This window comes from Juglans regia, chromosome 15 (genome assembly GCF_001411555.2).
Source record: "Juglans regia cultivar Chandler chromosome 15, Walnut 2.0, whole genome shotgun sequence".
Classification (NCBI taxonomy): domain Eukaryota; kingdom Viridiplantae; phylum Streptophyta; class Magnoliopsida; order Fagales; family Juglandaceae; genus Juglans; species Juglans regia.
Window position 1 is genome coordinate 14,228,632 of NC_049915.1, and position 71,274 is coordinate 14,299,905.

At 34.5% G+C, this 71,274-nt stretch overlaps 6 protein-coding genes and 3 long non-coding RNA genes across 10 annotated transcripts in view; 6 read left to right on the forward strand and 3 right to left on the reverse strand.

The window, feature by feature from the left end:
- The window catches only part of LOC108986694 (putative phospholipid-transporting ATPase 9), an 8,177-nt gene extending 621 nt beyond the window's left edge, over positions 1-7,556 (reverse strand). The window contains exons 1-11 of the mRNA XM_018959404.2: positions 6,594-7,556; positions 4,534-5,885; positions 4,212-4,322; positions 3,679-3,955; positions 3,267-3,355; positions 3,049-3,157; positions 1,978-2,187; positions 1,428-1,553; positions 1,194-1,292; positions 827-1,018; positions 1-662 (exon numbers count right to left, since the gene is read on the reverse strand). The exon at positions 1-662 is cut by the window's left edge and continues 621 nt beyond it. Of these exons, the coding sequence (XP_018814949.1) occupies positions 48-662; positions 827-1,018; positions 1,194-1,292; positions 1,428-1,553; positions 1,978-2,187; positions 3,049-3,157; positions 3,267-3,355; positions 3,679-3,955; positions 4,212-4,322; positions 4,534-5,885; positions 6,594-6,986 (3,573 nt within the window). The 5' untranslated portion in view covers positions 6,987-7,556 and the 3' untranslated portion in view covers positions 1-47. The remainder of the gene's footprint in view (positions 663-826; positions 1,019-1,193; positions 1,293-1,427; positions 1,554-1,977; positions 2,188-3,048; positions 3,158-3,266; positions 3,356-3,678; positions 3,956-4,211; positions 4,323-4,533; positions 5,886-6,593) is intronic.
- A 13,415-nt stretch (positions 7,557-20,971) lies between these two features.
- LOC118344691 (protein FAR1-RELATED SEQUENCE 1-like) lies at positions 20,972-23,174 on the forward strand. Its single transcript, XM_035685803.1, has 4 exons — positions 20,972-21,040; positions 21,127-21,888; positions 22,192-23,018; positions 23,165-23,174. The coding sequence occupies exons 1-4, from the start codon at positions 20,972-20,974 to the stop codon at positions 23,172-23,174; spliced, it is 1,668 nt and encodes a 555-aa protein (XP_035541696.1).
- A 520-nt stretch (positions 23,175-23,694) lies between these two features.
- Positions 23,695-24,104, forward strand: LOC108986667. Its single transcript, XR_001995402.1, has 3 exons — positions 23,695-23,784; positions 23,907-23,981; positions 24,077-24,104. It is a non-coding gene; the product is annotated as an uncharacterized LOC108986667 (long non-coding RNA).
- A 436-nt stretch (positions 24,105-24,540) lies between these two features.
- Positions 24,541-25,226, forward strand: LOC108986666. The gene is made up of 3 exons (XR_001995401.2): positions 24,541-24,590; positions 24,778-24,906; positions 25,005-25,226. It is a non-coding gene; the product is annotated as an uncharacterized LOC108986666 (long non-coding RNA).
- Positions 25,227-31,298: 6,072 nt separating this feature from the next.
- On the forward strand, positions 31,299-35,888 carry LOC109017784 (protein Dr1 homolog). 2 transcript variants are annotated; one of them, XM_018999972.2, is made up of 6 exons: positions 31,299-31,827; positions 31,950-32,011; positions 32,794-32,883; positions 34,426-34,520; positions 35,057-35,125; positions 35,470-35,888. In XM_018999972.2, exons 2-6 carry the CDS (start codon positions 31,957-31,959, stop codon positions 35,629-35,631), a joined length of 471 nt encoding a protein of 156 aa, XP_018855517.1. In that variant the 5' UTR covers positions 31,299-31,827; positions 31,950-31,956; the 3' UTR covers positions 35,632-35,888. The 2 variants fall into 2 exon arrangements, with proteins under 2 accessions (XP_018855517.1, XP_018855518.1); XM_018999973.2 differs by having other exon boundaries at positions 31,628-31,827; positions 35,473-35,888.
- A 1,745-nt stretch (positions 35,889-37,633) lies between these two features.
- Positions 37,634-39,095, forward strand: LOC109017785 (protein MIZU-KUSSEI 1). The gene has a single exon (XM_018999974.2). It carries the CDS (start codon positions 37,904-37,906, stop codon positions 38,684-38,686), a length of 783 nt encoding a protein of 260 aa, XP_018855519.1. The 5' UTR covers positions 37,634-37,903; the 3' UTR covers positions 38,687-39,095.
- Positions 39,096-39,663: 568 nt separating this feature from the next.
- Positions 39,664-42,219, forward strand: LOC109017783. Its single transcript, XR_002000441.2, has 3 exons — positions 39,664-40,444; positions 40,897-40,953; positions 41,846-42,219. It is a non-coding gene; the product is annotated as an uncharacterized LOC109017783 (long non-coding RNA).
- Positions 42,220-45,986: 3,767 nt separating this feature from the next.
- LOC118344692 (protein Ycf2-like) lies at positions 45,987-46,499 on the reverse strand. The gene has a single exon (XM_035685804.1). The coding sequence runs from the start codon at positions 46,497-46,499 to the stop codon at positions 45,987-45,989; it is 513 nt and encodes a 170-aa protein (XP_035541697.1).
- Positions 46,500-58,397: 11,898 nt separating this feature from the next.
- Positions 58,398-60,495, reverse strand: LOC108994563 (piriformospora indica-insensitive protein 2-like). The gene is made up of 2 exons (XM_018969814.2): positions 59,863-60,495; positions 58,398-59,678 (listed from the first exon to the last, which is right to left on the reverse strand). The coding sequence occupies exons 1-2, from the start codon at positions 60,103-60,105 to the stop codon at positions 58,446-58,448; spliced, it is 1,476 nt and encodes a 491-aa protein (XP_018825359.1). The 5' UTR covers positions 60,106-60,495; the 3' UTR covers positions 58,398-58,445.
- Positions 60,496-71,274: the final 10,779 nt, after the last annotated feature.

Here is a 71,274-nt window from a genome sequence, read left to right on the forward strand (position 1 = left end):
CATTTCTATACCTAGTTTTGCTAAGAACCTTCACAAAAATACTTTCGTCAATGGCCCGAATCGTTTGGGCTTGCCTCAAAACGGGCGGTATATCCTACTGTTATGGGCCTTATTGATCTCTGCCGCACCATTTCACAGTATTCAGGGTCTTCTAATTGCCCATCTGTTCTTATATACTGTATCATCTGATGATACATGGGGAAAAACCGCGCTTGGATGGATGCATAAGTGAAATATGGGATGAGAGAAGCGACCATCACAATCAATGTGAGGAGCCAAAAAAAGGGGGTTGGTGCACATGCTTCAATAAAGACCTTATATGCAGTTTTTGAAATGTTGGGGTCGATTGCTCCATATGCCAAGAGGAACATATACCAGAATATAGTACCACCCCAAATGAAGAGATGCTGTACATACGTGAAATAGTTTATGGATAGTGCCATCTGACAGTTCACCACCCACACAACACAAGTGTACATGGTGGTTCCAAGTATTTCCAATCCTACAACTTCCCCACCTTTACGAAAGGCTTGATGCTCCATTGCACGGATGCAAAAGAAGAATATCACAGTAGCGCCCAGCACCCCATTGAATGCCCAGCCAAGGATCCGTAACCAGCTAAATAGGATGTTTTGGACACCTTCTTGGTACAACAGAGGGAACTGCAAGGAATAGCTAGGAGGTGTTAATCTCAGTGCCCTTTACTACTAGGATGCAAATTTGAAGAAATTTAAAAACTTGCAGTAATGTTTCTAGTTTCAAGGACACCTTAAACTTCCTATGAATTTGGAAGGACAAAAGAAAAGCATCAATGCATGGGATTTACCTTAACACAAAGCCGTGCAGAGACATCCTGGTCAAAAACTCCTAAGGCTATCACAGGAAGCGACGTGAAGAAGACATTATAGAGTGAAAGATACCAATCATTGTATGTAGGTTGGCCCGAGAATGATGCATAAGCCTCAAAGAAGAAGAGAGTGAAGCCAAAAGCAATGTTCTTGTAAAAGAAATAGCATATCTGCCAAACAGAAAAAAAATGTCAAGCTGGACCCCCCTAAGAATTTTATTGAAAATGAATCTTCAGGCATTTTTCAAATGTATTTCTCCATTTCATTTAAAACTAAGTGAAAATGTTTCCCAATTGAGTTAGAGATTCAGTTTAAAAGCATATCTTTTAAAATTTCGAGTAATACCATTGATGAGATCCTTCTGTAACACCAATGTCCGTGCACAAGAAGCAAGCGCTCCAAATACCGGAACTGAGCAATTGCAATGTCACTTGACATGACTGCCTGGAATTTGGAAAGTATTTTTCAGAAAGGACAACAGAAAATATGAAATAAATGATAAATTTTTTTATAAGTAAAAATAAATGATAAATGGGCATAAATGATGCAAAAAGAAACATTCGAGCAATATGAATTTACCTGCATTCCCTCAACACCACTGATTCCAACTCCAATATCTGCTTCTTGAAGCATTCCTACATCATTTGCTCCATCACCAATTGCTAGAGTTGTGTTACCTGTTGTAATTTTGACCAGTCTAGTAACCTGCATTATCAAATATCACCCTTTTAGAATAAGTTTTCCCCAACATTGATAGGAACCTAGAACTACAAGAATGTTTGACTGCTTTTACATATATTTGGATATTTAATTAGTAGGATACGAAACAAGGTCCTTTGAAGCAAATTGACAAAAATGCTTTTATCATTAATGTTAGTTAAAGTGGGGAAAATCCCCTTTTTGCAAATGAAAGAGGAAAGCAACAAATTACACATGCTGAGGAGCCCATCACTAGCCAGAGGGATGTTATGGAAAATGAACTTTGTGAGACATGATTCTTAATTCAATAGGGTTCATAAAGGATTCTGTTGTGCTTACTTGTGTCAAAGACCATACTAAAAATCTATGAATATGCAAAAGTTTGAGCTAAATACAAGATACAAAAAACAAAAACAAAAGGAGAACTTACAAGTGCTTTTTGTTTGGGAGAAGAACGGCAGCAAATAACGGATGCACAGCCAAGGGCAAGCTCTAAAAACATGTCCTTGACATCATACTCTAAAGCAAAGGCGAGTGACTTCCCATCAATGATCAAAGCCAGTGCCCCTGAGTTTTGAGTTGATGTGGAAAGCAGTTTTTTCCCCTCACTTATCTGGTGGCGAACATTTTCCTTAAATGCCTAAGAATCAGCAAAATCCCATCAAGTTCACAAACAGATTACAAATTCGTACAATGATTTGTTAGGGCTGTCAAATATTAGCTAGAATCCTACTTCAGAGTCTTTTTGAATGCCCAATGCATATGTGTCCGATACTGTTTTCGGCAGTGCAACTTGCAGTGCATATATTATTTAGTTTCAAAGCAGGTGGTTTGGACCCTTCTGCAATTGAAACAAAGAAGTTCAATTCATTTTTTTTTATGCTCTATCTCCATATTCATTAGTCCTATGGTCTGTTTCTAGCATGTCCTAACCCCTGCAACCGATGAACAAAAGATTTTATTCCTAATAGCTGGTGGTCTCGCTACTTCCTGCTCTTTCTGATTATCAAACATAGTTCCCTTTGTACTGCATCAATTTCTCAGAAGATCCAAAGTATCTTTTTTGTTTCTCCCAGTTTTATGATATATCAATTAGAAATTGATAAAAACTTGCACTGGAACATCATGAATTCATTGGCCCTAATTTTCAGAAATTTCATAAATGTTTTGCTAAGGAAACATTACAGTTGATGGGGCTTTTATACGGTATGAATGCTCCTAAGAAATAGGTTTCCTGAGAATGATTAGAGACATGACAGATTCTCTTGGAAACAAGCACATTCCACCTAGAAGAACAGAAATTACAATAAATGTTCTGCAAAGCTTGTAACCATTCTTAAAGTTGATATGACAAGCACTAAATAATACAGGTATATCGTGATCATTCCATATTTAGATTTTTTTTTACCATTCTAGGTTATCCATGTTAATGATTAACATGATAAAATAGTTAAAAGATAAAATAAAATAACACAAAACAACCAATACAATTCAGATTTACCTCAGCAACAGTAGTCTTGTCCCCCACTTTTTCCAGCGCTTTGATTTCCTGTGTCTCAGAGCTGATTACTATTTGCTTCATTCCTTGTCTAAGCAAACTACATGCAAAGCTGCAAAAGTAGAAGATTAATGAGAACAGAAAACCAAAAAGTGAAATCAGAAATATTTTCTTATTGCAGTCAACGTCTACCGACAATCAAAGTCATCCACTAACTGTACCCAATATTGATTGCAGTCTCCATTTTATCTCCTGTCAAAACCCATATCTTGATTCCAGCCTGTGCAAGCCTGTCAATGCATTCAGGAACCTATCCAGCACAGAGAAATAAATATTAATCTCAAATTGATGAACATCTAAACATTTTACAGAAATGAATGACTTGTTTTGTTTAGAATAGCAATTTCAATTTTTTTAAGAATTTAAAATGAGTTTATGTCAAAGCAGGAATTTAGTCGGTGTTAGGATTTGCAACAATGAGCTTAGGATGTAAAAGTAAATAAATATTGACTTCTCAGCACTAGTTTTACCAACCAGTTTTTTTAACACTACAAATGAGTTTATTCACTGTAAAATGCTATTTCATTTGCATGGGTTTCAAGTCTCTTCATTGCTTTAATTTCTTAAACCTACCCCATTTTGAAGTTTGTCTTCAACTGCAGTGGCACCAAGAAGAATCAAATCCTTCTCAATCTTTTCTGCCACTCCATCCATCATTTCCTCACGATCTGCACTCACTGAGATTTTGGCCTTATTAAATTCTGTGTTGAACTCATTGGATTCTTCCTCATCCAGTTCTCGATATGCAAGTACCAACGTCCTCAAACCAGCATCAGCATACTCATTAATGTGCTCCTTAGTCTTTTCTTCAAATTCCCTTCCATTCTTTGCAAGTCTTTCAAACATGACGCTGATAGAGAGATAAATTAGAAATAATATAATGTGTTGAAGTCCAAATAAATTTGCAAATTTTAACCACCAACATAGTGATTCTTTTCTGTTATTTTTGTTTTCTCCTTATTTTTGTTGTAGTTTAGCATCTATACCATTATCAGAAAGACAAACTACATTCTGCAATTTATGATGGCACAACAGAGTTTGTATGATGATTATAGCATACTCTAAATAATTTTTCAAGTTTTTGAGAGATGCTTATCTTTACGAACCTGTCAGCACCTTTACAAAGGAGTAGTATCCTTCCGTCCTCCTTTCTTACAATCACAGACATTCGCTTTCTTGAGCTACTAAATTCCAGGATATTCAATAGTTTGTAAGACCTGTTAAGATGAATTATGCTCTTGAAGCCAAAAATCTCCCAAATGTAGAGTTACTACTTACTACCATGAGCAGAAGAGACCAGAAATATCACCCATGCTACTGGCAGCTAAAATTAAGTGGGTGAGCCAATATATGTGCCATAGCAGATAAGGAATTGCTTACCATCATAAAATGTGAATACCAGAAAATATTTAAGTGCAAGAGACTGACCTTTCAACTTTACTGCTTGAGATGGGATCAAATTCATGCAGTGAGATGCTTGTTCGAGTCCTCTCATGAAATTCAAACCCCAGTTCTCTTGCTGCAATCACAAAAGCTGCCTCATCTGGTGATTCAGCTTCATAAGAAATTTTTCCTGTTTCTTCATCAACTTCAGGTATTGCAGTATGGCAGATGGCAAGTAACTGCAGGAACTTCTGTATTACATCAGCTCGAGGCTCACTGACCCAACTATCATTTGTGATCCTTTCATCTATGAAGTTAAACCCTTTAGTGGATGTCCTTGCTTCAGTGGAATCCTCAACCGGGCCCTCTTCATCTGTCACCTCTTGAGCTAAAGGTGACCCATTTCTCCCAGCAAGAGCTCTCTCAACTTCCGTAACTCCACGCCCGTAAGCATTCCCAGCCACAGAACACTTCATGAATTCCATTGAGTTGCAAGTCAAAGTTCCAGTCTTATCAGAAAGTATAGTGTTAACTTGGCCGAGTTCTTCATTCAAATTTGAGGTACGTGCACGTGCTGGCTTGTCAGCTTCTTCATAATACATGTGTAGATCTTGATTGATAAATACACTTTGAAGAACTTTGACAATTTCTATAGAAACATATAAGGAAATGGGAATTAAATAACCATACAACATAAGGGCAGTCAAAAAGTGCAAAATTGCTGCAACCGGTGCTCTCTTTGGGTTATAGTACTTTGTTGTCTCATCTGGTCCAAGGTACCATCTTGTGATCCTTTCATTTTCAAGGTCCTCCCTGGTTAAAATTCCAAAGAAAATTGATCCAATAAAAGACATCAACACTATGATGGAAAACAAGAAGTAGACAATCTTATCCATCCTTTTCTCAATTTTACTCCTCTTGGAAGGAGGAGCAGTTGAATTTTGCATAAGCTTTGTATCATGGCCTGTAAAGACTACCACCCCATAAATAAAATCTGTGTTTCGGAGTTTTGAGCCCCTAAGCAGGAGCTGCTGAGGCGCAAGAGGGTGCTCTTGTTTCTCAAGATGCAAACCTCCTACAAAAGAGTATAAGTTTGCATTTGGATCTTCACATTTTATCACAGCCTTGAAATTTTGGAAGCTCGAGTCTTCATGGAAGTTTGAAGTTGCATCCAATGCTTGTTTTAATTTCAAACTGGTTTCTCCATCTAGATTCGTAGTCTCAACGAAGCAAGTTTCTTCCTCATAACTTGAAGAAAGCAAGATGAGATCAGCAGGAAAAAATTCATCCTTTTGCACCCTCACTATATCTCCAACTTTCAAATCCATCCATTTAGCATTATCAAACATGCCATCACTGTGGTGCACTTTAACCTTTCTATTATTCACCTCAATATCCTGATAACATTTTTGTTGAGATGATTATGAACTTAAGGATAAATCACAAAATAAATCACAAAATAGTTGAAACATCTAGTTATTAGAAATCAAAAGATGGAAGAGAATAAATAGTATTTCTAGGACCAACTGCAAATTTTGAAGTTATTATCAAGTATATTTCCTGTAAAAGTAATAGGGAAAGAAACAAATTATAAATGAAATATATTTAAAAAAAAAATGCAATATTGGCATCGGAGTTCTGCAGCCAGTAGAAACAGCCAGAATTAATCACTGACCCAAAACCCCATTTCATATGAAACAAAATTATCAAAATATCTTGTAAGGATGCAAGATTAGTCAATTTTACAATTAGAGCCCCTTGGAATTATCAAAACTACAAGAACTTTCCCCTCACTAAGAATATGGAATACCATTCACCACCCTGCCATACTAAATCCGGGCAATTAACCAATATAAAACCCTGGCAACCTATATGGATCTTCTTTCAAGAAGTCTCCCATAACAGAAAAATTAGCACAGCTCTGAAAAATTGTGTCTAAAGCATGAACAACTTTGAAGCACCAAAAATTGCAGAATTCCCCCATATTCTTCAACATGTTCCGAATATATTTCAGTGAATTCAGTTTGTTGTATTTAAAAGTCAAAGGGTGCTATACTAAAGAACATAGAGTCGCATCCAAGATAGCATTGACATCTTTGGGTTACCTGCTTTTTACGCTTCCAATCTTCAAGTGCTTCTTTCCCCATTGTCACTCCAATCACAACAACAAGAGGAAGAACATTACTCACATCTGAGTAAGGAGAGAGTGGTGTGAAAGACAATATTGCACAGATGAGAAAATACATATTTGCAACCCGCCTGAATTGCTCAAACAATGATTTGGGGAAGAACATGGCAAGTGTATATTTGGTAGTTCGGACATAATTGCTGCCATAATTGAGTACAGCAGCCTCAAAGCAGTCAGGATCGTTGCAATAGACTACTCTTGAGAAGCCAGGACCTCCAATCAGTGAGTGTTCACCTTTGAATGATGCCCTCCCACATGAGCAGGCATGGATTCTTCTAAAATGTTGCTTCCTTCTTCTACCAGTAGCCATTTTCTGCTTCTATCACAAATTCTTCAAACTCAAACAGACCCACCAAATAGATCAACAACTTTGTGCCCCCCAAAAAAAAAAGATATATATATATATATATATAATTCCTGAGACTTAAGCTTTAAAGAAGAAGCTTCAGGCTTCGCAATTGATGACAGATGAAACAACCAAAAAGTTGACTAAATTTCGAGGGGAAAAAAGGAACATAAATGTATCTGTCTTGGAAGTAAAATTCCCAGAATCAAGCCAAGAAAAAAAAAACCCAGAATCAAGACCCTTAAATCTCATGCAACTAATAAAAAACCAGCATGGATCACGATTTATATCTGGAGATTCAATGAAACAGGACAAAAGACTCGGAAATCTGTCTTGCTCTCGCTTTGTTCTTTTTCTGGGTAACAAGCTATAGACCTGAATACTATATATCCAGGCTTGACGTATAGCCAGCTGCAAAAGACTATTAACGTGAACGTGGGTTTCCGCCCTCATATAAAACTCAACTACTGCAATGACAATCTTCTTAAGAAATAACGACAAAAACAAAAAACCAAAAAATAATGAACAAAAAAATAAAACCAACACAGTAGAAACTTATTCGAATAAAAAAATGGAAACTTCCAACAGCTTATCATCAACTGTTCGGATAGAGTTTGTATAGGAGTAAGAAATGATACTTGCAGTCGTGAGCGTGCAGTCGCCGTGCAGTCGCTTTGAAAAAAATGAATAAATAAGGGACCCACCTGAAAGGAAATTAATTTTTTAATAGTAAACCTCACTCTTTTTCAAAGTGACTGCACGGCGTTTGCGCATTCCACGACTGTATGTAGCATTGCTCAAGTATTATAATTGCCAACAGTTAGATTTTAAATTTAACTGATAAAAAAAATATGGAAAAAAAAAAAAAAAAACATTCGAGTGCTGGTCAAGTCTTCTAGAAGTCAACGAAAAGCGGCGGCGGAATCTGGCTTGACGATTAGCTCAGAAACCAATATGCTGACATTCTGGGTCTGCATTCCTATGCCAATGATGAACCAAGAAATTATTCCAAACTTTCTTACCAAGAAGAGCTGCAGATAGAACGAGGTTGCCGGAGAAGGACATGAACAGTTTTTAAAAGACAGTTACTTGCGCGTGTACGCGAGCGTGAATTAAAGAGAGAGAGAGAGTACGGATTCATTCCCACAGATTAAAGAGAAGAGAAATGCTTTGGTCCCGAATTCGGGACCTAAAAAGTATCGAATGATTTTTTTTTTTTTTTGTGATTAAAAAATATTTTTTAATAATATTGTAAATTTTTTTATATTTTAAAAAATATTTATAATAATTAAAAAAATATATAAAATAAAATATACTGTTCGATAACTTAATTCGAAATAATTTTTCGATTCCTCTAACAAAACTCCAGATTAAATTCATTACATTTTTTTATAGGTGGCATTTATCTTTGGTCGATGAGTTCGTTTTTTGTTAACTTATTTTGTTTTTTTTAGGATATTTTTTTTTAAAATATAAGTTAAATAATAAATTTTTTTTATATTTAAATTATTTTGATAAATGATAATTTTATATGATATCAAAACTTATTTAATTTCTTTTTAGTAGAATATATGTCTTTGACGTGGCCACCACAAGAAATGCAGAGGCATTGTAGCAACGTCCGTAAATTAAATAATTAAATTTATATTTTTTCATCCATTTAAATTTTGAAATAAACGATTATTTTATATTATTCAATATGCTTTTATGCTATCATTTAATCAAAAGAATTTTGTTTTCTTATTTGGTTTTTTATTTATCTTTTACTTGTTAAGATAAATATCAGAAGAAATACTGATCTTTGATCAATGATTTATTTTTTACTCTTCCATAAACTTGTTTTGGTTTTCTTTTACTATATACTTTTTTATTATACTTAGTTCAATGGACTTCTATGCTACCATGTAGTCAAAAAATTATTGTATTACTATTTTCTTTATATTTATTTTTTATTTTTTGAAATAAATAAAAGAAATATTTCAAAACGTCTTATGCAATTCAAAGAAAAATATATGGGAAAAAAATCATTTCGGCTAAATTCCTAGAAAAAAAAAAAAAATCGTTTGCCTCTCCTTCCAAATAATTAGAATCCTAACAATCATATTATTAAGATTAATACTACTACGTCTTTCTCGTTATACCGATTATTTTATCTTATTGACGTGGTACCACCATGTAATGTCAATTGGTTTATTAAAAAAAACTAAAAGCATAAACATAAAAACGTTAGAGAGAATCTAGATTTCAGTCTTTTTCTTTTTATGCTTTTGGATACTATTTTATTTTAAATATATGTTTTTACTTTTTTTTAATAAATCATACGATTCTAAGTGATGGTGCCACATGCATCAGACAAATGAAGTGATGAGTATATATAATCGAGACGACATAATAATATTTATCTGTTATTAAAATAGAATACACTGTAAACTTGAAAATAGAATAATTATAAGATGAAAGATTTAAAGTTGAAATCTAATTTAATATAATTTGATAAGAATCATAGCCACCCATTAAAAACGAGGCAGCACATGAATGCATGCATATGTCGATTCATGTTTGTCTTCTTCTTTGGAAAAATATGAGGGATTGACCAAATAAAATAAAAACAGATATGATGGAGTATGGAATTGGTCAAAAATATAAAAAGATAGTCTTTTGGATTTTTTTTATAAAAAATTAGTGATTGAAAATTACTGAATTTATTATTTAATTGATAGTATGTATGAGTCATATATAACGTTAAACATTGAAGATTCTATACTTTATAATATCTATATAATATTTGTTTAATTTGTTTCTGATTATAAGCCACATCGATCATCCACTCTTGAATAAAATCATTCATGATCATCTAAATTTTAGAATAATTTAAATGCTCAAATCAATAAATATTAGAAAATATAGAATGAAAACTTCGAGATATTTTGTATGTTTTTTTTTTTTTTTTTTATGAAGTCCCACTTTCTCTGTATATATGATTTAGAAATAATATATACAGTTTTAGATTGTATAAGTTTTGTGTAAAAATATAATTGAATAAATCTGAAACTCACATAAAAAATTATTTTTTTAATAATAAATCTTATTTTTTTAAAAAAAATACGTGAAATTTACACATTGATCCAAAACTGTATCTAGTATTACTCTTCTAAAAAATCTAAAATAACTTTTTCTACACGTTACACTTAGGAGGTTGGAATAGATATCCCATTTCATATGACCCTTGACTTTTCTTTTCTCATATTTTTTTTTTTTTTAAATAATCTTAATCTCGTTTATTTTCGTAGATGAGATAAGATAAGAGAAAATAAGTTGAGATTAAAGTTAAAAAATTTAATAAAATATTATTAGAATATATTTTTTTAATATTATTTTTATTTTAAAATTTGAAAAAATTAAATTATTTATTTTATTTTATATTAAAATTTAGAAAAATTGTAATATAGACAACGTTATCTTACTCAATCATGATGTATTCTCGGAATCTAAGCAAAGCATCATGGGAGTGAGATTCTTTTAGGAAGACCGACTCAATACAAAAAGATGGAGTTTTTTTTATTTATTTATTCTTTTTATTTTGAAAATTAAAAACTTCTTAAATTTAATTTTACATTCGTTGGCATGGTTTAAAAAATTTTATAAGAATAATACTAGATACAGTTTTAGATTCTGCAAGTTTTGTATAAAAATATAATTGAATAAATCTGAGACTCAAATAAAAAATTATTTTTTTAATAATAAATCTCATTTTTTTAAAAGAAATACGTGAAATTTATACATTCTAAAACTGTATCTAAGATTATTTTTCTAAAAAATCTAAAATAACTTTTTCTACACGTTACACTTAGGAGGTTGGGATGGATGTCCCATTTCATATGGCCCTTTGACTTTTCTTATCTTATATTTATTTTCCTTCTGTCTAAGTAATAAAGACAACGTACGTTATCTTACTCAATGATCATAGTGTATTCTTTTAGGAAGACCAACTCAATACAAAAAGATGGAGTTTATTTATTTATTTATTCTTTTTATTTTGAAAATTAAAATCTTCTTAAATTTAATTTTGCATTCGCTGGCATGGTTTAAAAAATTTTATCAATCAATTAAGAGCTTACATATAAAAAAAAAAATTATGCATGCTAGCTACACCCTTATCTCACTCTCATTTCACTATGATGAGATGGTATTGTCTACTACCCTTTAGATTTTTTTCTTTAAAAAAATAAAAAATAATCTAATAGTAATAAGAGTGTTACATTTTATATGGTGGGATGAGAGTATGATTAAAAATCATTAGAGTTATTATATTATCAAGGCGGTGTATAGATCATACTATCAACATAATTTAAATAGTAAGATTTAATTTATAAGATTTAAATTTTTTATTGGTGTAAGTACTTTACTAGATGTGTTATCACGCCAACTTATAAATAATTTTTTTTTCAAAAAATTTTGAACGGTTTTTCTTTTTTAATTTTTAACAAAAGTATAGTTTTTCATCACCTTTACTCTCACAAATTTTCATTTTACCAAATATCAAAAAAATAAAAAAAATAAAGATAAGCCACCATCGAAGTGGGTGGCCGGCCACGAGATAACGGGGGTGGCTATGGCCAACCACCCCAATGCCTAGGTCAAGCGACCAAGGCATTACCTAGGTTGGTTGGATCAATCATTTATATATATATATATATATATATATTTTAATTATTATTTTGAATTTAATTGCATTACTTTGCAATATTTGAAAATTTTTAAAGGCAATTTTATATTTTTTTATGTGTAAAAAGGATAGATTGCAATTTTTCTTTGCTAGTTTGACAGGTGATTGGAAGATGGGAAAATTTTCTTAACTTGGGGAGCAAGAAAGTAGACCGTGTGAAATTAATTAAAATTAGTCCAATAATTTTGCATGGGATTTTTGTGAAACTTAGCACTCTTTCTTTAGATTGGTTTGTATGCTTTTTTTCAAGAAATGTAGGTATGCCATGATGATGAGTGCACCCCATGTCTATGCTTACGTGTACAAAAAAAAAAAAAATTATTCATCATCTTTTTTTTATCAACATCTCATCATTTCATGATGTGACATTAAATAATTAAAAATTATTTATTATATTTTATTTATAAACTTATCATATAATGCCACATCATAGAATGATCAGAAAATGATAAAAATTGAGATTATGGGTAGCATTACTAAAAAAAAAAATTAAGTTGGATTTGGTTGTTGATTCAATTTATCACAACTCACCTCAAACTAATCATTGATAAAATTTACTACTTTTTTAACTTTTTATAAAAAAGTTAAATTCGTCTCAATTTAAAAAATTTAAACCCATCTCAATAAGACGTATAAAATATTATTATTCAAAATTCAACTCAATTCAATTCATTTCATCTCGTCTCATATTAATATCCAAATAAGTCTAAAATATTATATTTAATTGTAGTGGCCACTTTTTTTTTTTTTTTTTTTATGCAGTAGTGGGCCACCCTTATCCTTACTTATCAAAATATAATAAAAAGATTTAAAATAAGCCTCCAGATCAGATCAATGTCAATTTGCCTTTATTCTTACATTTTTATTATCTTTTTAATTTGAATAATTTTATTTAAAAATCTTTTTTAATTACGTGTAGATGGTGTATGATATAAAAATCTTCGATACCACTACTCAAACTATCGAAATTAAGAATTAAAAACTCTGAATTGGTTAAATTTTTTATTAAATAAACAGTTTATGAACATAAAATTATAATTAACTATTAGATAATCTAACTTATAATATAAAACTCACTTTTATTTGAATAAGCTTCCATAAACTCTTATGACTTCATATTTATTATATTTTGCAATATTACTTTTAACTTTAAAATAAGAACATTTTAAGTATTTAGAAAGATTAAAGGAAATTACGTTTTTAATATGATACATGTTGTCTAAATGATTATGTATATAGTTGTCGCAATATCTAAATATATTTTATAAATATTATTTATATTTATAATATAAAATATAAATAATATTCTATCAAAAATTAAAAGCTTGTGAACAATTTTGAACTCATTTGAAAATAAATGAACCATACATCTGAACATAATATATAGTCCATTAATTAAGAGAATTAAATTAAACATATAGAATAATACTTAATTCAGAGAATCTCATTGTAAAATTAAGAATAATACTCTAGAAAATAATAAAGAAAAATTTATTTTAATTTATATGAGCTTATAATTTAAATCATCTGACATCATGTCATGCGTTTAATGTCTGGCGGCATAAACTCTTTGCGTGTTGTTAGAAAATACATTCGAGTTGAGTTTTACACAAAATATATAATTTAATAATCAATCATAATTTTATATCAAAATGGCATATTTATTTTCGGCTTCAAACCCAAGACTTTGGGTCTGTTTGGGATTGCGTCAAGAGTCTTAAAGGTACTTAAATAGTCTTAAAATCACTTTAATAAAAAAATTAAATTGTTTAGATGTTACATATTAAAGTACTTCTTAATTTCAAATAAGATAAAAGGTACGTTCGAAGAAAATCATTATTTACTTAAACGTGTTTTTTTGAATAATCTAGAATGTAGTTCAAATTCTAAAAAGATTGTTAATAGATAAAAATATCTATACAACTTTCAGATAATTACAAATTTTAAATTTTTACGAATATGATCATGTTTTTAAAAAAAATCAAATGATCGTTATTATCACTTTTTTAATTTATTTTTAAATAAATGTAACACATTTTAAAGTACTTTAAATATATGATTACTAAACAGTAAATAATTTTTTATTCGTAAAACTTATTATTTTAACTATAAGTTATAAGTTATAAAACTATAAGTTATATTTCCCACCGCAATCCTAAACATGCACAATATGCCAAATCACGTAAGGGTAATTCGAGGATGATTCACCACCTTTGGTGGTTCTTCGAGTCCTTTTTTTGAACCTCCATCTTGGTTATAATTTCTTTGAAGAAGATTCAGAACACTCTGGTTTGTCAAAGTCATGGATCCAGACTTTTTTGATTCACCATCTCCACCAAGATATCATATTTACTTCTATTTATGAAAAAAAAAACTTGAAATTTCTTCAAGAAACTAGAAGATCAAGAATCAAAACTATGCTTTTGATGCTTAAAAAATTCCAAATTTTCTTGTCATAATTGCTCTTGAATCATTGTTCTTATCCTCGACTCTGAAAGGTCAAGCGAGTGACTCACAAGGTTGGTTTGAACTGCCTTGATTCTTCTCCTCATTGACTTGAATCAAGGTATAAAAGAGCTTGAAAGAGGGGTCTTAGAGGGTAAAAAACAAGGTCCAATGGGCCTCGGCCTAATTACATTCTCAAATATCTTTTGTAAAGCTCTTGTTTTTTCTTATGTTTCTAAAAACAAAATTATATAAAGTAATTATTTACCTTTAAAAACTCCTCGCTAAAATAATAAGGTTTGAAGCCATTTTATATTCTAAATAATCATCTCTCTTTGAGTGGAATTAACCAACATGCCAACTAAAAGTTACTATTAATCAAGGCATATCATTACAATTACTATATATGTTAGTATTTCGCTGCAAGAAAAACGTTTCTTCATAGCTAGATATTTACGAAGAAAATGACTATTTACGAGATGTCTGACTCGTTCTCGTCGCGAATGTAAACGTTTTAATTTCTTGTAAGATTTTCAGATGAAATATTTAATTTCATTACTAACTAGGCATTGCTAGTTATAAGTTATTTGTAAATTTTGATTTAGATCTTTCTGTATATTAATCTACTAGCACACCTAGAAAATAAATAAACAACTCCAACATTCAGTTCATGTAATCTCCAAAAACAAAGATTAGAAATACTAAAAAGTCCTATAAACTGATTTTTAGGACACGATTCTTATGTCTCGTTTGGTTATATAGATGAAATGAGATAAAGTTAAAAATTGAATAAAATATTATTTTATAATATTATTTTTATTTTAAAATTTTAAAAAAATTATAATGATTATATGATTTAGATACACAAGACCTTGACAAAGTCAAAAGAGGTTCTATTGGTCAAGGATCAAAGTCAATTGGTCAAGGATCAAAGTCAATGCAAAGGAATTTATAAGAAACTATGAGTCGTGTCAAAGGAAAAATTCAATTCCGACCCAAAATCTGGTCTGATCTGACATTAGTATTAAAGGCCTTTTACCAAAGGGAACACATTGTCTTAGCTGTCATGGGTAGGCTCCCAAGTACTCTCCATTCATGCCCTAATTATTTAAGAGAAATGACATAAGCAATTCAAAATTTACAAGTTTCGCCCTAACTTTTTATATATATAAAAAAAAAAAAAATAGACTCCATTATAACAAATATGATTTTTTTTTTTAATACGGTAGAGCTAACCTTTTTATAAAGAATAATATTACATATAGTCGTAGAATGTGTAAGTACTGTGCAGTTATTTTGAAAAATAGTAGAATCTACTATTAAAAAATTAATTTCTTTTCATGTGGATCTCATATTTATTCACTTTTTTCAAAACGACTGTATGATGTTTGTACATTCATGACTGCAAGTATAATTTCTCTTTTATAAAAATCTTGCGCAAGATTTGTGCAAGCTTGTCCATTACTCAATTATATGCTTAGCTTTCAAGTGAACAAAACATTTTTTTGCAATGAAAATTACCATTTTGAAATAAAAAATTTTGACAAAAAAGGGAAGCATTTTTGCATTAGTGAAAATCGTGATTAACATCGACCTGATCATCTTCACTACTAATGCCTTTTGGAATGAGCTCTTCATGTTTAATTATCCCACCTCTATTACAACTTTGTCTACAATCAGACTTGAATTACATAGGAGATTGTATCTTCGTTCCATTATAACCTTATTAGAAATACTCACTCCATGTGTTGTGAAAAATAATATAAGAAAAGTAAAGTAAAACAAGAAATCAATTACATAATATAAAGATTTATATGTTCGGCAACGTACCTATGTCTACAGAGTTATAGAGGATTTTATTCTCTTGAGAAATGACAAAATACTACGATGGAAACCCCAATTTCACAATTCCTGAATTGTTCGCTTGAACGAAGTGTCGAGTCAGTCTCGAGTGAACTCTCTATCTGATATTTACTCGAGTGCATATCCGCTCGAGTGAACTCTCTACTTAAATTTCGCTCAAACCACTTGTCACGCGAAACTTTCCATCTGAAGATTCTCGAGTCACAAACAGGATCACAAAATTTTCTTGGAGTGTATGTCCATTCACAGAGACCAATAGTGTCCATGCGCACAGACCATTACACTATATTTCGGAAGTGGGACAAAGAGAGGGGAAGTTTGATAAACAATAATAGCCCCAACTATTTTAAGGCTGAATTTTCAGTGTTGATTCAGTTTGATTGGCAAGGGACTCAAATGTTGGGCTGGGTTGGGCTATTTTCCTGCTCATTCAACTGGTAATTCGAGTAGGCAAGGGGTGCATGGGGTCAGAGGCAAGGACAAAGATCAAGAGAGACGACATGAGTCATGTCCAGGCAGATGCATTGGGTGGGGGAGGTTACCACCCGCCCATATGGACAGGCCGTAGCAATCTTATATGTCTCATCCTAATATTGTAGTTGTCTTATTCAGTTGAATCATTCTATTATTGTGATAATGGCATTGTGGCTCTGGCCAGATATTCCGATCATGTCGTCTTAGTGCTGTTGAGTTTACTAGTAATGGCTTCATTTGATTAAAAGACAAAATGGGCAGATTCTTGAAGTGTGTTTAAGTGACAGGTTCTTTTGACTTTTGGTGTTTATCTTGATCCAAGTTAATTTCATGATAAGATACTACTTGGAAAATGACAATACAATAAGTTACCAATGACAACAACAAATAAGGGTACTTTGAATATCTTAAGATTTTGTGAATAGTAGTAAAATAATTTGAGTGGAGATATTTTATTGAATTTTAGAAAAGGAGAAAGAAAAAATTGAATAAAAATATTATAAAATTAAAAAATTATTTGTATTATAATATTATTTATATTTTAAAGTTTGTAAAAATTGTATTGATTTTTGTGTTTTATTTTAAAGTTTATAAAAATTGTGTTGATTTTTGTGTTTAAATAATGATTAGTCAATGATTAGACGAAAATGCTAAAAATTTAAAATTAAAAAGTGTTTTTTGTTAGAATGATATTTATAAATAAAATTATAAAATTTTTTGAGAATTCTTTACCTATCCAAACATGCTCTAAATCATCCAACTGTACCATACTTGTATGAGTATATGGAAATAAGATTAAAAAAAAAAAAAAACATTTCTAATTTTAAGATCGACATTTCCTTGTATTTTCACTTCTTAAACTTGGAATTCGTTTGGTTATATAATTCAGATAAAATAAAATGAGATGTTTTGTAAAAAATTGAATAAAATATTTTTATAATATAATATTTTAATATAATATTTATTTTAAAATTTGAAAAAATCAAATTATTTATTATATTTTATATAAAAATTTAAAAAAAATTATAATAATAAAATAAAATAAAATAAAATAATTTTATATATCTAAATGGCCCAGATCAAATCTCTGAATAAAATAATAAGTGGCTGATATTTTTCTCTTGGTCAAAGTTGCCCCCACCAATGCTATCCTCTACTGTCACTAATCAAGAAACTCAATCTAGCAACCAAAAGAGAGGGAGGCAGAATTCTCTATTTCCATGTTGCATGTACATCCCAAACATGTTTATGACAGGCTCAGTGGACACTAATGAAGAAGCAAAATTAGAAAGTAGAGAGGGAAGATGATAGAATGAAGAGAGAGATAGATGGCTCTAAAATCTTTTGAATAAATTATATATTGTTAATAGAAAATGTTAGTAGAATTTGTTCCATCACTTTTGACCGCTCATGTATTTAATTTTTTTTAAGGAAGTAGCTTTTAATGTATTGATGTATTTTTTTTTATTTTTTAAAAATATTTAAATATGTTAAAAATATGAAAAGAAAAAGAAAAAAAATAAAAATAAAAATTTATGCTAAACGGCATGCCTAGCTGTTATTGCTGGACAGTCGCCTAGCATGACTCATTGTTAATAATAGAATGACCAACTGAATTCTCAGGCCATATTTGACCAACTAAAATAGTTAGAGTTAAAAAATTGTAAATTTAATCAATTTATCATTTGGCGTTATTATAAGAAAAACATTTATTCGGTGATAAAAATAACTATTTGTAACGAGAATGAGTTAAATAAGTACTTTTTGCATGTTTTCAACTGAATAGCCAAAACTTTGGCTAAAATTTGATTGTGGTGAGCTGGATGCTCTTATGCATGGGAAAAGCAAAGGTACCAAAAAAGCAAAAGGAAAAGAGAGAAATAAACATGCTTTAGCACTGGAGAAGATAAACAAAACAGCTTGCAATATTACATGCATTAATGGATATATTTGCTTTCACCACTTGATTTCCAGTACTTATGAACTTCTATAATTATTGTTGGTGAAATACACAATAATATAATAAAAATTATAAAAAATAAAAATTAAGACGAAGTCAGTTTAGACTGAGGCATGGAAATATCGTTATCTTTAAGGAGATTCAAGCCCTCTGCGGTGTACAAAGTCTCAAGTTAATCGGTGCAGTAGAAATCTTCTTGACTTGACTCCTCTAAGATACAACAGCCCAACTGATCGTCGTATAGCCCGAACTAACTTTGCACAAGCGGTTGAGTCAAAGCTCATCTCAAAGAACACATTTCTTTTATCTAGAAAATCTCTCAAAAATATATACTCATCAAGTATATTTTTGTTTATCACACTTTTTGTCAAATATTCCACACCACCTCCCTTACGAAAGACTACCTATATATATACATAAATAGACCATAAACGTCCCAGGAGGTTAAAAGACTAACGGGCAAAAAACAACAAAAATAAAACACAAGCAGCCCACCAACGTCAATAATAAAGATACCAAACGGCAACTGAAATTAAAAGAAATAAAACCTTCAGAACGTTAATGAAATTAATCTTCAACGGCAATTTAATGACCAACCCCCATTAAACATAATGTAAAAGGTCAAAAGGAAAAGTCAAGCAACAGTAAGAAATAAATATATATTATTAAAAACACTTCTTCTACACACAAGCGCCGAATGCAAACGGTGAGTAAACGGCATTTTTTTAATGCCACGTCGGTAGTAAATAAATCATTAAATAAATAAAATAAATAAATAAATAAAAAAGGGGGAAAACAGAACAAAACTCTGGTTTCGTTCCCGCTCGACCTCTCTCGTCTTCGGCCCGACATTTTCGAAAGCTGCTTTGGTGCTCGAAGCCGATACAGAGATCTTCGACTGGTTCTTTTGCTTCAGATCGTAAGCTTGCGTTGTCTTCGGCGTGGGTGAGCTTCGGCCTGGGTGAGCTTCTTCGGCCTGGGTGAGCTTCATCTTCTTGAGTTTGCTCTTACATTTTTGCTTGCAGGAGTTAAGCAAGGACATAAGTGTCTTCGGCTTCAAATCGACTGTCGAGAAAGCTCTGGGATTTCGTGGTCCAGTTGAGCTGTGAGGTGAACTGGTCCAGCACGGTGGATATCATCTGGAACGCATACAATGGTAAAGCAGCTTTTTTCTGTGTGCTTGGAAACCCAGCTCCGTGTTCATGTGTTTAGGCCGTAGAAGTTAGCAGATTCACATGAATGAAATTCATGTTTCTGTGTAAAAATAAAAAAAATAAAAAAAACACATTATATTCGAACTTGTAGTGATTTGAAATTTGAAGGTCATTCACTTTTGTTTCCCATGAATCACGGCATCTTCTGAGCCCGCATTACAATTTTAATTAATTGCTATCTTTAACTTATGGATGCAGTTATTCGTAGTTGGTGATGTTGGTGAATCTGCATGAACTTTTCTGATAAATGAACTTGCATTAGATTTCAGGACCTGGACGAGTGGCTATGTTGTTCCTGGTTCTGTTTGTTTTGGACATGGATGGATAGAAGCTTGAATAAAGTTGCTCAATTTAAGCTTGTATCTAATTTAGTTATTTTTAGATTAGTGTTTTAGGGACTCTTTTTAAGGACTGTTGCGTTATGTTATTAAGATTAGCTTGTATCTAAAGTGCGCACACGCACACAGTGGCTATTAAATCACAACCTCGCCCTTCACCCTATTCTTCTAGTGGGGAGAAGGTGCAGTTTCAGTTAATAGCGTATGTTGGGTTATTTTTTGGGACTTTGCATAAATAGATGACATTACATGAGACATCTTCTCGAGCTTCTTATTCTCACAAGATATTAATAGTATTTCACAAGCTTACCTAATATAAGAATAAACACAAATAGATAGATAGCCATTAAGTACATATCAGGACCCCTGCAACTGAATACAGCTTTGTACTTAAGCAAAGACAAAACTTACACCATAAGTTTCTTCTAGATGCTGCATTGCCTGATCAAATTCTTGCATTCCATGATACCTTAGAAAATCTGCATCTCCCTAGGTGTAATAATCAACAAGAGCAGAGATTATACATATCAATGAATAGAATAAAAATATCTCAGGAATATTAAATGAGATGCACATTTTGTTTTTTGCAAAAAGAAGTATAAACATGTGCATAGTTTGCTGCGGAGTAATCTTTTAAGATTGCGGTGAGAAATAGACCATTCCACTTGTTTGTTCACTTAGAGTATTCTTCCCAGAGACTGACCTTGTTTTTATTGTACAATGTGTACAGGGCATTGGAAAAGGGGAAGAACACTCAAATCCGCTAACACCATCTAGCTCAAACACCCCTACCTCAGTATGTTATTTAATATTTCAAAAACTTATTGGAAATGGTCTACTTAATGGTCTACTTAATGGTCTACTTATTGGAAATGACATCTTTATGCTAGGACATCCCTCAAACGAATCATATAAACTTTCCAAATCACATGCACAGTTACTGGTCACCAGTTTTTCTGCCATATCCAGATGGCAGCCAATATCCCAGTAACATTCAGGTGGTTTTCAACGTCTTTTTGTTTGTTATGTAAGTTGGGGGTTTTTTAGAGTTTAATTGCTCTTGTTTTTATTTATTTGTAAGCAGAATGTTGGTTATCCATTTCAATATGGAATGAGAACTCTGACTCCTCACATCGCTACAAGCTCCGCAACGAGCGAAAGAGGTTGTTCAGAGAATAGTCCCGATTGTAGGGAAACTGCAGTGCCATGTACAAACTCAATTGTTGATGAAGAGAGTAAAGAGGATAGACCCAAATCACCTGAAACCGACGATTGCACTACCGGTTCACTACAATTAGTGCAAACGGATGGTGATAATATAATTGAGGAGCCAAGGTCGGGGATGGAATTCAATTTTTTTGAAGATTTACATAGTTATTATAAGGATTATGCTAAGAAATGCGGGTTTGGGGTGATGACACAAAGGAGTGAGAAGGGAGATGATCAAAGTATCAGATATGCCACTCTTGGTTGTGCCCGTGGAGGGAAAGCCCGGATTAAGAGTTTGAACGTTGCAAAGCCACGCCCGACAGGAAAGACGGATTGTAAGGCAATGATTAATGCCTTAAAGGTTGAAGGAAAGATGCGGTTAACAACAGTCCATAATACACATAATCACGGCCTCAGTCCAAAGAAATCTCGCTTCTTTCGTTGTAACAGAGAAGTGAGTGAGACTGTAAAAAGAGTCTTAGATACAAACGACTTGGCTGGGATCCGAATGAATAAGAGTTTCGGATCTCTTGTCGTTGGTGCAGGAGGTTTCGAGAACCTCCCATTTTTAGAAAATGATTGTCGCAATTATATAGATAAAGCACGTCATCTACGACTTGGTGCAGGTGGTGCTGGAGCACTTCGAGATTATTTTTTGAGGATGCAGTACAAGAATAATGGTTTTTTTGCATTGATGGACTTAAGTGATGATGGGAGGCTAAAGAATGTTTTTTGGGCAGATCCACGCAGTAGGGCGGCCTACCAGTATTTTGGTGATGTCGTCACATTCGACACCACATACCTCACGAATAGATATGGGATGTCGTTTGCACCATTTGTTGGTGTAAACCATCACGGACAGTCCATTCTTTTGGGAGCGGGGTTGATTTCAAGTGAAGATACCGACACCTTTACATGGTTATTCCAGACCTGGTTGCAGTGTATGGATGGTATACCTCCAAAAGCTATTATTACTGATCAAGATAGAGCAATGAAAAATGCAATTGCTAAGGTCTTTCCAGAAAGTCGGCATAGATTCTGTTTATGGCATATACTGAAGAAAGTTCCCGAGAAGCTTGGGTCATATGCTGCCTACAAAAGTGGACTAAAAAGTCACCTAATGAAATGTGTGTACGACACTCAAACAGTTGAGGAGTTTGAGAAATGTTGGGATGGGTTACTTAACACATATGATTTATATAAGAATGTCTGGTTGAAAAGTTTATATGATGAGCGTCAGCATTGGGTACCAGTATTCTTAAAAGAGTACTTCTGGGCTGGAATGAATACAACCCAGCGTAGTGAAAGTATGAATGCTTTTTTTGATGGTTATGTTCATGCGAAGACAAATTTGAAGGAGTTTGTCGACCAGTTTGACAGTGCACTGAGGAAAAAAATTGAGAATGAAAACAATGCCGACTTCCACACATTTAGCGTCACCATTCCCTGTATATCTAGATCTCCAATTGAGAAGAGATTTCAAGAGTTGTACACGAATGCTAAATTTAGGGAAGTCCAGCAGCAAGTAATGGGTGTGCTCAATATGGATCTGTGTCTACTTAGTGAGGATGGTGTAATGAAAAGATATCTGGTGGAAGATGAAGTTCGCGTTGAAGAGTTCACTAAGCTTGTTACGTATTCAGTGAACTTCAATGTGGAAGACTACGATGGAAAGTGTTCATGTGGGTTATTCGAGATGAGGGGGATACTGTGTAGGCATATTTTAGCCATCTTCAGAGCTAACGGTATAAAGTTATTGCCAGACCGGTACATTTTAGATCGATGGAGGAAGGACATTAAGAGGAGATACACGTTAATCCACAGTAGCTATGATGCTGGGAATCAGAGGCCAGATGGGAATAGATATTCAAGTTTGCTGAATATATGTTATCAGATGATAACTTATGCAGCAGGTTCCAATGAGCAGTTTGAAGATGCAAAAAAGAAGTTATATTCAATGATTGACTTGTACCGTGATAATCAACACCCCCCATCTATGACTCAAACAGGTTTGTATGCGAATATTTCTAATATATTTTTTTTTAAGTAAAGCTTGATAGTTAGTATGTCATATTTGAATTTTTGCATTTTTGTTTTTTTTTTAAGTAAAGCTTGATACGTAGTATGTCATATTTAACAGTTCTACGCCCCTGGTAGGTTCGAATGCTGGTTGTACAACACTGGACACAAATGCTGGTGGTAGTTCAAAGCCCGTACTAAGTCCAAATGTTGTGCGAGGGAAAGGAAGACCTCCATCTTTGAGGAGAGCATCTAGGATGGAGAAAGAAATGCGGAAGGTTAAAGCCAAGCAAAAAAAAGCACCAGGAACAGGGAAACGTAAACAGGTGCTTATCTCAATATTTTTAATATTAATGGTATATATTATATACATAGTTATGTATATTAGCTTTATGATATTGTGCGTTGTTGTGGTATATATTAGCGAGATGAAGGAGATACACCACTCCCGGACACGTGTAGAAATTTATTTGGCCCATCAGAAGTAGATATCACCAGTCCTAGTGAACTGCAGGTATATTAATTGTTAAATATTTTGTTATATTGTGCATTGTTGGTTGCCAATGGAAGAAGTAAATGCAAAAAAAATATATATATATAATAATAATAATATATCATTTTGTTAATCATCAACAGCATGTTCGACAGAGCTCGATTTTTAACAATAGTGGAACCCGGCCCCGGGAAACAGTGATCGGAAGTCAAGAAAGTGTAATAACCCAAAATTTTCACTTAAAAAGTTCATATTTAATACTTTTCACTTTCTAATAGTTTCTTTCTACTTGGCTGCTTACAAATCTTTACAGATACAGTTTGGGTTGGATGGATCACAACCGGTGGAGCATGGGTTCGATGGATCACAACCTGAGAATCATGGATTGGATAGATCACAACTGGATTAATTGATATGAGCAAATGACCATTTTTGTGTAAGAGTGTGTAAATGTAGAATTAGTAAATGTTATTAGAGAAAAGTGTTGGGATATGGTGCTAATGGTAGAAGAATTAGTGAATGTTCCAGGAGTGTTCAAGTCAATGTTCCAGGAGTAGTTATGAGGACATTAGTGAATGTCATTTTGGTGATATTCTAAACATTATTGGAATTAGTGTGATATTGTAAACATTATTCTTATTTTGGTGAAATTGGAAACATTAATCTCATGTTTGTCATTGTCATATTATTTTCATTTTTGTAATATTGGAATATTGATGCTGGTTGCAGCAGTATGCTGGTTTTAGAAGTATGGTTGTTTTAGCAGTATGCTGGCTGCAGATGACTTACATATGTTAACTAGTTTTCTCTGGATGATCTAATCTTTGGTAAGATTTATATAGCTTTACTTTTTTTTTAAAAAAAAAGAAAGATTTATATAGCTCAGCTATTTGTTTCAGAAAATCATATCTTTCAGGTTTCTGGTTCTGACTTGATAATGGGGAAAAAATGGTCCTAAAAGAGGTTCTAGTTGCTGTGATGGTCTAACGACATGAACATCATGTTAACTTCTAGCTGATGCTGCACATATGAGATGGACCTATGATTCATTGACTGCGATGTGGATACTGAACGTGAACTGCAAGTTCTATATATGAATACTTGAATGCTGGTGCGAATTTTGCTGCAGAATAATGAGGCATGGTAATAAGTTTGTGATTAATAATTATGTTTTAGGGTTATTGGAATTTACAATATTAATCACTGCCCTTTAAGATTATAACTTCTGCTGCTTACTGTAGTGGAGATGTTTTTAGCACATGGGCACATGACCGTAGCTGTGAAGTGGTTGCTGATGCCTGTTCTGTTCTCTGATTGGTTGGTGATTAACTTTTGCAGTATTAGGGAATAAATACTGCTACTGGGCTGTTGCTGCCCACTTTATATTAGTTGGGGTTAGCAATTTTACTAGCTGTTGTGAGATTGATTGTCGCTGCCAAGCTGTGTTGCTTGCTTGCTTGCCAACAATCAATTCTTAAATTATAGGCATACATATACATAGTGTTATGCTTTGTGCCTGTGGATTTATAGTTTTGTCTCACTGTAACAAGTTTAATGCTATGAAAAATTGATTCTATACTTAATTTGCCATAACATTTTTTATGTTAACATAATTTGAACACCGATATCATGATATTATATATGGATACCTCTTCCTTTTTCGTTAGGATCGTTATTTGGGTCCATTTGATTTTTCTTCAGATGTCTTAATTTTTAGGAGGAACGTAACATTCCCCTCCTTGCATGGCTACCTGTTGGTTCTGCTTGCACTAATTGGACATTGCTACCTTGCTTGCCATGCTTGTTCTGTTGTTCAACACCAACAGTTCTGGATCTGAAACTGATTGGTACCCTTTTTCTTCTGTGATCGATTATAAGTGTGATCGTTGAACACCTGGAGTGGTTTTTCTATTGTCCTCAAAAGTTTTCGATTTAGTCAAAACCTTGGGTGTCTGTTTTTATTGCTTTTGATGTTATGGTTATATGGTTGCTTGAATATATATTTATCTGTGGAAACACGTGTTCACCCCATCTAGATGCATTCTGGATCTGTGGAAACACGTCAATTCTAGAATTTGATGTCTAGTTCAGGTATAAGTTTCTGTTTTGAACATAATGGTATAAACGAGAAACAGAAAATAGACTAACAATAACACAGAAACAGAAAATAGAAAACTGCTATTTTACTCCAATTTAGCCCGAAACAGTTCCTGTTTCTTGATGTCTGGTTCAGGTATAAGTTTCTGTTTTGAACATAATGGTATAAACGAGAAACAGAAAATAGACTAACAATAACACAGAAACAGAAAACAGAAAACTGCTATTTTACTCCAATTTAAGCAAGTACTTTACAGCAAGTATTTTACAACAATTTAACCAACAGAGGCAAATCAGAATCTGAATTTACATAGCTTTATGATATCGCACTTGGACTAAACAACCAAAATGACATCTAACACTTAAATTACACCTTCAAACTAAGCAACAACAAACAACCACTACCAAGTCACTAAGCAACAACAAACAACCACTACCAAGTCACTAAGCAACAACAAACAACAACTACAACAGCCCAAGACAACCGGAGAAGCGTGCGTGAACGTGTTAGTCCAGCTTCTTTCTCAAAGAGCATCAACTCCTTCTTCAAAAATTCCTCATCTCGACCATCTTGCACCATCTCTCTCTTCTCAATCTCATCCTCCCTCTTACGGAGCTCAATCTCCCCTCTTCTTAATATCGCGAAGTCTCTCATCGACCTCTTTCTCCTTCCTTAATAGTTCATTTTTTCTTTCTTGTAATTCCAGCTGCATGTATTGATCACCATCTGCCCATTTGAAAAACTTGCAATAAGGTAATCCCTTGCAAACATATATAAAAAAATGTTAGATGTTTTTAATATTAATCAATTTATTAAACATATATAAACATATTACCTTCGTGTTGTAATTTGGACACCCAAAGAATGGTCGTCTTGGATTTCTGGGAGTATTTGAGTATCTCAATGTAGCTTGAAGATCGCAAAAGCACAATGGTTGACAAGTACGATTACCAGAGGATGAAGAAGACAGAGTTGATGATGACATTCTAACATAAACCATAAGCACAGTGGAAAGGCACACATATCAAAAGATACATATTTCTGAAAGCATCATAACCTAAGTACTATTGAGCCACCACCAATGTCACTGGATTTACATGAGAAAGTTCAGTTCTGATTAAACTTCACAGTCCCAGCCTGCCTGCTCTGCTTATACTTAGACTACCATAGCATTAGAAGGACAACAAAAGGTAACTACATACTTGTTACCTTAGTCTAATGAACAAGTACTTTAGTCTGCCCCATTAGGCAGAGTAGTCTCATACTTACAATAGTCACTTTAAACAAAAAATAACTTCATTACAATAGTCTCATACTTGTTCAAATACAATAAACTCGGAAACTAGGTCAAACAATAAATCCACATTAATCCAGGCCATGAGAAATTCGAGAACAATAACTAAATAAATAAATTCAATCTCCCTATATTACTTCTGACCTAGCAATTACCATACCATAGGAACAAAAACAATAAACTGTGATTAACTCATACTTGTTCAATATTTTTTTTTTATAAGTAATCTCATACTTGTTCAATATTACCTCTCAATAAATCACCTTACCTCTCAATATTATCTCATACTTGTTCAAAAACAATAAACTAAAGAACAACTTCACAGAGTAAATCCACAATCTGCCCCATCAAAAATTCAACAACAAATAATAAATTCAAGTGTAGAAATTTTACCTCTGACCTAACAATTACCATTATTCTTATCATAATCTCATACTTGTTCAAAAACAATAAACTAAAGAACAACTTCACAGAGTAAATCCACAATCTGCCCCATCAAAAATTCGACAACAAATAATAAATTCAAGTGTCTAATTTTACCTCTGACCTAACAATTACCATAGGAATATCATAATCTCATACTTGTTCAAATAAACTAAAGAACAACTTCACAGAGTAAATCCACAATCTGCCCCATCAAAGATTCGACAACAAATAATAAATTCAATCTCAATATTACCTCTGACCTAACAATATTATCGGAAGGGTTAGGTTTCGAGATGAACAGGAAGGGGCGGGCTAGGATTAGGGTTTCGGGATGAACGGGATTGGGGCGGGCTAGGGCTAGGGTTTCGGGATGAGCTTCATCTTCGGTGGGTTAGGGTTTGGGTTTGGGGATGAGAATGATTGGGTCGGGTTAGGGTTAGGGTTTGGGGATGAGAATGAGAATGATTTGGGGCGGGTTAGGGTTAGGGTTTGGGGATGAGAATGATTTGGGGCGGGTTAGGGTTTGAGATAGGGAAACTGACCATAACGAACCTTCCTTTAGATCTTCGGAAGATGCTTTCGACGAGAGGCCGTGGTGGAAAGGAATCTGCGGGAGATGAACCCTAACCCGCCGCTGAGTCCCAGAGGGGGAGGGACGCTGAGTCCAGGCTGCTGCTTCGCGCCGACGGAGTCGAGGAAGGAAGGTTCGTGCAGAAGAAAGACAGATTCTCGGGAGGGATTTGAGGGAAACTGAGACTTTCTTTCTCTCTGCGAACGAGAGAAGAGATGGAAACTAGGGAGGAAAATGAAGGAAGGTTCGTGAGGAGTCGGGACACTGAGGCGAGTAAAATGATGTGGGTGATTGTTGATAAAAAACAAAACGAACCGTTTTGTTTTTTAATGCCACGTAAGCCGCATTTGCTCGCCGACTGCATAAGGCGCTTGCAAGAAGCTTTTCTGTATTAAAAAATACTAACAATTATGGTAGCCTGCACTTTAATGTTTAGGGTTAGAACATTGAAAGTGCCCATCTAGAACAATCCAATCCAGAATCTTTCTACAAACTGTTAAGGAATCTGGCCATCTTTGTCAGCTCCTCTGACCTTCAAACAAACCTTTAGGAAACAGGAGCATGAGAGAGAGAGAGGTAAATTGCATCAGAATTATGAATGGGTACAATAATCATCTGATCTCTGCAACTGCAAGAAAAACTATTACTGACAGGTAATTAAATTGGCCATTGATGATGTTTCAAGAAGATCTTCCTTTCCCTCTTCAAAAGTATATGTCTATTTCATTTGCTAAGTGTTTAAGCAACATCCTGTGATGCAGTCCTGCATCTCAATCCTGATCATCAGATACCTACCTATCCCATGCATGTAATCAACCGAGCACTCCTAAAATAAAAAAAATATATATATATATATATATATATAATTTTTATCAAAAATTGAAGTCCCAAGTGAGAAAGAGGGTGATGCATGAAGTGGGTCCCACATAATTTATTACTCATTAAAAAAAATATTTATACCGATAATAAATGTTTGAGATTCACTTCATTTGTCACTCTATCTATTACTTATTGCTATTCAGTCTTATTTTAAATTAAATTTAATATTTAAATATTTAATTTTTAAATTATTAAATTTATTTCAATTTAATATATTTTTATATATGAGATTTATAATTTTTTTTTAATTTTTTATAAATATATTTAAACTCATTTTAATATTTAAATATATCTAAATTTATTTTAAATAAACTCTATAAAATTCACTCTATTATTTTAACTAATTACTATTCATAAAAAAAAATTTAATTCATCACAATTTAACTCAACGTTCAAACAGTTTAAGATGCTTTAAGTTCGGGCGAGAACTTGAAAGACTTTTGATACCTTCTAATTAAAGACTCTCTTATAGTTATTACTAATTCTAGGCCTAGTTCTTCGTCATAGGATTCCAAAAAGTCACCCGCAATAATTCAAATATTTTAATGTTGCAGCAGCTAGCTAGCTAGCTAGGCTGCTTCTTCAATCTTTTTGTTTTTTTCCTCCTTCCCATGTCCTCATCTTTGTCCAGACTGGTGATTTCCTGTTGATCATCGTCTGAATCGTCAGGGAAAATATTTTTCATTATCTTGGTCTACTCATCTGTAAGGGCTAAGATCAAAGATCATGAGCTTTCCTGCTACCATGGGATCTTAGGATACTAAAACAGTAAAGGCGAAAATAGAGATGGTTTTCAACTACTACGGATCTAGCTGCTGGGTCGTCCATATATTAATTATGAAGCGAACTCATAGTTTTAAAATGTCTTTTTTGATCAACATTTACCATCAAAACTAGAATGAAAATTTCTTTACCAACCACTCTAATGCCGGAGTGCCACCTCGATCGGCAACTAAGGGGTGACTTTAAGGAGACGTTTGGATTCGAAGATAATTTGAAATGAATTGAGATGGATTGTGAATAGTAATGAGATGAGTTGTGAATAGTAGTAAAATTTGTAAGTTAAAGTTGTTGTATAGTAATGAATAATAGTGAGATGAGTTGAAATGAGTTGAGATGAGTTACGAATCCAAATGTCTCCTAAAGGTGCCACTCACATGGTGGTCGAAAATCGACCACCACGAAGGTCAGCCAATTTCTAGTCACCTTAGTAGTTGTCAGAACCTCATGCCCAACGTTAAGATGGGGTGGCTATCCTTCAAATTATTTTATTTTATTTTTAATGATAAAAATCGTGTTTTATTAAAAAAAAATTGTTTGTTTTTTAAAAACAAAACTTGATTTTTATTTTTAGAAGATTACGATAAACACGTGACAGTTTATGATTAGATCACTTGTTTTTTTGTTAATGCTAATTAATGGACATAAAACTTGTCAAAGTGACTTATTTTTAATTACATTACTGAAACCACAAAGTGTAATTTCTAAAATATATAGAGAGAGCTAGAGTAATATTAAATATAATTATAGATCGTTTAAAAAATAATAAAGTTATTATTAAAAAATTAATTTTTTATATAAATTTTATATTTCTTTACTTTTTTCGAAGATAATTTCTCATAAATATGCGACAAAACAAAATGATATTGTAGTCATAGAATATGTAAGTACCGCATATTTATTTTAAAAAAATAAATATGAGATACACATAATTTTTTTTAAATAATAAACTTTATTTTTTTTTAAAAAGAATACGCTATGCTTCTAGATAACATTATTAATTTACAATCAAATTTATCGACAAATAATAACTCAGGTTCGAAGTTAGATCCATTCGGACCGTTTGGAACATGGATTTATATAATTTATCTGAGTTGAGTTTAAATTTAAATTTAATCTAATATTTAAATATATAATTTATAAATTATTAAACATTACTCAATTTAAGATTTTTTTATACGTAAGACTTATAATATTTTTTAACTTAATATTTCTTTATATGCAAAATTTATAATATTTTTTAATTCAATATCTCTTTACACACGACATCTATTACTTTTTCAACTTCTTATAAATATATTTAAACTCATCTTACTATTTAAATATATTTAAATTTATATTAAATAAATTTAATAAAATTTATTTTATCATCTCAATTTACTGTTATTTGTTAAAAAAAAAAAAAAAATTAACGCATTTCACTCTGCTCGACATCTAAACGAGGCCTCACGAATAAATTTAAGTGGAGAGGGCAAAACCGCCGCACTGGTGCAGGAGAGGGAGACGTGCCTCACGCGCGGCCTACAAAATTCCGATCCAGTTGCAAAAAAGGTGCGCGCGTGCAGCGAACGATCAATGGGAAAGAGAAGGAGAGCGGCTGGCTATTCCCTTTGGATTTTTTTGGTGGAAGAATTTTTATTTTTTTATTTTTATTTTTTATTAAAAAGCTGATTTCAACGGAGAGAAAAAGAAAGCGCAAAAAACACTTCGAAAAGTGACACAATATAGCCTCACGCGCCTCCGATTTCACGTGCGAATCACATTCCTTATTGCGAAACTAGAAACTGAACAGAGTGGGACCACTCTTGCGCGTGGGGCAAATCTTATCCAACGCGCTGTGTGCCCTAATCCTAATCACCTGCAAGCGAGAATTCGACGTCTTATCCTGAGAACTCAGAAACCCCAACCCCTGTCCATATATCATCGACCATGCCCCTCCCGATTTTCCCCCAACTCGGATCTTTAATCGGTTGACTCGTCCTTCTTCGCCCATAGAATCCAAGATCGCCTTGCTCGGTAAGTCGCAATCTCATCTCCGTCTTTTTTATCGCTCGGATTCAGATCTGTAATATATTCTTGTATATGTGTGTATGTGTGTTTTTAGATTTCGTATATTTATGGTTGGATTTGTTTTGAAGGTTAAGTATGGAGCCGATGGATATCGTCGGGAAGTCCAAAGAGGATGCTTCGCTTCCGAAAGGTTTATTTTTTGGGGTTTTCGTTTCTCTGGGCTCTTTCCGTTTTGATTTTATTTTTATTTTGTGCTTTTCGCTAATTTCTTTAAATTTTCGTTTTCTTGTTGTCTGTTTGTTAGTTATTTTCCAAGGAAACATGGCTGAATTTGATTTATTAGGATATAAAATGAGTAGTAGAATAGAATAGTGTTCTGTTTCGGTTCAGTGGATTATCTTTCTTATGGGTTTATACAGTTGGTATTATATATAATTCAATGAAATAGCTTTGTAGCTATAGGCTGTACCTTCATTTTGATTGATTTATAAGTTTTCACTTGAGGTAAGAGCACGGTATAGGTGTATGCTTTGTTGACCTTTAGAAAATTCATGAAGGAATGTGATTCATGCAATAGTAGGTTAACGCACTGAAAAAAGAGAAGGGAGGTGGGGAGTCGAGCAAATGTAAAGAAAGCAAAGTAGTTAGGAAGCTACTGATATTACATATTGGGGGCATCTATTTCAGTCGTTTGGTGGCTAGAAATGTCAAGAGATGTTTGTTTAGGCACAGACATGGAAAGGAACTATTTGCTTAAATTGAACTTGTGCTTTGCTTTGAGTTTAGAATGGTGTGTGCTGGGATGTATAATTCTTGTTCCTTGTGCATTAAATTAACTGTAAAATAGCAGCACTAAGAGAGAATAGAGGAGCCTTCTCTATGCATATATATAAATTTATGTTCACACAGTTTATGCTTCTTGATTTGGTGTACCCAATTACTTTATTGATGCAAACCATGGTTTCTATCCAGCAACAATGACCAAAATCATCAAGGAGATGCTGCCGCCAGATGTACGTGTTGCAAGAGATGCCCAAGATCTTTTAATCGAGTGTTGTGTAGGTGAGAAAAAGTGATGATTTCTTTCTAGTTTTAATATTGAATTAATCTTTCTTGATGGGTTAATGCAACTGGCACTCAAGATTGAAGTTTGAATGCATGGACTTATATTTTATTTTTTGTTTATGGGAAGAGGAGTTGCCATTTGGTCCAAGGACTGTTGTTGTAGATTCATTGTTCAGATAGGTGTGATCCCACTTTTTTGTTTTAGAAAAGTTATAATTTGGTATTTAGTTTTAATTGGAGCATCATTGAGTTTAGCTCAATTGTGTTGCAATAAGGCAGAAGCTACTAAAGCTTGCATCTCAGCAACTTTTAACCCCAAAGAGAATTTGTGAATCGATTCTTAGTTGTTGTTCTTGAAACCCTTGCTATCCACTTCATGATTCATAATTGAACTTATGTTGCGTTTGGATTTTAAAGACTCAAATTCAAATCTTTCTCCCCAAATCCATGATTTCAAACTCCTTATTTGAAAATTTAATTTGAAATTCCAATTTAAAATCTAATCTAGATCTAAATCCAAATTCTTCTATCCAAACACAACCTTAGGGAAATGCATCCCTTGCCTTCGTGCATTACCACAAGGCCTCTGCTGCTTCCAAGAACCCCTATATGGGGAATTTCTTTTTTGGTCACTTGTGTTTCCTATATTATGAGGTATGACTTGGCAACGTACCACAGAAAATTCTACGTGTTTTTTAAACTCGCCTTGAATTATCAATAAAGTCTCTGTGCCTTTCCTGCTTTTTTACACCTGACCTTCTCACAGTCCTACTGAGACTGCCTTTGACGTGAGCAGACTTAAGCCTTTCTAATTGGAATGTAAAGTAAGGGACATATTGGCAATGTTCATTATCTCTCCCTATCTGCCATTTGGATGCAGAGAATAAATTGTGTTTATTGTCTTCTCATTACCATTGATACTCCTGTTAAGGAATAGTTTGTGCATAGGCTTTGAGGCTTGAACAAAAGCTGAATAAATCAAACTTTGGCTAGGTTAAAACTATAGTTGACAGAGAGTTTATATTTTAATTGTATTGAATGACTTTCTGAGTTTTTAACGAATCAAGTAAACACCGTGCAAGTTACTTAGCTTGAACAAAAGCTGAATAAATCAAACTTTGGGTTAAAACAATAGTTGACAGAGAGTTTATATTTTAATTGTATTGAATGACTTTCTGAGTTTTTAACGAATCAAGTAAACACCGTGCAAGTTACTTAGATCTTTCAGTGTGTTATTCCTAAACAACTCGTAGACCTTCTACCTCCACACAGTATTGCTCAGTGAGGCTTTTGCCCATTGCTGAAGTGTCCGCACCACTTCCTCTCACTGTAGTCCTGCTTTATTAATTTTCCTGCTTGCTGCAGAATCTAATGTATTCCTTTGGTGGTTTTGACATACTATCTACTGCAAACTATGTTAGTATATTAGTACACTCCAAATTGAACCACCAATTGGTTGCTAGTTTATTTTAGATGTTCAATCAATGTTTTCATTTCTATACTGATTAGAGATTTGTCCTCTATTCTACACTCTTGCAGAGTTTATAAACCTCATCTCATCAGAATCTAATGAAGTTTGTGGCAGAGAGGAGAAAAGAACTATTGCACCTGAGCATGTACTCAAGGCTTTAGAGGTTTCTGACATCATATGTCTTATCTTGAATGTTGTGTTGTGATGAGTAGTGGTTCTCTGTCCATGATGCATGTCCACTTCCATCTTTTAGTCTTCCAGTACTTTTATGTGTACTGTTTCTTATTTCTGTACAGTGTTTGAGATTTCATGTACATGATTTTGAATTCCATCGATTGTGATAAAATCCTGCTTGACATTGTCCACAAGTTTTGGCACCTTGTTTCTCAATCTATTTCCATGTGACCCTAAGCCATACATCCTACTCTCGAGGGACTATATGTGCTTTTGAAAATTACACTTTGCCTATCCTACTCTTGACGATCTGGTTAACATGCTAAATATGATTGACATGGCAGAAGTTGTTTTACCTGAAATTCGCATTATGCTTCTTTTCTGCCTCGATAATGTTGATTTTAAAAAATTGCGAGCAGTTCTGTTTTTTTTTTAGCCCCATTGTTATGGGAGACTAAACATTCTGTGTTGATATATATCTTTAAAATAATTCTGTGATGGCTCACACATGAATTTTATTATCAGGTTCTTGGATTTGGTGAGTACATTGAGGAGGTTTACGCAGCTTACGAACAGCACAAGATTGAGACCATGGTAACTTGTCATTACTTTATGCTCCTTATGGAGGTTCACTTGTTGCAAGACTGATCTCTTGAAAACTGTACTGCACAAATAGCTGTGAAAATAGAGATTAGCTATTGGTGCAATTGGATCAAGCATTGTTTTTTTCCAACCCAATTTTTCTCTCTTTTCTTGTCTGACATGACAAATTTTTTCTGATGCCCTCCCTTCCCTCGCTCTTGTTTTCGGTGTACATATTTCTTACTACTGGTTGTTTTAAAATGGACAATTGAACTGGTGAATTAGACAGGTGGTGATACACAGTCTAACTTGGCCAAGTGGTTAATTCTTGATGACATTTCGGGAATGTTTTCCAGCAGGACTCTCTAAAAGGTGGCAAGTGGAGCAATGGAGCCGAGATGACTGAGGAAGAAGCATTGGCCGAGCAACAGAGAATGTTTGCAGAGGCTCGTGCAAGAATGAATGGTGGGGCTGCTCCCCCAAAGCAACCCGATCCTGACCAAACCATAGAGAGCTGACTCTAGGATCTTTATTTTCTTAGCCATAGGCAAGCATCCTTGACTCTCTTCCATCCGTGCTTCTAATATCTCTTATGTTATGTACAAAATATCCTTGACAAGTTTGCTGGTCTATAGGATATGGGCACTTCAATTTGTATTCTATTTATGAATCCATGCCTATAAGCTAATGTAATTAGTGAGTGTTTGTTCAACCAATCGCTTCTTTCAGAACCATTTGTAATTATTCAGGTCCTTGGGGTTTGGACTTTTTTCTATGATCAGGATGGGGAAAAATGCAGGGGGCAGCTTAATTTCTTTCAATTTTTTTAATACCACCACCATGGCATAGTGCGAAGCCGCACCTGGGGTTGCAAGGAGATTTATATTCTTTTGAATTAGGCACCCAAGCTTAAAGATTCTTCAAAACTTTCTAACAGTTTGAACAGTGATTCTCTCTTATTTCAGTTGTGTAAGGCTTTGCTTATTTTTACATATGAGATGAGTTAAGATTAAAGTTAAAAGTTAAATAAAATATTATTAGAATATATATTTTTAATATTATTTTTATTTTGAGATTTAAAAAAGTTGAATTATTTATTTTATTTTATGTAAAAATTTGATAAAATTATAATGATTAGATGAGTTGAGAAAAATTAAAAACAAACGAATTGAATTCAGCAAGGGGCCGACCATTTTGGTACCCTTCATTCTCAAAAGTACAAAAGGGAAGGAAATTGTCTAGAAATGATTTAAGATGCCTAGAAAAAGAAAAGATGCCTTGAGGTTTAATCGAAAGGCTTTTGTTATCAAAATGAGAGTTAAAATGTAGAAGCTCTTTACAGTCAAAGCAAACACTAAATTAATGTGACAAGGTTATTTTATTTATTTATTTATTTAATTTTAAATGTATTAAGGTGACAATGACACATTAATAAATTTAAATGAAAAAAAGAAAAAACTATATAGGTGGTCATTTGGACGGCTGCCAAAAGTGCTCCACCCCAAGATGACGCATGGTGGGATTAAGGGTAAGGGTGGGTCTCACAGAGACAATGATGTATCTATGTTTTGGTGAATGAATCCCAGAGAGAGGGTTCTTTGTTGTTGGGGTCCCCTCAAGTAATGTGGCTTCAGTTCCCAGGTTGGTGAACAAGTGTGTTGTTGTAGACCCTGCACCCAACATTAGCCATGAGAAATTCAGAACTCTTAACATCATTTTGGGTAGCTTTGCACTACAAGACATGGGATTACAAGTGTGCTCACTGCCTGAGCATGTCTGGTACGAGGGAGAGAGCGCTTTGGCTTTCAGTTTCCTCAAGTTTTTTATTATAAATATTTTTTACAATTTGAAAAGAGATGTATACAATAAAGTTTAGTTTGGTTGATAGATTTAATTGAGATAAATTTAATTTAATTTAATTTTAACTAGAGTTTAATATCTAAACACTCAACTCTTAAATTATTAAATTTATCTCAACTTAAAATTTCTTTACACGTGATACTTATAACATTTTTCAATTTAATACTTCTTTACACGCGGGACTTAAAATTTTTTTCAATTTCTCATAAATATATCTAAACTCATCTTAACATCTAAACACATTTTAATTCATCTTAGATGGATCTCACAAAACTTATTCCACTATCTCAACTTAATACTATTCATAAAGAACTCAACTTTAACTCAATATCTAAAGATTTCTATAGTCTAAAACTATATATTGATTATGTGTAACACAAAAAGAATGATGTTTTCTATCATTATTTATCATCATCTTCCGCAATATCAAATGATTAAAATAACGATGAGCAACACATGTTTGTCTATCTCTAAATTGTAAAATGTATTTAAGAAAAGAAAAAAAAAAAGGAAGATAAGATAATCATGGTTCACTGTTTTTGGACTCAAGTCAAAAGTGTCAGTCAAGCAAAATCCAGTTTCTCGGTGCCCCACAAGAAAGCGAAACAACACACAGATTGTCTCCTCAGATTCCTCTCTTTTCTATTTCAAAGACTCTCTCTCTTCCAGGTCTCGAATTTATCTCTGATTTCCTAAATCAGTTGGTGGGCAGCCTATGTTTCTTTTGACAGGATTCTCTGCCCCCACAACAAAGAACTAGAGACAACCAAACAAAGGATAGACGAAAGCCCCACATATCAATGAGAGAGAGAGAGAGAGTAGTGGCAGAATCTCTCCCTCACTCTCGGGCTCGGTATTCTCTCTCACGCACTCTTTTTTCTCTTGCATCATCTTTTAAGGAGCTGCCTTCCCTTTGATTTGCTTTCTCAGATGAAGACAGTCATGGCTAAGAGCTCTCAAGATTTCTCCTCCAAGAGGCACTTCCACTGGTCGACTAAAGTTGGCAACGAAGATGATGATGAAGTTCCAAGCATCAAATCTTCCTCAAAAGCCGTTGAGGAAGAGAAAAAAGAAGATGATAAGGTTGCTGGGCCGGGACCTGTAGCTGCTGCAGCCCAAGCACAAAGGCGAAAACTTCAAGCTGTGGTGGTTTCGAGGGTTCGATCGGTTTTGACAGCTTTTGGAAGGAACCGCTCGAATCTACCTCTGGGCCTCGGTTCCCGAGTGGTTGGGACCCTCTTCGGGCATCGGCGTGGGCGCGTTCATATTGCGTTCCAAAGGGATCCCAATTCTCAACCTGCCTTCATGATTGAGCTTGCTACGCCAATTAGTGTCCTGGTTAGAGAAATGGCATCTGGGTTGGTTCGAATTGCGTTGGAGTGTGATAGGGAAAGGGAAGAAGAAAAGAAGGCTGTGAGACTGCTTGAAGAGCCGGTATGGAGGACTGATTGCAATGGAAAGAAGTGCGGATTTGCAACGAGGAGAGAATGTGGGGCCAAGGAGTTGCAGGTCTTGAAGGCTGTGGAGCCGATTTCAATGGGTGCTGGTGTTTTGCCTGGGAATGAAGCTGAAGCTGGGTCCGATGGAGAGCTCATGTACATGAGGGCCAAGTTTGAGAGAATTGTAGGGTCTAGGGATTCTGAAGCTTTCTACATGATGAACCCTGATAGCAATGGAGCTCCTGAGCTTAGTATCTACTTGCTCAGAGTCTAAGCAGCAATTGAAGGTCTTAGTTAATCTCCGCTTTGTACTTCAAGGTTATGAAAGAGCAGTTAATGATACCTTGTTTAGCTCTTCAATCATGAAGATGGAGGCCTAGATCTCTCTCTAATTAAGTACTTTTTTTTTTTTTTCCCTTCGTTGTCTATGTAGAAAATGAAGTAAGGGGTGGGTTATACTTTGGTAGTGTAGGTGAGAGGGGGGCAATACATTACAACATGATGGTGGGTGGGGTCCTGAAGGTGTGTTTATTCATAGTTTTTCTTTTTTAATCCTTGATTTTAAGTGATGAGACAAGGAGGCTAATGCAATCATGATTGTCTTCGCATTTTGGTTAATTTTATCTTCTTTGCCTGTAGTACTCATATTGAATGAAGAATTGCTTGTGCAACTCTTTGAAAAAGTACTCGGGTTAATATCACTGTTATGGGTTATGGCAGGCAGGCTATAATATATTTCATGACCAGTTTGAGAATTCACTGTTGTTAGGGGAATCCCCTTTTCCTTGTTGGGCGACAAACTTGAGGAATTCAATGATAGTGGAGTTATCCCATTCTGTTTTGCATAGCAATTTGATTACATACTCGAATGAATCTAATCATTCTCTTCATACTTCAGTTTATTCTTTACACAATCAACCTTTCTTCTCAAAGGTCACATAGTGGGTTATGTGGAAGGAGATTATTTTCTCATAATACTTTTTCTTTTTTTTTAATTGAGAATATTGGGTAAAGTTATATATGCAAACTGGGATAATTACTCTGGCAGTGCAATTTATTTGGATGATTGGTACTCTTCTGATACCCACATATTTAGATCATGTGACTCCATGTGAATGTCTAGAGAAAGTAGATTAAAGAATATGATCCCAATGAACATTCTATTGTATTATATATATATTTTTTTTCTGGTGTGTGTGTATGTATTTGGAGAAGACGGCTGGCTTGTCTTCATTTGTCAAATAAGTTAATCTATTATAGCTTGTCTCTGTTATTTTCTAAAATTCTTTCAAGATCTTTCCCTGTTCAGCTAGGATCCTTGGGAAACTTATAGTTTATACATCCATTCCTCCCAAAACAAAAAACAATTCAGCATTTGGTCCAAAAGTGTAAGATGCTTCTAATCATTGCTTTTGGTGCCCCAGTTAGTGTGTGAAAATGATCCAAATAAACTTGTATTAAAGCCCTAATCATAGAAGCCATCAAAAGCAAAAAATACAAAAAGAAAATCATATCCAATTCCTGACATAGAATTGAGCTTTTCCTCTTGTTGACTGCTTTCCACCTATGCCATTTGATTCTCTGCAAATTTAAAACACTCTACTGTTACATTCTCCTCCTTTTGTGACTTTTTAGTACCCGGTATAGCCCACAACTTTTATTTGCAACATCCACAAATAAAATAGTTAAGACTCCAAAAAAACAAATACGGATGACATCTTTTAGATGGGTGATTTGGTCATATTGAAGGGAATAGCTTGCAACTTTCTGCTAGTTTCAAGGCTTCCAAGTTTCAAATAAGAAAATTCCTTTATCTGCTGCTCTCTTTGCAGAAAAACAGGAAGAAAAGAATTGAGGAAGAGGAGGGACATTTCAGAATTCTGAGGGTTTTGCATTGCAGCTGAGACAAAAAATCAAAATAGTTGAGAGATTATACCTTCACAAAAACCAAAGCTGTTCTGATGATCATGATCTTCTTATCATTCTTCAAAAGGATTCAAAAGTTGCTTGCTGTGCATAAAGTTGGACGTAGGTAACCCTCTTTATACCATTATTACTTCAATAAATGCAACCTTAGCTTTTTAGCACCCAAGAAATGAAATGATCACACAAAAAACGCGGACTTTGTATTAAAGGTGATCCACTAATACATGTCTGTAGGGCATGTAGAGTTGCTACTTGTCCAAAGCTGTTTTGTTGTTATGGGCCTTATGGACTAGGTGTTTGAAAGGGTAGTCACCTAAACAAGTTCCAACACTCGTTGAAACTCTTTAAACAAGATTGACTCTCTGCCGCCTAAAACAGTAACTTTTCCTCAATCTTTTCTCTCTCTACTCCCTGCATATCCCCTCCCTCCCTCCCTCTCTCCCTCCCTCCCAATCCCTTTATCTTGTTTTTTTTTTTCCTTGTTTAGGTGTGATGAAAGTTGATAAAGTCGCATTTGGAACATCTCTGCTTACACATGCACTGCCTTCAAATTTGCAGGCCGCGCGTCAATGTACAAGTTTGAACAAGCCATGACCCAAGAAGATATATAAGCGTGTGAGTCAGTCTCATCCGCCCCCAAAGTCATGCATTAGTCTCACGCACCCCACGAACCACTCCATTTGATTTCCCAACCTCAAATTTTTGGGAATCAACCATTTCCACCCTTCTCTATCGATTCGTGTACACTAACCCCTCATGTGGCTTGGAAGCCACCAAATGTTTGATTTGCTTGACTCTAAGGCTGCGTTTGGATGTTGAACTAGTTGAGTTGAGTTTTCTATGAATAGTAGTGAGTTGAGATGATGGAGTGAGTTCTGTTGGGCCCATTTAAGATGGGTTTAAATGTGTTTGGATGTTAAGATGAGTTTAGATGTATTTATGGGAAGTTGAAAAAGATTGTGGATCCACGTGTAAAGAGACGTTGAGGTGAAAAATGTTGTGGGTCCTACATGTAAAGAGGTTTTGAGTTGAGATGAGTTTAATAATTTGAGTACGTTTGGGTGTTAGAAAATGTCTAAATCTGAATTGAACTTAGTTGAGCTATTACAGTCTAACAACCAAACGAAATTACTAAATCAATCACCTTTGTGGCGATCACTTCCTTAGTACTTAAGAGACCAAGGCAACGGAGTTCTTGTTCAGTCGCCCCAGCCACTCTTTTGCCAACATGTTAATACATTATTATTTTCTTAGAAAAAAATGAATGTGGAGTACAGAACCAAGAAGAAGCTAAATGGATGTTGGAGGCTCCTTCAAACAGCCATGGCCTCTTAACAGCTTGAATGCACTAGCTAGTTAGGCTACCACAAGCCCTTTTTTTCCCGGATTTTCCTAACTTTTTGGATTATCGAGCATCCCATTTTTATGCACTACGTTTTCTGTAACGATACCTTTGTTTGGATCTCCTACTTGTTATCTTATATGTCCCTGATCAACTTTAATGCAGTGTTGACTGAAAAAATGGGTGTTGGAAAAGTGGAGTTGAAAGGGAAATGAGAAAACCTGGTGAATTGCAGTCAGAATCAGTGAAGCTATTATATCTCAGCACTAAGCCACATGGTACTTGAAAAGGAAATGAGGAAGAGTAGATTGAAATTGAAAATAATCCATTATTTCATTAAGCAATTGGTGGTGTTGCGGCTCAATCCCAAGATTGTTGGTATTTATTTATTATTTGAGGTTACAAAAAGCCCCTGAAGTGGCAATCTTATTTTCTTTTTCTCGGCAAAATTTGAAGTTTTGAATCCATTTTAGCCTGAATTACTATTTGGGTAGTAAGGGCGTAAACGGGTCGAGTTAGAATGTATATAACTTGTTTGGATACTAGCATAAATCATCGCACCTCATCTCATTTCAGTTTATCTCATTATTATAACTTTCTTAAATTTCAACACAAAATATAATAAATAATTCAACTTTTTTAAATCTTCAATAATAATAATAATATTAAAAAATAATATTCTAACAATATTTTATTTAATTCATTTAAAACCATCTTATTTCATCTCATCTTATCTCATTATCCAAACGAGCCTTTTTAAAATTTTATTCCTTTATTTAAACATGAGTCGAGTTCAAGTTTATCAACGATTTATATATTTATTCACATATATAATTCATTTATCTGTTGAACAAACTCGAGTTTCTAAACGAATTACTTCAATGTGATAAAATAATAATAATAATAATAATAATAATAATAATAATAATAACAGATTATTCAGACTACATGATAAATACGGTGTTTTAATTTTAGAGTTGGGCTACTCTGCTTTTGGTTTTTTTTAGAGTAGCCCGCTCAACTTGACCGCTTTTGGTTTTTGAGATTTTTTTTTCACATTTTTTTAATATATTTAAATATGTAAAAAAGAAAAAAAATATTTCAATACACTTAAAATTACTTCCTTAATGACTAAGTAAAAAAAATTTTTTTTGGTCAAGCAGTCAAATGGAGCGGTACAAGTGGGAGGCCAAAGTAGTTTTTTCCTTAATTTTAACTATAAAAATAATAAATATAAGTTGTTGCATGAGGTAAAATGAATCAAGTTAAGTCAAATTTTATAGAAGTTTTATCATTTAATATCAATCATAAATCTTAGTTCACAAATAGTTGATTATGAACGAACCAAATCAGATTCAAAGTTTTTCAGAAGTCGATAGAAGATTGTTAGGAGTCCTTGTTGGGTTTCTTTGTATGTAGTCTTGTTCTGTTTGTGTGTAGTTCAATTTGATGACCCGATTCAACAAAAATCTATTTCGAATTTTTGGTGGATTTTCAAGAATTTTTAATCCGTTTTGACTCTTAATCCAATCCGACCAGATAATTAAGATTTACTATATATTATTTTAAATTCTTGTATAATCGTCGCATTGTATTATTGATTATCATCTAAATAAAATTCTTTACAGATCTATAGACTTGAACAAATTGTCGAATCAAGTAAATCTTGTGTCATAGACTCGTGCGTGATTGATTTCAATTTTACTTTACCTTTTTTAACTTATCACTCCTAAAAATCCTTGTTTATGTAATAGTAACTTGCAAAAGACATGATATTGAAGTTTCTAGTCTGGGTGTTGTGCATAATAGGTGGAGCTACGTCTCACGATCAACAAGATCATTTTACATTTAAATGTAATAATGAAGTTTAAATATCTATGGCTGTTATAACTCTTAGTAACATGATCTGAATAACAGGTTTAATGAGAAATTATTTAAGACACTAATTGCAACAGTTTGAGCACAATGTGCCTCATCATCTTTTTTCAAAAAATTTGTCTACTCAGTAAATACGCTTTATAATTTGCTATAAAATGGAATATACATGAAATTTCAATAATAATAATAATAATAATAATAAGAATAAGAATAAGAATAAGAATCTCAACTACTTTCATAATTTCCATGCAATTAAAATAGAAATCTTGAAGCACTACATCAACCTTATTTCAAATGTTTTGATTTAAAATATATTTTTTAATGAGTAATGCTACGTGCAGTTGTGAAGTGTGCAAGCACCGTGCAGTCGCTTTGAAAAAGAATGGGGTCTACTATTAAGAAATTATTATTTTTTTCATGGGGTCCCGTATTTATTCATCTTTTTCAAAGTAGTTGCACGACGCTTGTGTACTCACGACTGCAACTATCATTTCTCTTTTTTAATATATATGATATGACAGACAAGTCTCGTACGAACACTCATTTTAAAAAAAAAGGTGAGCTTCATCATAAAAAAATAAATTTTTTCATAAGAATCTTATATTTAATTATTATTTTTTAAATATGCACGAAACTTAAGTATTCTAATACATATAAATATTATTTTTCAAATACAAATACCGCCTAACAAGCAAAATATATCTTCTTGTCAAACCAAACCAACCAAGCCTGGGAATCACCGTTTTCTAAGTTGTTTTTTTTAGGTGTGCCACACTGCCACCACCTTGTCTTCGATCTACCCATGTTACTTCAAAGTTCAATGCATGGCTCAGACTTTTAACGAGCAAAACCAGGCTGCTTGATGTAATTGATGAACACAAACCAGAAACATGGACAAGCAGGCCGCATCAGTTTCAGAAGAAAGAAAAGCATATAGATACATAAAAGACAAGAGAACAGATTGCCCACGACCTTTCTGAGGGGAAAAGAGTTGGTTTAATGTGGAATCCCTGTATTAGAGGTCTCATTCAAGCATTCATGTGTGCTTATATATAAATGCAGCCATGATCTTTTTGAACGCTTCACTCCTTCCACTCCCAATCTTGATGGTTTTTCACTCGTGAGAGCTCATGAATGAGATCAACCTTTTGCTTTAGCTCAAAAGAATGAGCATGTTTTAATATTCTCAATTTTTGCCTCCAAACCCTTCATAGTCTACTCGCAACTCTCTAACTTCTTCTACCCCATTTTGTCCTATATTTTGGCATGAAGCAATTCTCAACTAAGAAAGAGTCTCTGATCACTTTCAGATTCATACTATAATTATTGGAATGGTGACTTGATTTCCTTGAAAATGTCATTCAAGAGGCTTGGCATGGCTGTTGCTTGACCCTACCTCGACCTTGGCTCAACACTACGCTAGAGCGAAGCTTCAGACAGAGAGTTCACTTGACACCCGTGAGCTCAAGCGGGAAGCCAATCTATGAGTTCGCTTGACACTCAGCTCGAGTGAGTGTCTGCCCTAAATGTCTGCTCAACACGTCACTCGAACAAATGTTCAGTTTTATGGCTTCTAGCATCGTAGACTATATATAAATGCTTTTCTTCATGCATTTGACATTATGAGCAGCCGCATACTATATATATATATATATATATATATAGAGAGAGAGAGAGAGAGAGAGAGAGAGAGAGAGAGAGAGAGAGAGAGATAATCATTTTGTGAAGAATCTTAAGAGTTCATTAGGAGTATTGGGGCTTTGGGATTGAGGATTTTGTGATTGATCTCTTGTATTCCACTTTTGTTAATAATGAATTCGTTGAGATCGACCTCAACAATGGATGTAGGCTCATATTAAGCCGAACTACTTAAACCTTGGTGTCCTTTGTGTGATTGTCATTATTTCTTTTGTTTGCTTCCACTGTTATATTTCAAATTAGCCTTTGATAACCGGTTTATCCCAACAAACTGGCATTAGAGAGCCATGTTCTATGTGAGATCTTGAGAGATGGCTATGGAAAAGTTTGAAGTGGAGAAATTCGATGGCCATAACAGTTTCAGTTTGTGGCACATCAAGATGAAAGTTTTATTACGACAACAAGGGTTGTCAAAGGTATTGGATAGGAATGTGACTGATGATTCTCCTGCACCATTAAGAGAAGAAGATGGGAAAGCACATAGTGCTATCCTGTTGTCACTATCAGATGGAGTTTTGAGGGAGGTTGCTGATGAGGAGACCGCTGCTGGTCTTTGGAAGAAACTTAAGAGCTTGTATATGAAGAAGTCGCTCACCAACTGTTTGTATTTGAAGAAATGATTATACACTCTCAAGATGAGGGAAGATACTCCTATTTCTGATCATCTAGATGAGTTTAATAAAATTATTATGGATCTGATGAATATTGATATTAAGCTTGATGATGAGGATCAAACCTTAATTGTACTTGTATGACTTAGATGTCTCGTATTTCTCGAAAAAGCGATTCGATTGATGGGATTTGGTATGATACTTATGAGATCGATGAGATTGATATTCAAATATTTCTTCTTAGAACGTATTGATTTGACCCCATAAGCGGGACTACCACCCCATAGCATGTTGCCGCCAGAAGCATAACCCCGTATTTCTTCTATAGAATCTCCTAATTGTTCCAGAGCAACTAGAAAGAGATTCTTTAACCATAAAGAATTCAGTTCAGATGTAGGATACCTATCCAGAAGTTTTCGCAACTCAATCATGTATGATGGAATCATCAAAGATTTGACCTTTTCGAACTCTGTCTGTAACTCACTATAGGCTCGAGAAACAAAGAGAAGATGTGTACGAACGAGATATCCAGCAACAAGAAGAAGGAAAAGGATTGAATAGAGGAACTCCCGAACATTTGGCGATCTCAGATGTGTCGATATCAACGGTGACTCATTATTTCGATGAATCATTTCTGCGGACAGAAGAAGATTATGTAAACACTTACTCGAAATCTCACTTATCTGATTCCATTGTGTCTTCCACAATTTTTTCTGAAGAATTCGCCATGATATATCTGATCCATGCATAATATCATGAAAAATGGATACAAATTTTTGGCTGCTACTTAGTATCGGCAATAGGTCTGAAAAAGTATCTAAAAATATCCAATTTAGATATTTGTACACTGTCGAAGTAAGGAACCATGGCATATATGTTTGGAATAGATTCCATTTTGAGAGAGTTGAAAAAGCACTATCTCGTTGAAAAGTTCTATACATCTGCCCTTTCTCAAGGCATTTCTTTAGACAAAGACTCCGTTTTTTCCTCTTTTCGGATGGTAAATATTTCTCAGAATATGGAGTGTGAATCAAACCCATGTTTGAATTGAAATTGAGATACTGCTGCAAGTTCTTCCCCTCTGAATCAGATAGATTCATATCTGAAAGAGGTTTACAATAAGTTCTTTCAAAATTGACTATTTATCCCTCTGTTAGAGGTGTTCCAAAAATGTCTGTGATCGAGTAAATAGCTCTACGAACGAATGGATCGGATCGAATTGGAAAATGTAAAGATTTGTACAAGTTATACCTTTCGTCACCACTTTGTAGAAAATCGTTAGGTATGAATATGTTAGATACCTGTGACTCGATTGGTGAAATAGTATCTCTCTCCAAAAAAGCATGTTTTTTTTTACCGCCGCACAAAGAAAATATTTTGTTGCGAATGAACAAGATATTGAGGAATTGTCCATACGTAAAATCATAATTATTGACACGGGCCTTTTCCACATAAAAAGGGAATCTTTTGTTACAATCGAAGCAGAAGTGATGTGCATTATTCAAGAATCGAAGTCGATTTGCTTTATAAAAAGAAGATATCAATGAACTTCGATGAAATAGTTTCGTGGGATTCGGCCAATTGTCTTGATCGTGGGATATCATTGAGAAATAGGAATCCGTGTTATCAAAAGATTTCCTGCGATTATTTCTAGTATGGAATGAGTCAATCATCCACCACTTTGGTATCTTATTGAACAAAAATGGTGATATTGTTCCTCCATTGATCAAGAATTTTGATTTCTTGAGTGGATTAAAGGACAAGATACAATTACCTATTCGTATGCTTAATCCTCTTAATTTCCATGCTGCATTTGGGTTGGCTCGAATACAGGAAGAGTATTTAATGAGTATCAAGAAAGCATTTAAACCAAGTGAAGATAGAGGAGGTCCTTCTACCAGATCTCATTCAACCTTAGAGGGGGCAGTACTTCGAAGGGGGGGACAAAGCAATGAAGAACAACTTTCCAACTAAAAAGATTTCTTTTGCAACCATGGATGAGAAACTCCATAAAGGGCTGTGTTACCATTGCAATTAGAAATGGAACCCAGTCTATGTTTGTAAAACACCCAAGGTTTATTTGCTACAAGGGCTTAAGGAAGGAGGGGACAACCAAGGGGAGTGGGAAATAACTGAGGATGAGGAAACTGGGGCAGAAAAATAGGTGCCACCAATGGAGGGGGAAGCTGAAATATCCCTCAATGCAATTACAGGCACTCCTAGTCTACATACTATGAGACTGTTGGGTAGAATTGGAGGGGAACAAGTTGTAATCCTAGTAGACTCCGGAAACACGCAGAATATTTTGGATCCCTCAATCGCACTAAGGGCCAAAGTAGCTATGGATAAGTCAAATAACATTGCTGTCAGGATAGCTAATGGTGATTTGATCCGAAGTGGAGGGGCTACAGTGAGGTTGAAGTCAAGATTCAAGGTACTCAATTCAACTCTCATTTTTATATTTTATCCCTTGTGATTGTAATGTTGTTTTGGGGGTTAGATGGTTGGTGTGACGACAAGACTTTTCTAGGTTTTTTGTGTATTTTATTTAACTTATTAGATAAGCCCATGAGAGTTTCGGCCTTCATAGGAAATCAAGGTTTGAAGCCCAATGGATCTAGGGCTCATGCCCAACTTGAGTTTTTGAATGCAACATGTCACCCAATGGAACTTAAGTCTAGAACTTGATGAATCTAGATGGAATTGAAAGAAGTGAGGTGAGATAAAATCTAGGATTTTGGCCTTGCACGCCTACGATAGAAGATCACCCACCCTCTTGCCTTGTGTCATGCATGCAAGAAGGCTTGTTTGTAGGAAGAAATTTTGTGACACTTGTCATCATGGGGGAGAGCTTCTAGAAGGAAGATGGAGACATGAAAAGTTTGAAAATTGGAAGGAAGCCCTAAGGGGCATGCACGACAACCATGTGAAAAGAAAGATTTACTTTTTGCCATATGTCACACATTCAAAAAGTAGGTAAAAAGTTTTGTCTTGGGAAATGGAAAAATAGAGCTTGGAAAGAGAAGGTCTACACGCCTAGGAGGATTATAGAAGAATCTTGTATAAGACACATTGACATGGACGGCTAGGGCCAGGGAGTTTGTGCAATTTTTGGCCAATCACATGTTTGTCTAAAAGTTTGGTGAAAGAAGATCTTATTTGGGAAAAAAAAGGAGGTTTTGGCAACCACCATGCACACACACACTCCTCACATGACACTTGGTACACATGCACACATGTAAGAGATTGAGGAAGATTTTTAGTTTGACAAAGACCATTTAGCCACAAGGTTCATTGAACTAAGAGATGAGGAGAAGGGGCAAAATGGGGAGGAGGTTTCAGCTTTGAGAAAGGAGGCACCACTTGTCCAAAAAGATCCCATTGTGTTTCCAACACAATCAAATGATGAGAAAGAGGGAAGAAGCCTTAGGATGGGACGCCACTTGACATCCATGCAATGAACTTTAGCTTGTGTAAGAAGCTTTTGTGTCTATAAATGAGAGAGGAGCCGAAAACCCCAAGTCTTTTAGTCATTTTGTGAATTTTTCTTGAAGTGTTTGGCCACCACCTTTCTCTCCAACTTTCCACCATTTTCTTATCATCCAAACACTCTACACAATATTATTTCCTCACCCAAACATCATTTTGACGGTAAGTAAATCTAGAAGATACTTCCAAGAGAAAAGTCATAGAAGGTATGAAGCCAAAATCACCCTTCCAACACACACATAGAGCATTAAGGGATGAAATTTCAGTTTTTAGTGAGTTCATCAAGAACTCATGTTCACACATACACATTTGAGCTAGAAGAAGTTAGCTCATGTTTTGAGAATTTTTTCCACTTGAACCCACGAATATACACACACGACTAGATTAAGGTTTTTCTTCAAGGAAGGTAGACTCAACCCTACTTGATTTAAGCTCACATAAGCACGATATTTTGCAAAAGAGGACCACGGCCTTAGTGTTTATTTGAAATAAGGTTTTTAAGTTATGCAAGGAAATATAGCTCCGAATATTAATGGGAGTTCTTTTCTTGGAAAAATATGTCAAGAACACATTACTCAATAACACGGGTTAGGGTTTTTCTTGAATGACCGAACCTAACGATTACTGTATATATAATTTCAGCTTGCTTGTTATCTATTATGAATTTTTGTAAGTAATCTTCTAACTTGTACTTGGATATTTTATGTATATGTCATGTGAACTTGTTGGTTATTCAGTTTTATGTAAATGTTTGTGATATTGATGTTTCTTCCATGCGTTATGATCTCTTCTTTGCATGACTATCTAATGTTTGATTAGAATGGCCTATGGGATTAATTTATGTTATAAAAATGGAATAAAAAGCCACCTTTGGGTTTCAGATTGTACAATATTTGATTGTATATGATTACTTGCTACTTGACCGAATTGCTTATGGAACTTAGTTCAAGAAAATAATTGAATTTTAAAGGTATGATCACTAGCATGTTTCAGCCACTCATGAATATTGATTGTTAAAATTTTATTTAACACATTAGAAGATTTTAAGTTCATGAAAAGTTGATTGGAATGTTTGTTTTCAAACTTAAAGGTCTCGGCTATTGCCATATGTGAAGTATGATCATTTTGTAATTAAAGTTTAATGAGTTAAGACTGATTCTTGGATGACTAGGGTTTGTATGATTCAGCCACTACATGGAAAGTATTGAATGTTTGTTTTTTGTTTGATATTCAATGTCTTATAACTTTTATAAAAGAACATAGTCACATGTTCTAATATTTTCAAGCCGTAATGCGAAATGTACAAGGATTTGCATGTTTTATGTCATATGATTATGATGAAGCATTCGGTATTGCATGTGTCTCATGAAAGTTCTAAGTTTGCATAGTTCATTTCACATGCATTGGGATTGTGAAAATCTTTTGAAATGAAAAAGAGTATTTCTAAAAGTTTTGTCACGACACCAATGGTTAGGACTAGAAAATGTCCTAGTGGAACTCCTCTGTGCATTCAGGAGTGACTAAAATGGAATGGTAACCCTTGGATCGATGAAGTACAGTTGACGGACCTCGAATGGTTCCTAAAAAAAAATGATACCGGAGCGGGGTTACACCTAAAGCTAATGGATGCCCTACGGTGAAGGAGAAAAGTGAATTGCCGTAATATGAATGATTAAAAGTAAGACGTAGTCACCTTGGTCAAAGTGGCCAATAGTTGATGCGGTAACTAGCGGAGAACATAAGGTGCATAGGGGAGCCGTGAGGTATATCCACTTATATGTAAAAGTTAAGAAAGGCCTCGAGCTCAAAGTTATGTTACATGAATAAGAACCGAGCTCACAAGTATGTTAATGAATAAGTATGAAAATGAAGAAAAGATGTTTTATGAAAGGAAAAAGATTATGAAAGTTATGATAAACATGATATCTTTTTGAAAATTCAAATGCATAAATAAAATCTCATGTTCATCCATTCATTGCATTTGCGTATATATGCTTACGATATCTGTTACATGTTATTTGTTTACTTATTGAGATTTCTCAAAATCTCACTGTTGTAATTTCTACTATCATTCCCTTACTCGAAATTGTAGAAGTTGTGCTAGGTACGTAGGACCCTTAGACATGGACGAGATTTGTGAGTTAGTGGAGGATGAGTTCATAGTGGAGGCTCGTCATCAATCCACCCTAGAATTGCTTAAAGTTACGGCTTAGTGGCTCAAGAAGATTGTAGCAAACCTCAATGAGTCAAGTATTGAGATTTCATCCTTGGATCCTAAGAGGACTTTGAGATTTAAGAACGACATGAATTTTGTGTCAAGGTATTGGAGCAAGCCATAAATTCTTCCGTAGAAGCTAAAAAAGTCGCTGCTGAGGTGGGGTTGTTGGATTTGGATCCCCGAAAGACTATATGAGTGTTCTTAAGTTTAGTTGAAGATGGAACCTTGGTTCTGATCCATAAGACTTTTGATAAATAACTCTTTTGATAAATTGATGTATTGGTCTCGTAATTTTGCGAGTCTCTTTTGGGAATATTTATCTATTTTGACTCTTATGAAATTTGAAGCATTGAGATTTTATGTGCTTCGATACCATGATTATTATCCTATTATTTGACCTATGTTGACTTTCTGCTATGATATACTGCATACTGCTAGTTATCAATAGGTGCATTGCATCTTATCTGTCATGTACGAGGGGTATGTAACCTTGTGTTACATGTCCCAACGCTTCAGTTTCCTTCAAATCCTAAACGGGGGCTGAGGGCATCACAGTTGGAGACCCTAGGATCCATTGCATGAGATTTCTCTAAGCTCACAATAAAAGTTCATGCATGGTGGTAAGGGAATTGAGTTGAAGGGTCTTAGTCTGAAGGACATCACCTTTGAGGGGGATAATAAGTCCTTAATTAATAATGTTAGTGAAGGGAAGGGATTATTGTTGCAAGCGTTGATTGATGACAACAGTAAAGGTTCCCTGGAAGTACCCGAAAGGTTGAGGGAGTTACTAAAAAAGTTTCAGGATGTATTTGAAACCCGACATGGGCTGCCACCCCCTCGATCACATAACTACAAAATCATACTCAAGGAAGGCACCCAACCAATTTCAGCAAGACCCTATAGCTGCCCTTTCTATCAAAAGGCTGAAATTGAAAAACTAGTGACATAATTGTTAATGTCTGGTGTGATTAGACCTAGTACCAGCCCTTTCTCCTCACTCATGTTGTTAGTCCGCAAGGTGGATGGAAGGTTGGCGTTTGTGTGTGGACTATTAGGCCCTTAACCAAGAGATGGTGAAAGATTGATTTCCAATTCCAGTTATAAATGACTTATTAGACGAGTTACATGGATCCGCGGTGTTTTCAAAGCTGGATTTAAGATCTGGTTATCATCAAATCAGGATGGTTCCAAAGGATGTGCCTAAAACAACCTTTAGGACACACGAATGACACTATGAGTTCCTTGTGATGCCTTTTAGGCTTACCAATGCACCATCCACCTTCCAAGCATTGATAAACGAAATTTTACGACCTTTCTTGAGGAAGTTTTTACTAATTTTTTTATGACATATTGGTATATAGTAAGGGATGGGCTGACCATTTAATACACTTAGAGAGGGTGCTGGAAACTCTATAGAAAAATAAGTTGTATGCAGAATTGTTAAAGTATAAGTATGGGTTTCCTGAAATTGATTATTTAGGCCATGTGATTAATTCTGAAGGTGTAATGGCCGACCCTCAAAAGGCAGTTGTCATAAAAGATTGGTCCTTACCTGTTAATGTGAAGTCACTCAGGAGTTTTTTAGGCCTAACGGGATATTATTTTATAAAGAACTATGGGTCCATTGTAGCACCGCTTACTGAGTTACTTAAAAAGGATGCATTTGTTTCGTCAAATGAGGCTACTTAAACCTTCAATAATTTGAAATTGGCTATCACTCGACCCCCAATTCTTAGGCTGCCTAATTTTTTCCACCGCTTTACTATTGAGTGTGATGTGAGTGGAAAGGGGATAAGTGCAGTGTTGATGCAGTTTGGATAGCCTCTTGCATATATGAGTAAGGCTCTTAAGGGACAACCATTTTCCTCTCTACTTATGAAAGGGAACTTCTAGCTTTGGACATAGCAATACGAAGGTGACGACCTTATCTTGTAGGCCAATATTTTATTGTCAAAACTGACCAGCAGGCCTTGAGATTCTTGTTGGAGCAATGGGTGGGAACTATGGCTCAACAAAAATGGGTTAGTAAGCTGATGGGGTATGATTCCGTCATTAATTACAAGCAAGGCAAAGAGAACTAGAAGGTCGATGCTCTCTCTCGCATGGGGGATAATGCTGAATGGTTATTGGCTATGCTAACCTTTCGTACTCGGGAGTGGGTGGATTAACTCAAAGCTAGCTATGAAGAGTTGATGGAGCTTAAGGAAATTATAAACATATTGAAGGGAAATGAGATGCCACCCAAAGGGTACCAACTTCAGCAAGGATTGGTCCTAAAAAGAGGGAGAATTGTAATTGTATCTGACTCTCTATTTAAGGGTAAAGTTCTTCATTACATTCATGAAAACCCTGCAGCGGGAGACTCGGGGTATTTGAAAACCTATCAAAGGGTTAAGATGGATGATTTTTATTGGAAGGGAATGAAGAAAGATATTAAAAAAATGGTCTGAGAATGCGACACATGCCAGGCTGTCAAGTATGAGATGACCCCACTAGTTGGACTATTGTAGCCATTGCCCGTCCCTCATTAGGCTTGGACTGATATCTCTATGGATTTCATAGAGGGTTTACCTATGTCCCAAGGGTTCAATGTGATCTTAGTGGTGGTGGATCGGTTTACTAAATTTGGCCACTTCATACTTCTCTCACATCCCTATGTGGCTTCAGTGGTAGCCCAACTATTTACTAACCATGTATTTAAATTGCATGGTCAGCCTAGATCAATAATGTCAGACAGAGACCTTATCTTCCTAAGTTCTTATTGGAAGGCCTTTTTTGAAACACAAGGATCTGCTCTCAACAACAGCTCAGCTTATCACACTCAATCTGATGGGCAAACAAAGACCTCGAATAAGTGTCTAGAGGGCTATTTGAGGTGCTATGTAGGAATGAAACCACTTAAATGGGCTCAATGGCTACCCTATGCAGAATGGTCATACAATAATTCCTACCATACAACCACAAAATTGACCCATTCAAGGCCTTGTATGGTTACCCCCCACCCAAACTCATTTCTTATGTGCTCGGGACATCTTCAAACGAGACAATGGATCAAACACTTTGTAGCAGAGACTAAATTTTAAGTATATTGGAAGAAAATCTTGAAGCATCACGGAACAAGATGAAAGTGTATGCAGATAAAAAGAGAATGGAAAGGAAGTTTGAGAAAGGACATTGGGTCTACCTATGATTACAACCATACTGATAGAGTCCCTGGCAGATCACCACAATTTGAAGCTCTCTCCACGCTTTTATGGGTTATTGTAGTGCAAAACATTGGAGAGGTGGCTTATTGTTTGGACTTACCGAGGCTTCACAAATCCACACCACATTTCACGTGTCCTGCTTGAAGAAGAAGATCGGTGCTCAGATCCAACCTATAGCCACACTTCCACTAGTCAACACACATGGGGATATATAGCCCGAGCCAAAGGCTATCGTGGACTACCGTATGAAATGCCATTGACATAGAGCAGTGATGGAGGTTTGGTTAAATGGTCAGGAGCCACGACTGAGGACAATAGTTAGGAAACTTTATGGAACCTCCAGCAACTCTACCCTCACCTTGTCGCCAAGGTGCTCTAAAGGAGAGAGATGTTGTCAGGATCCCTAGAAGTGAGAGAATGGAAGAGGAGAACAGATGGAGGTTTGAGGAAGAAGAAGCCTTTGAAGTTGTTTAGTTCAAAAGTGGAGAACTCTAAACGTTATCGTTCTATGTCTTAATGGGATGCTGCGTTTTGGAAAAATTAGTAATGTGCTGCATTTTGCACTACCTTGTTATCTACATAGTAGGCATGTAATAAAACACTGTGTTTTAGTTAGATAAAACGTAACGTGTAGCTACTATGAGTCTTTTCTGTCTCTTTACTGTCATATTAGTCTTTGCCTTTATATGTTATGTGCGTAGTAGAGGAATTCTGTTAGGAAGTGTAGATAGTATTAAGGGGTAAGGAGAAAAATGTTTTTGGTTTGTCTAAAATCTTGAGAATTTTTTGGAACGCCCTAGAGGTGGGATTGCCTCGAATAATATTTGTGTTCTTCCTATCGATGAAGTTTGTGATTTCCATTAATTCCTGGAAGTATTGAACTCTCTTGTTGTATGATTTCCTTAATTTATTGTGTTGCTCTCCACTGGATTACATTTTGTGGAAAGTTTAACAACTAATCCCCCATTTGAGTGCTTTCGTGTCATCGTGGTCCAAGCCATTGCATTTCCTGGGCACAAGAATTTTGACAATTCGATCCAAACCCATCACCACATTCTCCTTTACATCTTCAATCGGTAGTTGAGGCAGAACATAAGTTCTTTATATTGTAGAATTAGGCACTGTGGGCAACTTATTGTCTCTCATGACATGGTTTCGCTTTGATTCCTTGTCTTCGGGCCTTAAAGACTTCTTGAATTCTACATGGGCTTGCAATTGATGCTCATACAAGACAGTCAAGGCTTTCATCTTCTCTTTGAGGCCATGGTGTGGATTTCTCAGAGGAAGACTCACATGGGTGTATTCTTGATTAGATTTAGGCCTAATTCTCTGATATGGGTTTGACTTGTTTCTTTCTAGGTCAACAATTTGAGACCCTGCTGATACAGGCATTCTACGAGTTTTTTCTTGCTATCCAAACATGCCCAGAAGGTATTCTCGCCGACCCAGTTGGTGAAACTGTTCAAAAAGCTAGAAAATTCAGAACTTTTCTGAGAAATCCTCGAAAACCTATATGGGAAAATCAGCGCACAATGCAGAGGGACGAAGCTAAATTTGCAACACAAAACTTATTCAAATGGAGCAAGAGGGAAGGAGTTGGATCGCATGTGATCTTGAATGGGTTTTTTTTTGGGGGGGGGGGGGGGAATAAACAGTAGTTAAAAGAAAATGGAATTTGAAAATGAAATTTTGAAAATGAGAAATATTTTGTTGATACAGAGATGGACTAATCACTTAACTTTTATTATTATAAAAGTAATTTAATATATTATATTAAATTATGTTAATTTATAAATTTTATTTTTATGAGATATTTTTGTGAACACTTTTTGAGAGAATAGAGGCTTTGTTATTGACCGCTTTGTTAAATTGTTATTGTAATGATCAAAATATTGTCACGGGTAGTGATAGAGTTATTACTCTTTTACTACCTATTTACTACTTATAGTATATAAATATATATATATATTTTATCATTTTTAAGTATTTTTTTAACATTCTTAATTATTAAAAAAAATTAAAAAATATATAATTTTACTAATATTCACTTCCTTAATCATTAAGTAAAATTAAAAATAAAAATAAAATAAAATACAAAAAAAGTAGTAAATAGATAATAAGAGGATAGTAACCTTATCATTTTCCTATTGTCACATCCTAACCTTTAAGAACTATTGAGTCTAGCTGCAAAGCTTGTTTTAAGAGCAATATTACGTATTATACTATCTCACTTTTATAAATATGACATTTTCCATTATCCTTGGATCATCTCTTACTTAACAAAATAAAAAATTAATTGAAAATAACATCTCATCATAACAGGATAAAAGTAAAATGGTGGTGTACGAAATATGTAGATTTTCCTTTTTCTATTTTTTTTTTTTTTTTACTGTATCAAACCAGTTTGTAATTCTAGGGGTGGGCAGTGGGGCCCCGCCCCCCGTTACCCCGCTACCTCGCGCCTCCCACACCAGGGTGGGGGGCGAATTGACCCCAACGGGCCCCGCCCCCGCTCCGTACTCCTACCATTTTTAATATAACAAATTATAATTTTTAATATTTATATAAATATATTGTATATAGATATATACAATTTATTAAAAACTTGAATTCAATTTCAAGTTAATGGATTGCCTTAACCTCCTAGGCCAACCATTATATAGGAGATCAAGACAATACAATAGTAATAATTAAGCAAATAATATTTTTAGACTAAAGAATTTTTTAGACAATAGATTGAGCAGGGGCGGGGCTAGGTGTGGTTTCAACCCCACCCCCCCGATAGCAGGGCGGGTAGCACCCCTAGTGGCTAATTAGCTTATTATTTAGAAAAAAAAAATTATGGCGTTCTTATTACTACTGAATCATTTTTCTTTAAAAAAAAAAATTTATCAAAAGTTGATAGACAATGCTACCTCATCAGCTCACTCTTGGAAGTGAAATGTGAGTATGGTATATAATAATATTATAAAGTCTCTCTTACTATTTATTTAAAACAGATTTAATTATAAAATAGTTATTAATTTATTATTTTCTATTAATTATATATGCCATCTCGTAAATTAGTTCCATAAATTTTGACTTGGTTCAGCTTGGTTGTACGAATTTCTACCCATCGACATCGCTTACCCGGGTAATTATATTAATATTACATATGGTTGTTAATTCATGGGATTCAATATTTGTACTGGGAGATATAAGTGATAATGAGACAATATATAGTTCATAGGAGGAGAAAAAAAAAGAAAAAGAAATCAACCCTACAAGTTTTAGAAATATAAGCGCTACCAATAAAAAATATATATATATATTTACCCCCAAATATATATATATATATATATATATATGAATAAAATTTCTCATCAATTACTATTCACTAACTCACACCTCACGCCTTACAAAAAACACTCCACACTTTATGAAAAAAAAAAAAAATCTATCAGGGTGGGGGTGTGGGAGTAAAATCCTATATATATATATATATATATTTAAAATTTTGATGGAATTTTAGAACATTTCAAGCCATTAATTTCTTGGATATTCATGATGTGTATAATGAACTTTTGATTGTTTTCAAAATTTCAGATGGAGCAAATTAATATTGTGGCATTCAACAGTGATATTCAAGAGAGTATAAAATATTACAATTACACCTATACCAGCCATCAGAGAATTACAAAAGTCCCATATACAACAATAAAAGGCCACCACATGAATCCATTCAACCTGCAGCCTGAACCTCCCAAAGGAGCTGCAAATATTAGGTGATTCTGATTCCAGTACTTCCCCTGATCTGTACTCATCTTGGCATTTGGAATTCTATCAGAAGTAGCAGTTTCTTGTTCACATGATTTTACCCCATAAGGAACACTGCTTTTTGGCGACATCAATTCAGCCTGGTGACATAAATTCGGATTGTTCCAAACTCCAAAACGCTTTCCAATTTTCCTATAAAACCATTCTGGGAATTCAAGTTTCCCTGTCAAGTTGTTTCCATTAAGGTAAAGAGAACTAATACATGGTAAATTAGATGCCAGCCCTGGAGAGATATTTCCTGAAAGATTGTTGTTGTTGAGCCCCAAAAATCTTAGCCTTTTCATTTCTGTCATGGACTCTGGGATTTTCCCTGTCAAACCCATGTAAGAAAGATCTAAAAATTCCAAGTTCTGAAGATTTTGCCACTGGATTCCATAGAGATCACCCCCTATTGGGTTGTTGGAAATCACCATCTCTTTTAAGGAAACCATTTCTCCAAGTGACTGAGTCAAACCCCCAGAAAGATTATTTCTCCCAAGGTCCAAGACTGTGAGATTCCTCAGGCTTCCAATTTCAGTTGGCAGCTCTCCCTCTAACATATTGTAACTTAAATCAAGCTTGAGGAGTGAAGTCAAATTCCCAAAACTCAAAGGCAATACTCCAGATAGGTTATTCCTGCTAAAGTCAAGAATTAAGAGCTGGGTGAGCCCTCCATAACTTGCTGGAATCTGACCCAAAAACTGGTTTCCACCAAGGACCAGTCTCCTCAACGACACTAAATTGCCTATCTCTGGAGGAAGTTCACCTGTCAATCCATTTTCTAGCAGCACTAGAGATTGAAGCTTTTTGAGGTAGCCAATGGAGTTTGGAATTGCTCCAATGAGACCTGGGTTTGATCGAAATTCCAAGGATTCTAAACTGTTTGTGAAGTTTTCCCAGTTTGAATTGGGGATTCTTACTGGGTTTTGGTGTGGTGAAAAGAAGCAATTGAAGAATGAGAGTGTCCTTAGGTGCTCGAGCATGAATAAATGATGTGTGAATTTGGCTCCTGATCTACTACACCGGAGAGAGTTTTCATAAACTGGTCCAATGTTTACTGCACTAACATACCAAAATCCATCGTAAAGATCACAGGAAACTCCCTGTACAAGAATATTATTGTCCCAATCAAATTTTAATGAAAAGGATAATTCAATCGAAAATATATACATACTGCATGTACTAATTAATTACTGATATTCTATACAGCCTAAACCTCTTGCATGCATATTTCATGCAAAATTTTTTGTATGATCCTAATTTTTTGTTTGGGGATTTAATTCGTACCTGTATTGGCGTCCATCCACAAGGGTCTGGATACAGATCTGAGCCATTCCACATCGTCCCCACAAAACCTTGAATGGCAGAATAGAGGGCTTCTCGCTCTTGTTTCTGCATTGGAGCTATTGAAATTGTAGTCATGTTTTCTTCCTGGCCTTCAGTACACATGAAAACAAACAAGCTGCCAACGAAGACAAATCCAAGAACCATTTGAAGTACTGTCGAAATGGAATTCTCCAATATCGCCATTAATTCCAAGACAGAAAAAAGAACTTGAAAAGGAAAAAAAAACAAAACCCAGTTCTAATCTAAAAGGCTGCTCAAGAATTCTTCACAAAGCACAAGACTATGCGAAGAAATTAGAAAAGTTTGGATGCTATAATCATCAGTCGATGTAAGGGAAAGAATGCAAGCACTACTCAAGAAAACACATGGAGGAGATTGAAATCTGCCTTGTGCTATATGCTAATTAATTACTACTGCTCATCAACAAATTATAGTACTCGGAAACCAACGCCGTACGTACGTCTTTGAAAGCCAATAAACAGAACAAAGTACATGAAACACTGCTCGAGGCTGGAGAAAAAAGAAGCAACAATGATGGCAATAACTTTAATAATAAGACGGCTATAGGATTGTAGGGAACGAAGAAGCTGCTGGGAAAGCTTTTAAACAAGATTCCTAAACCATACGATCGATCTGGTAGTGATCTCATCATGTGGTGTATCTTGTGAGCCTGCATGTGCATTTATTTTAACTTTTATGTGAGGCATTAATTATATGGTCGCTTTTAAATACTGGGATTGTCGCTTTTTATAAAGACATGATTTACTATAAATTTGGGTGACAAGTTTTTATCCGAATTTTAAGATTTTGATGGATAGATTTATAAATCTTAAAGGATATGTTTGGAAACATAACTATTTTAAGATAATATTTTTAAATTAATTATTTATTATTATTTATAAATAATTTATTATTATTCATAAATTATTTACTATTATTTATAGTATCCAAACGGAGTTTTATAAAATCTTAAAATTCTGAGCAACTAAATAAGTCGCATAAAGAGTTGGACCTAGCCTTAAATGTATTAGATTTAATAAAAGACTTCCTTAGAATTATGTCTCGTTATCTGTTGCAGTCTTGGTAGATTACTACTAGCTTAGAAAACCCGAGACTATCCTAGCTAATCTATCACCATTATTTGATCCAAAAATAATTGATGAAAATTGACTTGGGGAAATTAAAGCACCATTATTTGGGAAATTATAAAGTTTCGATTCAATCCACAATAACTACTACAATTTGCACATCAATAATTTGTCTCACCTTTTTTTGCAACTATTTATATGCATGGTTGGAGATTTGGTATAGTTTGAATAATAAGATGAGATGAGATGGTTTTACATGAAAGTTAAATAAAATATTATTAGAATATTATTTTTTAATATTATTATTGTTTTGAGATTTGAAAACGTTTAATTGTTTATTATATATATTTTGTGTAAAAATTTGAGATAATTATAATGATGAGATGAGATGAAATGAAACAATTTCACTATTCAAACTGGGCATAAAAGAAACATGATTCCTTTAGATAGCTAGTAATAAACCACCATTAGGTTTGTAATAATTCTTGTGTATTTAAGTCATGACGGCCTATTTCTTTTTCTTTTTTCTTTGTTAGCCAAATGAACATGTAAAAACAGCCAATAAAGAAAATAATGGATCAGGTGCATGTGTATAGTAAGCTAGCCGAGACAATATCGTTACAGGTAATTAAAGAGTGAGGTAGTTGGGGGTTAGAAATAAAGATTTTGGATAAATTTTGGCTGGGATTATTGGGATTACCGTTATAGGGTTTGTTGGGGACCATTTTCAGGGCACGTAGATCAGGCAATGCATGTGCTTGCAGAGACAAAACCTAGAGTTGCTGCAATCTTTAGATGATTTCTGTCACTTGAAAAACTTATGATCAAGAGCAGTAGTAATGAATTAGATGGATGGAGATCAGCTGCCTGATGTTTAGCTATCTAGGTGGATTAGGCTTACAGAAAACAAAAGGAAAAACAAAGAGAAAAGCTGCATTTAAAGCCTTTTGATAATCTTCTGATCTGATCTCATGCTGGATGCATGTTTGAAGGTAATTGGAAAAAAGCTGCAATATGTAGGGATACAATGAACACATATTATCAATTATCATGATGCTTTAAGCAGCTTGGAAAAGGCTGCAGCTGCGCAATAATATTGAGGGATTCAATATTAATACTGGAAAAATTAACATGCATGATGTTGTAATTGGTGTTTGGTAAAAGCAGCTGGCTGGCTGGCTGCATGCATGCATGTATGTTTAGGGTTTCAATAAGTACTTGTCAATTATCATCTGCATGTATGCTGGCTGGCTTGATGTTAATAAAACCTAGCTAGTTAAGAGTGTTGGACAATGATAGGGTAAGAAAGAAAGAAAAGGTCGATCGAGTAAAGAGAAAAGCAAACTGCATGGTTTTGGACCACCCTAGCCAGCTAGCTAAAGAGGAAGGATATAGGCATACACACACATATATAATGTGTGTGTGTATGCATGCAGAAAGCGGTCCAGTAGTCTAGTAAATAATCAAGGCGCTGCTGCAGGAACAGTTTCTGTCGGCATGCAGGTCTTATTTTCTCTTCCTGATCTTCCATCTTTGCCCGAGGTTCTGTCCTTCTTGGGGACCTTACGGCCTGGCGGCCGAGCACATGCATGATTTAGGTGGGATCGACATGCAGTATGGTTAAGAGATTTGAATTTTGGACGATCGAGTAAATATGAGAAAAATGATATTTGTAGTTAGAGAGTATATAAATATTGTGTATTTATAATTTATATAAAAATAAATTAATTTTTTAATAATAAATTTTATTTTATTTTAAAAAATAAAAAGTTTACGACGCTTATATAATTTAAGATTATATCTAACATTAATCTTATCACATTATCACAATATTTACTTGTGGAAAATTCTAGGTGCATGGAAGCTCATGCACGAGTTCACCACGTGACAGTGCCACATGGTACTACAACGTCCGTACATGCATGCATGCATGCATAACTAGCTATGCGCGCGCAAGTTACAACTCTTTACTTATATAGGCTAATGGGTCATACTCCAAGTCTTTCATGATATTTGGCATCACACCATACATACCTGTTTTTAGAACGACAGTATATGGGAGAAGCTGTGCTCTTGTGGCTACAGTACTCCACATTTTTATATAAGGTCATGTTTGGATGTAGAGAACATCTGAAATCATATATATATAAGATATTTTCATAAGCATGAAATTAAATACCCACATCCCAAACACAACTTATTTCTTCTCAATTGATCATCAATACAACAAATTAGCCTTTTTCTCACTTTCTCAATTGAAATCATGGTGAGACTCATCATTTTTTCTGCTTTTCATAAAAAGTTAAAACATATATAAACTTACGTCCGTACATTTCAATCACTACAACAGAAAGGGTCTTTTGGGACAAAAATTTTCGTCCCAAAAGACCCCAATTTCGTCCCAAAAAAATTTTTGGGACGAAAAAAATTCGTCCCAAAGTCGTTCCAATATCATTGTGCCAAAAGGCATTTTGGGACGAAAATCACCATTTCGTCCCAAAAAATTTCTTTTGGGACGAAATTGAAGGAAACCGTTCGAACACGTTCGAACGAAAAAAATTTTCGTCACGGTTTAAATTCGTCCCAGAAAATAGTTCGAACGGAAAAAATTTTAAGTTCGAACAGTAGTAACGTGTTTGAACGATTTCGAAATATGTTCGAACACACATGAATTCGTTCGAACGTTATGAATTGTCTTTGTGTTCGAACGTTAAATGGTCAGGTCGAACGCTATATGGGTTCGAACGGTATAGGATATGTTCGAACACGACTGAAATTATTTACGTTCGAACGTTGTGTGATCGTTCGAACACTACGAACATGAATTTCGTTCGAACATTATATCCACGTTCGAACGCTATTGCCGTTACATAGAGTTCGAACGTTTTACGTTCGTTCGAACGATATCTCTTTAATTTAAATCAATAATAGAAAACCAAATAGACATTCATACTATTTGCCACAATACATTAGAAACTGTTTAACACTCACAAAAGTGTTAAAATAAGCACAAAGTAAATAAATAACAGTCGAGACAGGTATTGTTCGTACATAAATAGATAATCCCAAAATCCATCAGTTGTTTGGAGGCCTGTATCGTTGCATAAGCTGCTGCATTTGGAGTTGCATCTGTCTTCTGAACTCTTCTTGTTGTTCTTCATGTTGTTTGAGGCGCATCTCCATATCTGCTTGATTTGCCAATTGAGCCTCTAACTCATGCTGTTTTGCAGTCAATTCTTCGATTCTGGAATTCGCATTCTCTAGCGCTATAGAAGTCATAGATGCATTCCCAGAAGAAGAGGAAGAGGGACCAGGCTTTACACAACGACCCAAACCCCTCAAATATCCTGAACGTTGACCCAGGACTTGTGTAAAAATCTCAATATCACTTGTTGAGGAATTTTGATCTGACGCAGATTTAGCACGTAGGGCAACCATTTTATCCTAGCCATATATAAGATAAAGAATTAATATCGTCATAAATATTCTAATATATTTAATTTAAACAGGTTATAAAACTTACATAATTTTCACGGGCATCAGGATGAGTTCACTCTCCATTACGATCAGTGTGCGATGCAGCATATAATTTTGTCAGATCATAATTAGTATCTGAATCTTGCTACAATAAATGTGTTAAAGATATAAAGTCATTATGATGAGTCCAAATAATTAACTATATCCAATAAAAAAAATAGCAATACCAATTTCTGAGAAAGACGATAGAAAGATCTTGAGCCTGCATGATGATTAATCTTCAATTTTGATCTATTTGTTTTATTTATAGAACTTCGCTCCTGCAAAGAAATTGAAAATATTATGAAGCGAAATGACAGATATGACAAGTAAAATAATTAAATTTCATTATACCTGATATGATGGATCCTCAAACATGTCACAAAGTTTTTCCCACTCAGAAGGTCGGACATCCTAGAAAGGATGTTGGCGTGCATCTTCCTTCTTCTCAAACTTATTATAATGCTCATGACACCTCGCCTTATATTTGCGGAATGCATTACCCATAAGCTCTTCCACAGTCTTACGCTCCTCTCTCCGACCAAAATTTAATTCGAAATCATCCTTAAAAAAATAGTCACAAACACATTATCATTTATAATATTCTAAATTTAAGTAAAGTATAGGAATTTATTCTACTAAATCAATATTTTAAACATTACCAAACAACGCTTCTTGATAAGCTCTTTAACATCTTGGGGGACTTTCTTCCATGAAGTCGTTGCCAAAGGTGCGTAAGTTCGTGTAAGAGCACCCACATGTGATGCAAGTCAAGCTGCTGGTTGTCCTTCGCCCCCAGTATGTTCGTCAGGAATGTTAACCTTGATCTTACCCACCTTCCGATATTTTTCCAACGTCACCCCTCTAGTAGTGCCTCGACCTTGACGAGATTGTACTGTAGATTCTATAAAATATAACATTGTAATCAATTACATTTATATTTCTATTACAGGACCTTAATTAATAACTTTTATGAGTATTAGATTTTTACCTTGTTTTGTAGAATCAATCTCTAATGGTGAGTTTGAAGGAGAGCTAGGAACAGGTGGAGATGGGTTGCGAACTTCCTTCATCTTTGGCGGCATAATTTCAAACTACTGATACATTCAATAAGTAAAATATTTGTCATCAAGTGTAATGTTAACACTTAATTGGTCAATCAGAATCTGTATCAGTTTCATTTGACAATTCGCTCTCATCATCTGTAGATACTTCAGATGATTCAACATTTTCCTCAACTGTCGCATCAACAATTTCAGCCTCAATATCTTCTCTATTTAATGGAATCATCTCATACTGGCTCAAATCCACAAACAAATTTAAGGCGGGTTGACTCTCTTGGTATGCTTCTTGAGTAGAAGAGTCATCTTCTTCTTCATCTTGTCATTCCACCTGAGGGATAACATCATATATATTTCTTGTAGAATATTTTTGAACTACTCGCCATTGATTTCCTAACTTCGGATCATCTAAGTAGAATACTTGAGATGCTTGAGAAGCCAAAATAAAAGGATCATCGTCATACCATTTTTTTGATGTATTAACACTTAAAAAATATTCATCATCACGGACTCCAGTACGAGGATTGCTTAAATCCCACCAATCACACTTAAACAGATACACCGCAAGCTCTCCCAAATATTTCATTCCAATTATATCGATAATAACCCCATAGAAATCAATATTTTCTCCATCATGACTTCCTTCAACTAGGACACCACTATTTTGGGTTTTCCTATAACAATCTCGATCCAGTGTGTGATACCTACTTCCCCGAGAAATACATGCAGAATATCGAGTAGTGCGTCTCGATGGGCCACGCGCCAATGCATACAGTTCATCAGATATATCATTTGGATTATTCGCATGCAATTGTACAACCTACATATTGAGTAAAGCATATACTATATCAAAGTTGAAATTAATATTTTTTCATTTGTTATTGAGTAACGCATATGTAATTTCATTACCCGTTCTTCAAACCATCTCGGGAACTCCTCTTCATGTTTCTGGTTTATATCATTTACTCCTAGTTCCTTGAGCACGTTGATATGATCACTGAAATTGATGATTACCACAAATATTTTATATTTTGTATTTTTTTTAAAGGTAATGAGGCAATTTAAATTAAGAAAAAGTTATAACTTACTTCAAGTAGATCTCTATCTCAGGGCAATTGTTCAGCACGTACCACTGAGCTTTCTCGAACTCTCTTCCACACAAGTCATAACCACGCACTGCACCAATTGGACGAACTTGTTGGGAAACACAGAATATATAGTCTGTTGTCTTGCTCGGTCAACGTCAAAGTTTCTTTCTGGCCGATCAAACCGAGTGTCAACTCCGTGGAAATATTTGGAACAAAAGGTATGCCACTCATCGTCAATATATGCTTCTGCAATTGATCCTTCTGGACGGGCCTTGTTACCCACTGTACGTTTCAACTTTCCAAGAAATCGTTCAATGGGATACATCCATCTATATTGAACTGGTCCTGCAAGTCGAGCCTCACGTGGCAAATGAACGGCTAGGTGAACCATGACATCGAAGAATGACGGTGGATAAATACTTTCTAACTTACACAATATTATGACAATTTCTCGTTCCATTCGATCCAAAGCTTCTACATTCAACGTCCTAGCACATAAGTCTTTAAAAAATGCACCCAACTCAGTCAAAGCCACGCGCACATCTCTCGTCAAGTACCCACGGATACCAATAAGCAAGATACGCTGTAAGAAAACATGACAATCATGACTTTTTAATCCAGTTATTTTCCAATCATTTGTTCTCACACACCTTGTTAGATTCGAGGCATAACCGTCCGGTAATTTGATCTTCATTAGCTACTCACAAAATGTAACCCTTTCATTCCTTGACAATGTATACCACCCAATCGGCATGTAGACAGACGAACCATTTTCTTGCAACTGCATTTTCCGTCTTATTCCCAACCGCTTCAAATCCTTCATTGAGTTTATTGTATCCTTTGTTTTTCCTTTAATTGACATCAATGTTCCCAATACAGATTCGCAAATATTTTTTTCAATATGCATAACATCAAGCCTATGTCGCAATTTTAACTTCGACCAGTACGGGTGTTCGAAAAATATACTCTTCTTTGTCCAATTCAACTCATTCGTAGCTCGTTTTCTCTTTCGTTGTTTTTTACCAAATTCATTACAACCGACATCTATAAATTGTGCAAGTACATCTTCGCCAGACAAATATGGTGGAGGTTGGCCCCATTCAACAGTTCCATCAAACATTCTAGAATTTCCACGCCATATATGGTCACCAGGTAAAAATCGACGATGACCCATGAAACATAATTTCCTCCCGTACGTAAGCCATTCAGATTTGGTATATTTGTTACAAGTTGGACATGCCATTTTCCCCTTAGTACTCCAACCTGACAAATTCCCATAAGCTGGAAAATCATTTATTGTCCACAACACCGCAGCATGCATCTTGAACGACTTGCCTGTTGACGAATCAAATGTGACAACCCCATTCTCCCACAAATCTTTCAATTCTGCAATCAATGGCTGTAAGTGTATGTCTATATCATTTCCCGGTGACCTCGGACCTAGGATGAGCAAACTCATCATGAAATATAGATCTTTTATACATTTCCAAGGTGGTAAATTATACGGCATAAGTACAACTGGCCAAGTACTATGACTAGTACTCATGTTCCCAAAAGAATTAAATCCATCTGTTGCCAACCCAAGTCTTACGTTACGCGGTTCTTCAGCAAACCATGGGTGTTCCTGATCAAATTCCTTCCACACCTGGGAGTCAGCAGGATGTGACAAAATATTCTCGTTCCTTACTCTATCTGATGAATGCCATGTCATATCTACAGCCGTTACGCGTGACATAAATAATCGTTGTAATCTAGGTATCAATGGAAAGTGGCGGACGACCTTTTGCGGAACATTTGCCTTGTCCGATGTCCATCTTGACTCGTGGCATATAGGACACTCGTTCAACTGCTCATTCTCTCGCCAAAATAATATGCAGTCATTCGTACATGCATGTATTACGTTGTAATCAAATCCGAGTCCTCGTTTCAACTTTTTTGCTTCATAGAAGTTACGAGGTAAAGTATTGTCTGTCGGCAGTGCCTCTTTAAACAGCTCAAGTAACATATTGACTGCCTTAATAGATAATCGACACATTGATTTTATGTGAAGCAATCTTACGGTAAACGACAACTTACTATGTCTTCTGCATCCTGGATATAGCTCACGCTGTGAATCATTTCACAAGCGTGCAAAAGTGTTATGGCCCCCATCATTTGAGCTTAATGTGTCCGTGTCACCTTCATCCATAAACATTCTCGCACCGATGTCACCTAACATTTCCTCCAAATCCTCATCGTAATCATCTCCAATAATCTCTGGTTGTACATCTTCATCGATCTCTTCTTCTTCATGTGGAGCCTCAAATGAAGTTGGATATGGTTCGCCGTGTAAGACCCAATCAGTATAACCCTTATCAATACCTTTGACAAACAGATGCTCTCTCACCAAGTCTATCTTATGAGAACGCAAATTCCTGCAATCTCTGCATGGGCATTTGATACGCCCATCACTATCACATGTACCCAATGCAAACTCCAAGAATTTCTTAACACCTTCAGCATATACATTGTAATTCTGACCCAATCGATCGGTAACTCTCATCCAACTCTTATCCATGCCGACTATATTCATTACAAACGATATTGTAATGCATCAGCAAACAACCATATATCATGTACCAATTAATGAGTATGCCACCTTTCACCGGGTAGTTGGTCCTATTCCGTTCGGGATTGTAAGATCATAGTCGCCAACCTATGATCTATTATCTGTCACGTCCAACAAAATTTCGGCAGCATCTCCCCATAGTTCTCCAAATATGCTCGTTTCGTTGTGTGCACTGACGATTAACACGTCGTTGCACCATCACCGAAACTGCATATCCAGAGAACAATGGATGAATCTACCAAAATCATAATGTTGGACGACAACAGATATAGTTCTATAGTTTGCGAGAATGATCTTACAATCCCAAACTGTCCACTCTGGACAATTCAAGAGTTATCAATCAAGCATTCATCCGAATTGATAACTCTCGAACGGGTCTAAGGTTTATTTTGATGAACAAACAATACAAAATATGCTAATATATGTCAAACAATAACAACATATTATTTACACAACAATACAACAAAAACATAATTAGTAGGTATTATTTCAATATTTATTCCAGATTTTAATTTAAATATTAGTTTTACATGTTTATAATTAAGTATTTTAATTTAAAGATTTAGTAGTATTTTAATTTGAATATTAATTTTATTAATTTATCTTGAAGTACTTAAGTATTATTAAATCTTAACTATTTCTATTTTAATTTAAAGATTTAGTAGTATTTTAATTTGAATATTAATTTTATTAATTTATCTTGAAGTATTTAAGTATTATTAAATCTTAACTATTTCTATTTTAATTTAAAGATTTAGTAGTATTTTAATTTGAATATTAATTTTATTAATTTATCTTGAAGTATTTAAGTATTATTAAATCCACCAAAATTTATATTTTAATTTAAAATTTAGTAGTATTTTAATTTGAATAATAATTTTATTTATTTAGAATTAACAATATTAAATGGTAGTAGTACATATAATTTACACAACTATCCCAAACTATTTGTATTATGTATACGTTATTGATGAAATGTCATTACCCGTTCGAACGATGATACCCGATGTTCGAACAAAATGAATACGTTCGAACGGTAATCCTAATCCGTTCGAACGTATTCGTTCCAGATTCCAGTCGTCTTCAACAACACTGAAAACTCCATTAATTACAAACAACATCAAACACAAACACCAATTTCAAAGCATACAACTTTCTAACATTGCAAAATATTAAGTTCAAATCATACATTTCTATTTTAAAAGAAATACCTGACAAATTGAAGATGAAAATGAAATAATCCGAAAATAATCACAAACTATCCTACAAGTATTAATCCGAGAATAATAGAGTGAGATGAACAATTTTTTTGAGCTTAAGAGTTAGTTTGAGAAAGAATACCTCTGATATGTGAAGGGTAATCTTCAGGCGACTACACGGAGCGACTGCGCAGGAGGAGAGAAACAAAATTGTGAGGTTCTGTCGTGTTTTTGAAGAACATTTCATGTTCGAACGGTTATTTACTAACCGTTCGAATGTGAAAATATTAAGCGGGAGAAAATTCCCTCCTAATTTTCACGTTCGAACATATAAAAAGTGTGTTCGAACGTTAATTTCTAACTGACCCAAACGGTATTACAAAGTTTTATTTATTTTCTTTTTTTCATTATACCTTTAAATAAAAGAACAACATTAATATATGTAGACATATTAGATGATATTATATTTCAATTGGCGGGATATTTTCCCACCACTGCAATAATCCGTTCGAACTATAACAAATTACGTTCGAACGGTAATCCAGCTGTCTTTAATTGGCGGGATGTTTTCCCGCCATTTGCCTTGTCCGTTCGAATGTTTTATTTTACATTCAAACGTTAACATATGTGTACGAACTGTTTATGAGTACCGTTCGAACACATATCCTTTATGATTAAATATAACTTTTTTCATCATTAAATGAAAAGTACTATAACATCATATGTATTAGTTATATATACTATCATATATAATGTAATATATACTATCATATATATGGTAATCTATACTAA

What these genes read in the sequence shown, in the direction of transcription:
- LOC118344691 (XM_035685803.1), top strand. Translation starts at nt 20,972, where the DNA reads ATGCACAGTTACTGGTCACCAGTTTTTCTGCCATATCCAGATGGCAGC. An exon ending in AATATCCCAGTAACATTCAG is followed by an intron (nt 21,041 to 21,126) that starts GTGGTTTTCAAC and finishes ATTTGTAAGCAG; the next exon opens with AATGTTGGTTATCCATTTCA. An exon ending in TTGGTGCAGGTGGTGCTGGA is followed by an intron (nt 21,889 to 22,191) that starts GCACTTCGAGAT and finishes ACCTGGTTGCAG; the next exon opens with TGTATGGATGGTATACCTCC.
- LOC109017784 (XM_018999972.2), top strand. Translation starts at nt 31,957, where the DNA reads ATGGAGCCGATGGATATCGTCGGGAAGTCCAAAGAGGATGCTTCGCTT. An exon ending in ATGTACTCAAGGCTTTAGAG is followed by an intron (nt 34,521 to 35,056) that starts GTTTCTGACATC and finishes TTTTATTATCAG; the next exon opens with GTTCTTGGATTTGGTGAGTA. An exon ending in AGCACAAGATTGAGACCATG is followed by an intron (nt 35,126 to 35,469) that starts GTAACTTGTCAT and finishes AATGTTTTCCAG; the next exon opens with CAGGACTCTCTAAAAGGTGG.
- LOC109017785 (XM_018999974.2), top strand. Translation starts at nt 37,904, where the DNA reads ATGAAGACAGTCATGGCTAAGAGCTCTCAAGATTTCTCCTCCAAGAGG.
- LOC118344692 (XM_035685804.1), bottom strand. Translation starts at nt 46,499, where the DNA reads ATGATTCATCGAAATAATGAGTCACCGTTGATATCGACACATCTGAGA.
- LOC108994563 (XM_018969814.2), bottom strand. Translation starts at nt 60,105, where the DNA reads ATGGCGATATTGGAGAATTCCATTTCGACAGTACTTCAAATGGTTCTT. An exon ending in GTGGATGGACGCCAATACAG is followed by an intron (nt 59,679 to 59,862) that starts GTACGAATTAAA and finishes ATTCTTGTACAG; the next exon opens with GGAGTTTCCTGTGATCTTTA.